At 35.3% G+C, this 67,766-nt stretch overlaps 2 protein-coding genes across 2 annotated transcripts; both read right to left on the bottom strand.

Moving 5' to 3' along the window:
- Positions 1-22,904: 22,904 nt before the first annotated feature.
- Positions 22,905-25,823, bottom strand: LOC139896114 (replication factor C subunit 3). The gene is made up of 11 exons (XM_071878698.1): positions 25,671-25,823; positions 25,465-25,575; positions 25,343-25,375; positions 24,840-25,008; positions 24,470-24,651; positions 24,191-24,327; positions 24,022-24,120; positions 23,844-23,913; positions 23,681-23,755; positions 23,514-23,559; positions 22,905-23,230 (listed from the first exon to the last, which is right to left on the bottom strand). Exons 1-11 carry the CDS (start codon positions 25,752-25,754, stop codon positions 23,172-23,174), a joined length of 1,065 nt encoding a protein of 354 aa, XP_071734799.1. The 5' UTR covers positions 25,755-25,823; the 3' UTR covers positions 22,905-23,171.
- Positions 25,824-27,068: 1,245 nt separating this feature from the next.
- LOC139896113 (probable polyribonucleotide nucleotidyltransferase 1, chloroplastic) lies at positions 27,069-34,388 on the bottom strand. Its single transcript, XM_071878697.1, has 25 exons — positions 34,007-34,388; positions 33,784-33,852; positions 33,584-33,690; positions 33,449-33,491; positions 33,124-33,207; positions 32,633-32,697; positions 32,366-32,522; positions 32,164-32,220; positions 31,891-32,004; positions 31,498-31,761; positions 31,143-31,217; positions 30,816-30,929; positions 30,601-30,693; positions 30,028-30,206; positions 29,683-29,866; positions 29,547-29,594; positions 29,304-29,376; positions 29,088-29,161; positions 28,830-28,937; positions 28,652-28,746; positions 28,492-28,555; positions 28,333-28,386; positions 28,208-28,249; positions 27,622-28,023; positions 27,069-27,482 (listed from the first exon to the last, which is right to left on the bottom strand). The coding sequence occupies exons 1-24, from the start codon at positions 34,280-34,282 to the stop codon at positions 27,712-27,714; spliced, it is 2,751 nt and encodes a 916-aa protein (XP_071734798.1). The 5' UTR covers positions 34,283-34,388; the 3' UTR covers positions 27,069-27,482; positions 27,622-27,711.
- Positions 34,389-67,766: the final 33,378 nt, after the last annotated feature.

Raw genomic sequence — 67,766 nt, 5'->3', positions numbered from 1 at the left:
TCGCTTAACTGCAAACATGTTGAATTCTTCAATGTAAGCCCAGGCTAGAATTCTCCCTTTCGCACTCTTTCTCAGATTAATCATCTTCAAATATTTCGGCTCAAGCTTCGGTTTCTCACAATACTTTCTAATCCTCAAGATATCTCTCCAATCAACTTCCAACTTTTCAGTTCTTTCCTTGTGATATTTGACTAGCAAAAATCCTTCAGGCAGGACTTCAGTTCGTTCTTTCTCTTTACACTTTCTATCCAAAAGTTCATCATTTGTTCTAAACAACTCCTCAAAACCAGGAAGATCCTCATTCTTATCATTTTGATATGTAGGAAAATCTTCATGAGTAACATCCTCAACTAAATCATCTAAATCTCTATCACTAAAATCCTTTGTAATCTCAGGGCCAAAAGAATCATCCTCAGATGGAGAATCGTCGGACTGTGCGTTAGCAGCTTTAGCTTCCTCGTGCTCTAGACGCACCAGTTCGTCCAGCTCTTCTCTAGAGAGGTTGTGAGGGATCTCTGCCTCTTCTAGTTCATCATAAACAACAGAATGCTTGAGCTCATCCTGTTTAGAAAAGAAATCACTAAAACTATAATCAATTTTAAGAGGAATTACTGACAGTGCTGTAGCTTTGGAGGAACCAGGAGCCTCCATCATTCGATTATCAGTCTCATCCTCATGCATCTCAACCAGATCAAACTTCTCTTCCCACGCAGTCATCTTAGCCAGAGCTGATGCAGCCAACTCCTTAGCTTGAGAAGCTTCTCATTTCGCATCAGTTAATAACAACGATTGATCACCAACTTTTCTTTGCAACAGGTCAACTTGCAACTTTAGCCTTGTAACATCTTCAGACTTAACACGATTCTCCTCCTTCAACTGCTCAATTTTCTCATCCATTTCCTTCCTCATTCTCAAATTATCAGCCATAGCTTGAACATACAAATCATTCAAATTGAGAAGAGTCGAGGAACTAACACCTCCTTCAGTTCCAGCATGAATCGGAACTTCCAGAGTAGGAGTAGAAACAGTCTCTTGGGAGACCTGTTGAACCACAGGTGGTGACTGTTGCGTTGACGGACGTTGTTGTTATTGTGAAGTTTGTTGTCCTTGAGTCTGCGGTATCGGTGTCACTGGTTGAGTTCCAGCTAAAGATCCACCAGCATCTTTATAAACCAGCTTGAACCTTCTTTTTAATTTTAGCTTAGTTGAAACCTGAGAACTCTCATCTTCAACCAATCTTCTTTTTGATCCTCTTGAAGCTTCCTCAACACCAACATTTAGATTAACATCACCAATCTCATCAACTAATCCACCAGCAGCTTGAGTATTCACTGGTTGTTCCACTTCTTCATCACTATTTGCTACTTCAAAATCAAGCTCTCGATCAGATAAGCTATTTTCATTTCTCCACTTCTTCCCTGGAGGACACTGATAAGATTCTTTTGCAAGATGACACACAAGCTTTCCATCATTAGCACTCTTCTTTTGATTCAGTCGATTGAAAGTAAGATCTGTCATATGTTTCAAATCAATGACATCTTTCCTCAATCTTGGCAAATCAACAGTTTGCTGGTTGATCATAATTTGTAAGAACCTTGGATAAATCAAATATAACTTGCTCGTCACATTCTTCACCAGTAGATCAAAGATGACCCCGAAGAAATTGAAATCAGCTTTTAAGACTAAAGCAGCAAACATCCCTTGATAAATCTCGCTCAGTTCATCAAAACCTCCTTGTAACGGACTTAAACATCTCAGCACAACAAGAGAAATATCGATATGGTGGAGTGAATCCACTTCTTTTAATTGTTGCTCTTGTGATATCACCAGAATACTTGCATCTTAACACATATCCAGTAATCTTTGTCTTTGACAACTTCTTCGGCATATTCTCATCATCCTCGAACAAGAAAGTGTTTCGAATCGTATCTTCATAAATCTGAATCTCCTGATCACAAATAGTACTTATAATTACCTTCCTGTCATCTACAGTCTCAACTCTTGTACGTTCCCAGAACTCTATCTGATGTGAGTAATATGCCGTACAGGGCATAGAGATAGATGTAAATACTCTTGAACGTTTTAGAAACTCGATTACACCCTTGTACTTACCAGCATTAGGACCTTTCTCATTTAGACATGCAGTGAGATTGGAACCACTATTAGCTTTCAATCCTGGAAGATCAATAGAAAACGGACCCCCCGAAGACTCAGTATCTGATTCATGTGCAATGTTTTCTGGATCAGCTTGAACACCTGACATTATGAAAATAACTGCAAACACAATTCAAATCAGCACAGAGTATCCATGACTTATTTAGTCATCACATGGTTGTCATAACAGAATATATTACATCATTCAGTCTATGATATCAAAGTCACAATACCCTGTTCGAAGTACGATTATTACAGACATAGAATAGTGTATCAATGCTAACAGACTAGCATCATCAAATTACATACTGAGCTGAAAAATAAATAACAAAGACAAACACAGAAACATAAATTCAGAAACACTTATCCCACAATGGGATTCTCTGGTACTAGCTTTTCCTCATATTGAACCACACCAAGTTTCTCAAACACATTATGCAATAAGGCTGCATACGGAAATGGTTCTTCCTGTGATGACCCGGCAATTTCCGACCAAATTTAAACTTCATCTTATTATGATTTCGACACGATAAGCAAAGTCTATAATGTTGAGTCTAAAAATTCTGAACTAATTTCATATATGCAATTACCCTTTGACAAATTTCGACGATTCACGAACCATGATTTGTAAATAGATAAGTATATATAAATAAGTAAGTATAAATAATTACATATATAAAAATATTAATAAATCAATTGTTGTTATAAATAATATGTAATATCAATATCTTAAACTTACTTACAAATAAAAATTTCTATATTATTATCACTTTCATTAAAATAAATATTAATAGTAATATTAGTATTAATAATATAATATATGGATATAAAATTTAAGACATGTAATTTTTATATCTTTACTCTTATTAGATATTGTTATTATCTCCATCATTAAGAATTATTATTTATATTATCATTATCATTATTTTTGTTATTTGAAAATAATACAATCTATTATTTTTATCATTTATAAATTAGTATATTCTATTCTTATTAGTGTTATATATATATATATATATATATATATATATATATATATATATATATATATCTGCATTATTAATATAAATATTACTAACTAATATTAATATTAATACTAATTATTTATTATATAAAAGAATTACCAAATCTGTTAGAGGTAGCTATCATATGGTACAAAAGTCGATTTCTTTTCTTTTATCCTGTACAATTCAAGATTTACCAAATCACAAAACAATCCAAAATCAGTTCAAATCGTACGCAACTTATTATTTTTTTATTTTTCTTCTTCTATTTCTGATATTGAAACCTGTCATCAATTTGGCTATATACTAAAGGAGTTATTCGATGATTTGGATTGAGACATTCGGTTCTTTTATTATCAATATCAAAATAACCACAAATCACCATCATCTCCCTATTTCATGTATATACATACAATACATGATTTGAACATAAAACACAACCATTTATTTTTAAGAGTATTTGAGTCAAGAACAAACCTAGATTACAAGTATCACTCTTTCTCTAGATATTCAAGAGCACATATACATAAACACTCATATTTCTATTCTCTTGATATCGTCTTCTTCGACTCATATCATCTCACAACCTTCACCGCCACCCTTCTAATACTATCACAATCTCCATGACTTCATCACCACCATGAAGACCGGCTACCATAACCGACCCCAAAGACGCCAACATCGACACCTTATGAAAATCCATTTAAGTTTTCATCTTATTTCCTGTCCGAATTCAACCCAAATAAAAAACCACCATAAACTGCTGCAGCTTGCTATATAGTTTCTGTGTCTTCTGTATAGCCGGAAACTCAACTGCACCATATTCCATTATATTTTTATCCAACTGCTACAGCTGCAATTCTCTTTCAGTTTCAAATAAAGACACCATAAACCTACACCATCATTTACACAATAAACCTCCATTCATCTTGAAACCCTTCTTGGTGTACAAAAATAAAGATGATGGTAATGAATGATAGATGTGCATTATCTAAAGGTGGTCAATTGGGTTATATATAATACTACTATATAGCATTTTTAATAATGCTTGTCAATCATGAAAATTGATGGCCTACCAAAATGGAATTAACAAGAGGGACGGTTTGTACCTTCTATACCGAATCCTATGTCCAAGCATTTTTTTTTTTCAAATTACTCACTACCACTTGATTGATTATTTAAACTTAAAAAGGTGTGGTTGCCACTTTCCTTTTCCTTTAGCCAACCTATACATTAAACAAATAACATCACTTGCAAGTTGCAATACTTTAAATCCGTTTCTTTTACTTTATATGGAACCGAATCAATCAACATCCCACTTGATACAATTACGGTTCTAGTATTAAATGAACCCCACTCACCCACTATCAATTTAATAGATATTATTATTGATATTGATATCGGGTTATGTAAATGAAGAACCAAATGTTATAACGTAAACTGCTATTCCTTTTTATCTGTTTCCATTTCAAACTCGATCGAAACCATACTAACTTATTTTTGGGCCTCCTGGTGGACTTATGGAATTTGACAATTCCTTGGGCTTCAAAGTGTAGACGGGCCTTTCCTAAAACATAATCCATCTAGCATCGTGATTCCACTGTTACGGTTCTGTGATTGGTGTACGTGACGAGTTACTGAGATAATCACAATTTAAACGTATAATGATAAAGGTGATTGACGTATAACTAGAGGATGATTAGATTATTAAGATGATGATGATGATTAGAATATGACTATGATTTATAATTATAGTTAAGATTATGATTTATAATTATGATCATAAGTTATGATTATGATTTAGGATTATGATTATGATAAAGGATAATGATTCAGTGAGAATAAAAATGGTGAACCATGAGATGTATGATGATGGTAATATGATAAAGCAGTTATGGATTGGCCTGTTAGATTGTAGAAGAAGAAAACAATTGTATAAGGGTTAAATAGATTTAATTCTGGATTAAAACAGAAAAATCGAAATAGATCAGATGCCTAAGGGTGTTTGGGTGGAACCACAGGTCGCGAGTTCGAACCCGGGCGTCGGCAGTTTTCTTTGAATCTTTTTCTTTGTAAGGTAGTTTCTTATTTTTATTTATTATTATTATTATTAATATCATTATTATTATTTTGGTTATTATTATTATTGATATTGTTAGTGTTATAATTATTATTATTACTAGTATCATACTTATATTTATATTTATAAATATTATAAACATTATGATCATTAGTATTTTTATAAGTATTATTATTATTATTATAAAGTTTATCATTTAAGCATTATTACTATTATGATTATTTTTACTAAAATTAATATTTTGTCTTTAGTAAAACTATCAATATTATCAGTATTATATATATATCACTACGTTTATGAAAATAAAAGTTTAAAGATATTATTAAGGTTATAAGTACGTTTTAATCATATTAACAATTTTTATATAAATATTCATATATATAACAAGTTAAGATTTTTATTAAAGTACTAACTATATATATATTAATATAACTATATTAATATTAAACATTTTTAATATATATATATATATATATATATATATATATATATATACACAAATTAAATATATAATATATAACGTAAGGTGTAATATATAAAATTGTTCAATTACGATTATATGTATTAATATACATATAAATGATATAGGTTTGTGAATCCGAGGCCAGCCCTGCTTTGTTCAATGTTGTCATATGTATTTTTACTACAAAATATATTATGTGAGTTCATTTGATTCCCTTTTACTCTTTATATTTTTGGGACTGAGAATACATGCGCTGTTTTTACAACTGTTTTATTAAATTCTTTTGAAATATATTTTGAACTGCGAATACATGAAATGCATTTATAAATGTTTGACGAGATAGACACAAGCAAAACATTCCTCGAATGAATTATTATGCAGACAGAAGTTCTGCGAATTATTATTGAATTATGTGGACATGATAATTGCCACCATTGAATTATGTGGACATGATAATTGCCACCAATGAATTATGAGAACATGATAATTGTTACCAGTTGATGTGAATGTTATATATCGAGAGAATGATTTTTTATACACAGGTTATGTGTATGTTATTTTTGTGCACAAGATATGTGTACGGTTACTATGATTTATGAAAAATGGATTTCGTACACGAGAAATGTGTACTGTACTTAAAGGATATCGCATGTACATTACAGGTGGGTATAGGATTCGGGCCCATTTGTACCATGCAGCTTTTAAGTCTTGTGGTCTATCAAAATGATGAATTTTATTATTTTATGATAAATTTATGAACTCACCAACCTTTTGGTTGACACTTTAAAGCATGTTTATTCTCAGGTATGAAAGAAATCTTCCGCTGTGCATTTGCTCATTGTAAAGTCATTATTTGGAGTCGATCATCGCAATGGAACCAGATGTTGGTGACTTCGTCCGGACGGATTAGGACGGGGTATGACACTTCCATCTCAAGAACATCTTTCATCACATGAATGAGAAAGTGGCCCATATTCACTTGAATACCCTCTAATAGGAAATACAGAAACAAGGCTTCAGTACCAGATAACTGATTATCTCCTTCTTTTCTAAAGGTCACATTACATTTGATTATTCTCAAGTGTATCTCATGTTGTTGTGACACCTCTTCATCACTAATCTCAACCCTACCGGTATTGACTACTTTCCCTGGCTTGCATAACCTTGCAATTATGTCAGACAATTTGAATCTGTTGGGAATCTTTCGAAGATCTTTGCTAGGATATAGTATTTTAACCCCAGTGTGAGGAACATTCAACAGGTCTGAGAATTCCTCCAAAGTCCACTTATACTGTTGGTTAAATAGGCCTGAGTGCACAAATTTCTTCTTACTATCCTCTAAGGCAACATTGGCATAAAATTCCCACAGTAATTCAGGACAGAAGTAATCCCCGATGTCTAAGAAAGCTTGACACCCAATCTGTTCCCAAGTACTATAGGTCTGTCGAGTCGCAATGACCTTTTGTTCCACTAAGATGAGTCGTCCTCTAGCTAGAATTCTCCTACGGTCACGCGGTAGAAAAATTACGTCAATCGATCGAGATCTGGTATGCCACAAGTGAATATTTGCGACAAGAAATGAATCCTAATTTTCGGATGACCGATCCTTTTAATCCAGTGCATATAATGTTAAACATCCATTGCCCAACAAAGGAACCACCTGACATTCTAATACAAACTACAAGCGCTAACATTAGATAGACATAACAGAAATTACCAGAGACCAAAAAAAATTCATTCAAATATAACATAAAAATCCACCATCGTCTCAATTAAGGGACCACCAGTCGATGGACTGGACCATCGGTCCGATGGTCTAGACCTAAGGCAGTTTGTCTAAAGCACATCTACAAACTGATCAAGATGGGACCTACGACCGAGTGAAGGGTCAACCGGCCGAGTGTGAGACACCATCGGTCGATGGTCAGAGACTATCGGCCGGAGGTAGTTCATCAGATCTGTTTCTGTAAAAAGTTTAAATCGATCAATCTGTTGTTTCTGGTTCGATTTCTGGTCACAATAGCTGCTAAAGGGGCCGATTAACATATATATATCAACAATTTCAACAGATATCGAGCAAAAAACAATCAATTTAAAAATCAAACTACGAATCTACAACCAACGATTTAAAAACGAATGAAAACGAGTTAGATTACCTCGTTAACAGCGCTAGAATCACATTAAAAAGCTGTATCTACGACTTAAAATCAAAAGCTCGTTCCTCAAACTTGATAATCGATGGTAAAATCACACAATTTGCACAAAGTGACTGACCCTTTGGACTCTGGGTCCTTTTATACCCTGTCAGTGACCATCGGCCGATGGTCGAATCCTTCGGCCCGATGGTCTAGACACTCGGTCGAGTGTCTTAGTCCTTCGGCCGAGGGTAATTTCATTCAGTCGGTGGTCTATGCTATGAAAAACTTAAAAACTTAACACTTTTCGCATTCAAACTTTACCTTCTTTTTCACATTCACTCCCCCTGGGACTGATCTCCACAGTATACGTCAACACGGAGAACATAAGATTCCTTTCATAGTAAACCTTTCCGAGAACTGAGTTGTTTGGCTAAATACATAAGCAAAAATGCACATGCAGCTAATCTTATGAATGCAAACAAACTCAGATATGCATGCATATGCAAAAGCACAGACAAATAACTGTACAAGGTCCAGTGTGTCATGATTAGCAATATTATAAAAAACGCATTCCGTACATTTAACCTTTTAGGCCTGCAGAGAATTAACTTCTAACATCAGTTACATTCAATAAGAGCATAAACAGTCACATGATGTTATCAGCATGGGAACAAATAAAACTGCTTATCATGAATCACACTTCAAGAAGTAAGACACATCCTTTTGTGAGTTGACACATTAAATTGATTAAATCTTTTGATTCGGGGATCAGAACTGAACTACATTGACATGTTTTTCACAGTTCATTCATTAACTTATTTGATAAAGCATATACAGAAAAACTTTCAAATATATCAGTAAACATTTATCAACTTTCACCCCAGACTTCGATGATCACGTTATATTAATTACCTTAACACTTTTCAATGTTAGACTTTGATCATGAAGTCAGTCCTCATTTGAGATCGCACGATGTTTCAGGTAGAACAATTGAGCACAACATGTTGACGCTGTCCTCTTATCACATCAATGTACTTTCAATTTGATTGAACAGAACCATCTCACGATGTTTCTAGCAACCCTGTCAGCCATGAGCTTCTACCTTAAACTTACACCTTTCATTTCAGATAACCTTGTGAATCTCAAATTTATTGCATACTTTGTTAAAGACACATACCGGCCGCTATAAACCTCATACTTAAACGGAAATCGTATGATGTATGATGTTTAATGGATGGAAGTGATAAATATATTTGAGTGATGGAACGCTAAGATATCCTCCAGAAGATATTCCCTCATCCAGGTCAATAGGCACAATCCCATACCACAGACAAAAGATGTAAAGATCACCAAATGTGAGTTGAACTGAATGATTTAAGTTCTCTATATCTGAATGATTTAATTTCTCCCCCTCGGATGTAGATAACGAAATCGTTCATTATCCGTTGTCTTAGACTTAGATAACATAGGAATCGCTGAAACTTTGTTCAATTCTTGATCCATGATTCTCTTGCAGTTAGGTGATGCACCATGTTATATACAACACTAAAGAATTTTTTTTTTTTTTTTTTTTTGGATTTTCTGATGTTGCCTTTTCTCCATAAATAAAAAAACACAAAATAAATAAATAACTACAACTATACATGATGATGATGCACCACTATCTTTGACTTTAGTAGAAACTTCACGGAAAGCCAAACTTCTGATGTTGAAACTAAGAACCCGATGACGTTGCAATATACAAATCATTCCGTGTCTGTGATACAAGACTGCACTTCTCAACGCTTTTAGAGAAAACACCTCCCTTTGAGTACCCGATATGTATGTTGTTGAATTTCGGTCCAAGTAATAAAGGTAAATAGAAACAAGTATGCATCCTAGACAAAGTATGCTCACCTTGGGGACTCACAAAATTATCCTTTTGCTACCGAGTATAAATCGTAGTAGGGGAGACCTCAACCGTCTGTTGAGTTTCTGAACAACCATTTCTCAGTACATATTCAGTGATAAGTAGGTGACTACCCTCAACCGCTGTAAACCTTTCCATGATTTCCTTATCATGATATTTACGCTTTGTTAATGTGATCATCTCCATCTAGAATTAGGCCAATAAAGTCCACTAACACATTATCAGTCATTCTGTATTACTTGTTTTCACAACTTACATGTCAGTTCAGTGTTGCAATCACTTCCCACAATAAAGAATACGCAACTCATTTTCAGTTTTTTTTTTAATTTTTATGGTTTTTCCATTTTTCAATTTTTATTTGTTTTTCTGGTTTTTCTTATTTTTATGGCTTTTTTATTTTCTCTGTACAAAAGCATAAAATTATCTAAAAAAAAACATAAGCAAATATGCAGAAAAATCATCAAAAACTAATCTATCATGCAAATAGAAAGTAAAACATGCAAATGATCTACAAACTACCATGCAAAGCTACACATATAATACAGGCAGTTGCAAATCCTTCATAACTCAGTCTCTTGGTTAGATTCATCTATGTCAGGAACCTCAGTTTCAGGAACCACGTCAGTAAGCAATTTAATGCCTATTTTCTTTAACAGAAAATTAAAGCGTGGTTTATCAAAAGCTTTTGTGAAGAGATCAGCCCTTTGGACTGTTGTGTCTATCTGCACTACATCTATCAGCCTTTTCTCATAGCAATCTCTAATGAAATGGTATTTAATCCCTATGTGTTTCGTTTTAGAATGATTTACGGGATTTTTAGTGACAGCTATGGCAGCAGTATTATCAACATAAATAGGAGTGTTAGAAATTTGCAAACCGTAGTCACGTAGTTGCTGTTGAATCCAGATGACCTGAGATGTACAGCTGGCCGCGGCAATGTATTCTGCTTCACACGTGGACTGAGCCACCGCTGTCTGCTTCTTACACTGCCAGGTAACTAGTTTGCTTCCCAGAAACTGACAACCTCCTGATGTTGACTTGAAATCCTTCTTGCATCCGCCATAGTCAGAATCACTGTAAGCTGTGAGATCAAACTCATCCTCACACGAATACCATAACCCTAAACTCGGTGTATCTTTCAAATACCTCAGAATCTTCTTAACCACTAACATATGATGAACATTAGGATTTGCCTGATAACGAGCACACAGACAAACCGCAAACATGATATCTGGTCGAGAAGCTGTAAGATACATTAGAGAACCTATGATTGCCCTGTATAACGTTTGGTCCACGGAAGCACCCTTACAATCAGGTGATATCCCATGGTTTACAGACAACGGAGTCTTAGCGGGTCTTTCTGCTTCCATTTGAAACCTCTTCAGAATATCAGCAACATACTTGGTTTGATGCAAAAAGATACCTTTATCCATCTGAGCTACTTGTAGACATAGGAAAAACTTTATCGTTCCCATCGAACTCATCTTAAACTTCTGCTGCATGACTTTCTCAAAGTCATCAACCATTCCCTGATCTGTTGACCCGAATATAATATCATCAACATAAACCTGCACTAACATAAGATGTTGTCTCTTCTTTTTGATGAAAAGTGTCTGATCAATAACACCTCTTCGAAAACCGTTTTCAATCATGTAATTGGACAACGTTGCATACCATGCTCTAGGAGCTTGGTGAAGACCATAAAGTGCCTTTTCAAGTCGATAAACCTTTTCTGGGAAATGCGGGTCTTCGAAACCAGGTGGTTGTTCAACAAACACTCTTTCATTGATCTCGCCGTACAAAAATGCGCTTTTGACATCCATCTGAAAAACTTTAAAACCCATGAAGGATGCAAAGGCCAAGAAAATCCTAATTGCTTCCAGTCGAGCAACCGGAGCAAAAACCTTATCATAGTCAATTTCAGGGATCTGTTGATATCCCTTTACCACCAGTCTAGCTTTGTTTCTGATAACAATACCCTGTTCATCCTTCTTATTTTTCAAAACCCATCGAAGACCATAGGGTACACAACCATGCGATGGATTGACTAGCTTTCAACCCTTTAAATGTTTGAATTGTAACAGCTCCTCTTGCATTGCACTAACCCACTCGTCAAACTTCAATGCCTCATAAGCATCTTTAGGTTCAATTTGACACACATAACATTAGTGAGCATGCACAAATATTCTTCCTGTCTTATTCAACGTTGAATAAAAAGCTGTTACCACATTCGCACTCTCTGTCTGAACATCTTCCGCTACTGTTGAACTTACACTAGTCACGGGAACCTCTGATGTAGTCGGAACTTCAGATGTAGAGGCTTCATTAGACTTCCCCAGAGGAATACTAATGTGAGGAATGCCTCTTGAATCCACATAATAATCATCAAGTCGTTTAGGTGGCAGAATCACACGATTGGATCTACGTACACCTCCTGCTTCAGTTGGCGGTTCAGTCACTGTTACAGTTGGTGGTTGATTATATAGAGGATTAAGATGTTCCTCAGTCAGTTGCATTCGACTAACTTCCTCGTCATCTTCAAGCTCACGATCTTCATCTGTATATACTACCCCATCCTCATTTGAATCAAAATCACCTCTAACACTCTGCGGACTTGGTTGCAAGCTAGAAACCGGATTCTGAACCTGCACTAGAGTAGTGATAACATTTTTAGAAGTGTTTTGAGAATCAAACAATATCTGAGTCAGAACTTCTTCATCTGTAGCATCTGGCGGAAGATTGAAGGAATCAAATAACTTATCATATTCAAACTGCCATGCGAATCCTTTACTGACACGAGGTGGAGCATTGCGTTGAATATCAACCTCATAACATTCTTCCACACACTTGGACTCAGTATTATACACCCGTTTGTTCGGATTCTCATATCCCAAGAAGATACCAGAGATCACCTTTGAATTAAATTTTCCTCCAGCGTCTCGTACCAGAATAGTACAAGGTGCACCAAAGGGTTCAAAATGTTTAATGTTTGGCTTTCTCTTGTGTAACAGTTCATAACATGTTTTACCATATCTCTTCACCACTAGAACTCTATTCATTACGTAGCATCAGTACTCACAACTTCACCCCAGAAAACAATTGGAAGACATGAATCTGCTAGCATTGTTCTTGCGGTTTCAATTAGAGTCATGTTCTTTCTTTCAGCAACACCGTTTGATTGAGGTGTATAAGCAGGACTGAACTGTTGTTGTATCCCCTTCTCATTACAGAACAGCAGCATCTGATTGTTCTTAAATTCCGTACCATTATTAGTACGAATCTTTCTAACCTTCAACTTATACAAACTTTCGAGCTTCAACATCAAAACTTTAATATGATCAAAAGTATCTGACTTATGTTTCAACATCACAACCCACGAGAAACGAGAATATTCATCTGTAACCACCAAGCAGTAAGACTCTTCGGTGAGAGTTTTACAGTTAACTGGACCAAAAAGGTCCATGTGTAACAGCTCCAATGGAATATTAACAGAATGATGCTTTTTGGTAGAATGACACTTCTTAGTCTGTTTCCCTTGCTTACACGGAAGATAACCTTCAGGAATATGAAAACTCTTAACACTCACACCTTCAACCAATTTATTGTGGACTAGATTATTCATCTTCCTTAGACTCAGATGACCCATACGCTTATGCCAGATAATCGACTCCTGTTCAGTAGCCTTAGAAATAAATGCCTGATGGCCTGTAGCTGCTTTAACATGAGCCTTACGCATATCAAGGATATAGAGATCCTTGCACCTTGGAGCCGTCATCAGAATCATGTCTTCCGGAATTACAAACTCTTTTCTCAAAATATAACAAAACTTATCATCAAAAGCAATGAAATACTTTTTGTCAGCAACTTGTGAAACTGAAAGCAGATTGTTCGACATCTGCTCTACATAATTAACTTTATCAAAGCTGACATTCTCATTAGTAATAACACCCTGAGCAGTAATAAATCCTCCTTCACTACCTGTAAAAGAAACTGGTCCTCCATTCACTGTTTTCACATTAGACAGCAAAGACAAGTTCCCTGTCATGTGCCTGGACGCCCCACTATCAACAATCCAAGTACTGCAGCGTGGATTGTAGGCGACCTGCACATTAAAGTAAGAGGATTAGTTAGAAAGGGCCACCCATGCCCTAATGGCAGTGGGTTTCCCATCAACACCAACAACTGGCAACTCCACCCATTGTCCTTTAGATCCAGAAGGACCTTCAGGATTTTGAACACTCTTAACTTCTGATTTAGGTTTCCAAACTGTGTTATTCGGTAATGGTTTTCTATAATAATCATTAGTTTGAAAAACCTTTTTATCATTTGTTTGCACAGAAAAAGAATTAAACACTGGTGAAGGTGATCTCCTATTAAAGGAACGATTTGGACTAAGATCAACCTTCCTTCTTAGTGTCTGTCGAATGGGTCTACAATTCATAGCCCTGTGTCCCAACCTCCCACAATTGAAGCAGTTAACATTATCAAAATCATGAGAATTAAACAATTTGCGTCTAATTGGTGAAAACTGTCTCCTAGGTGGTTCAGTATGTTGTCTAGTCGTAGGGGATGATGAGACTTGTTGCTTAACAGTCTGTCGACGACCAGGCGGAACATACTTGGACACACTACCAGATTTGGAACTTGCACCTGTTGGTGATTATTCTACCTTAGGACCTGATTCATCTATCCTTCCCTTACTGACAAACTTAGGTGACACTCCCTGAGTGTTCTTCTTCTTATTCTGTTTGGGAGTCACAGTTTTCTTAGACTGAGCCTTTTGACTCTCAGTCATCTTACCAGCATTAGCAGGATTTTTCAGAATGGTAACTGGTTTAGTGACAAGCTCAAAAGGTTTGCTGTCTTTCTCAGTGTCAATATCAATATCTGACTCTGTTTCATAGACAACATCTAAAGGCTTCTTCGACTCAACTATCTTAATAGAACTCTCAACAGGTGTTTCTTTAGGCTTACCATATTCTAGTTCTACAACTGGACCCTTACTTTTCTCAACTGGTTTGTTAATATACTCACCTAGAAGTAGCGGGGCAACCTGGTTGTAACCTAAACCCTGCTGTTTAGGAGGATTCAAAGTCTGTTTTACATAAGACATCCTCTGCCAATTGTCGATCCTAGCTTTTTCAGACTCGTATTTCAACTTAAATGAATCCCTTTCTGCCTTAAGAGTCTCTATCTGTCCCAAATACATAGTAATCACTTTTCCATCATCTATAACCGTTGATTTTAAGTGACCCACCTGATTTTCTAAAGACTTAATCACATCAACATAGTCTTTCTGTTTATTAAGGTAGAAAAGCGCATCATCATAGTTCTTTTTATTAGTCTGATTCTCCAAACTTAAATTCTTAAAGTCAATTCTAAGCTTAGGACAAGTCTCACATGTATCAGACATCTCATTAAGCTTTGTGATAACAAATTCAAGCCTCTGAATTTCCTGTTCATAACCAATGCATTTAGAACAATTAGAATCTGAGTCAATACATACCTTATCATTTTCGGGCGTGTTGGCCATGAATGCATAGTCATTTCTTCCAACCTGAGAATCTGCATCTGATTCTGACTCTGACTCTGAGCTCGTACTATTCGAGTAATCAGCCTCATAACCTCCTTTACTCTCACCTTGATCTCCACAAACTGGACTCTGGACAGTAACAATCTTCTCATCACCACTCTTAAGATCACAGTTGAGCAAATGTTCCAGCTCCTTTCTGAACCAAGTACCAACATGACAACTCATCCCTTCTTCTTCATCAGACGAGTCAGTAGTAAACTCAAGATCTGATAAGTCCTAAGCTTTGCGAAACTTATCATACAACCTATCCTTAATCCTCTTCCTGAAGCAAAATTTCATCAGCTCTTCTGCTCTCTTCAACCTAGCATCACATTTGCACACATAGCATGTGCAATTCGGATTATCCTTACCCGTACAACCTGCATTTTTCTGAACAATTCTTTCCTCTTCAATTTCTGCTTCGCTTTTACCTACAAACACAACATTAGCCTTTTGCGTATCTACCGAGATGGACCAGTCACATACTTCATCCGCATACGTTGTAGTTAAAGCCTTGGATTGAACAGAACCCGAAGATTCTTTCTCTACAATTACATGTTGTGGTGTAATTGAGATGGTTGTCTGGTGAAAAGGATCATGAAAACCAGGCTTGGGTGGTCTCATGCAAGTCTTCTTAAAATGACCATATTCATCACAATTGTAGCACCTAACCTTTGACATATCAAAACCAAATTTCGAATCTCGATTCAAACTCAACGATCTTTGTCCTGTTCTCTTCAAGTACTTTCTAGCACATCTCACAATGCTACCCATACAGTAGAGTATATCCATTCTCTCAAGCTCGTCCTCATCAATCTGATCATAGTCTTCATTTTCAAGATGACTATTCAGCACTTGTCCACCAATCATATCGTTGTATGAGTTAACAACAATAGCTGCCAATGCCATATCTTCCTGAATAGATTCGCGAGATCTCTTTTTGATATTCTCAGTTTGAAACACAGGAGTTTGAGTCTGAGTCTGAGTCTGTTGAATCGGAGAATCCTCAATCATCTTAATTGTAGAATTTTGAGCTTGTAATTTAGCATTAAAGTAGCCAGACTGAGACGATGGTGCAGACATTTGTGAAGCATTGGCTGATATGTATGCTGTCTGTAGTGGAGCATGAGTACCAGAAGATGAAGCTAAAGATGATGCAGCAGCTGCTACAGAACCAAGTCTCTTTCTCTTTGCTTCATCTTGAATGTCCTTCTCCATCAACTTCGACGTAAAAGCTGTTAGTGTCAACGAATGACCTGATGAGCTGTACCTGTTCTGAATCTTTTCAATCTCATGATCCCACTTTTCTGGAAGACCATCTTTCAACACCTTTACTGCCTTTTCATCAGGCACCTCAATCCCATAATCTGCCATCTCTGCAACCAATAATTGATATCTTTCCAAAGTCTGTCCTAGAGATTCTGATGGAAGAGTTGCAAACACCCTCCATTCATCCTTCAAAACCTTACCCTTAGTCGCACGATAAGTAGCCGTACCCTCTGTTGCTGATTGAAGAGCCAACCAGATAGTATGCGATGTTTTGTTTCGGTTCTTAAATTGCTAAAAAATCTCCTTAGACAACGCTTGGGTTAGCTGAGCATAACATCTACACTCAAGATTGTACTCTTCACGCTCTGTGGGACTAAACTGTGAAGTTTCTTTGGGTTCACCATCTGCTCCGCATGACCATACATACGGATTCTCAATACATTCCCAAAGTCTAGAGTCTACACCGTTTAAGTAAATAACAAACCTAACTTTCCAGTCCAAGAAATTCTTAGGTTGTCAAGTCTAGGTACTTTATTCGCTGATCCAGATTCACTTTCATTAAGTAACAGTTTTTGTAGTCCAGGTGCAATTACTAACGCGCTGTATTCATTTGTCATTTGTTCATTAGAATCATATATTTTGACTGATTAAGATTGATTAAGATTACTTAAGTGCAATTAAAAGATTCTGTCTCCAAAGAGGATCGGCCGATGGACAAGACAATCGGGCGGAAGTCTGTGACGATCGGTCGGAGGTGTGTGACGATCGGTCGGAGGTGTAGACTTTGAAACAGAATCTTTAAATTTAGTCCTTCGGTCGATGGAAGAGACGATCGGCCGATGGTAGAAGACGATCGGTCGAAGGTCAAGAGACGAACGTCCGATGATTAAGACAAACGGTTCTAAGTTATGAAAGACTGTCCTCCGGTTCACTGCTAGACGATCGGTCGATTGTGTATGACGTACGGTCGAGGGTCGGGACGAACGGTCGATGGTCTAAGACAATCGGCCGAGGGTTGTTCTTACGAATTCTGGGCAGAAAAAGCTAGGGTTTTCGACAAAAACTTCAATTTTGATCGATTTTGACGTTCTAGACTTAAACTAAACCGATAGAAACTTCAGAAAAACACCCTTGAACAATAATAGACCCAAAAACACGAGATTTAAATGTAAAAAACTCAACTTTCGATTAAAAACCCATTTAGACCAAAAACCCTAAAATAAAAACAATGAATTCGATTCAAAAACGTTTGGATCAGCAACGTAAAGCTCTAATACCACTTTGTAAGTGCTAATTGAATCTTAGATCAAACGTAGAACCTAGATTAAAGGCGTAAAACAATAACTAGGGTGAATCGAATACGAGTTACACTTTCGGGATCGATCTAACCAACAATATGTTGATACAAACGACGCCTAGATGATTGTATTCGGTTGGGATTTGGTCTGGAACAAGGATCACAGCAATAAACAACGGCTAGAGGGTGTGGGGTGTGTAACCTAATAATGAAACCCAAAACCCGTATTTATATATAATCACAGTGACCATCGGCCGGTGGTCTGGGACCTTCGGCCGATGGTGATAGTCCCTCGACCGATGGTCTCTACCATCGGTCGATGGTCTGAGCAGCCAACCAAACTGCTCGAACCATTTCACGTCATCATATTAAACAATCCAAGCACATTGTATTAATGACGTAATCCTCACATGACTGAAATAGACAATACAATACGAATAGAACTCATTACAAAATAGAACTTGGGATTATGCACCAACAAGGTGATTGTTGTCTCCAAGCCGTTTCTCATGGATTCTAGATTGTTAGCTGTTATATACGATGAGGAAGCTGGTGCCATATATGTGGAAAGCAAAGGCGAAATCATTCAGAAGATTGCAGACTTCTGTGAGCAACGTGCGAACATCCAGAATGCTTATGCCGGTAACGAATTCCTCGTCCAACATGAGTTGAATAATTACAATTCCAAATTTCGCCAAGAAAATAAGCACGATGCTCTTGATCTTGTTATTGTAAGCCTCTTTTTTCTTTTTTTTTCAATTCGTGCCTGTTAGAAATTTCATTTGAAATTGAAAGAAAAAGGTTGTTCCAAATTTGTAGTCTTCTTATTTTTTTTTTTTAATGGATAATTAATAGCAAATATGACGTTACTTGACGCCAAGCTGTTTTATTTTTATGTTGTATTCTTGTTTATGTTTATTTATCATTTGCTTCATAATTTTTATGTTTTCAATTTCAGGCTGCTGTCTTTTTGGCGATAAAAAGCCTCATGGACTTGATGATGGAAGATGCAAAAAGTATAATCATCAAAATGAAACATGCTGAGGTTGACAAGCTCTTTCCTACCAATATGAAAGGGGATTGTGAATTTACATTTTTTCATATGACTCAAGAGACAGAGTCTGGCGGGTGGGCTTTTGAAAAACCGGATATGTTGATGATTGAAGATGATTGTGCGATACTAGAAAAGGCACATTTCTTTCTTGTTCTTATTCCTATTCATATTCCGTTTCCTATTCCCTTTTTCTATTTCTATTAATAACAACTTCATTAATTGATTGTAGCCAAAGAAAACACTCATTAGAATCCTGAGTTATTAAAAGTGCCATATTGTAACTTTCATTCCCTGCTCCCTGAACAATAGTGAGTTTACAACACTCGTTTGCTACTCTTTTTTTTATTTATTTTTATTTTATTATTATTGTTATTTTTTTTATGGTTACTATGTTTTAATTAATTACATCAAATAAATATTACATATAAACCCCCGCCTCCCTAATTGTGTTTTTCTTTTGAATTTATATCTTGTAGACGACTATGGCTAACAGTACATTTCCTTATAAGAAGACCACCTGTGTGTATTCTTCAGTGGCGACTATAGGTATACCCGTGGGGTCACGGGACACCACTAGTTTAAAATTTTTTAGTAGAAAATACACTTTAAATTGTATAGGACACCACTAAATTTAACAGCAGGACCCCATATATTTTTCAAATTTATAGTTTTTCTTTTAAATTGTTCAGGACACCACTAAATTTAAGTACTCGGACACCATATATATTTTGAATTTGTAGTTTTTTTTTAAAGTAAACTACCACTAAAATATTACTCAAATATAATTAGTAGTGGAAAAAAATTTCGGGACCCCATTGCATTTTAATCCTGGAATTGCCACTGGTATTCTTTCTTTCTTTTTGTTTTTTCTATTATGTTTCCAATTTTTATCTAATTCTACTTTTTCTTTTACATCCATGATGATCACTTACTTTTTTTGTTTATCTACGATTTCATTGTAGGAAGTTGTGGTGTAATAGATGACGATGAATAATATGTGCTTGACTTGGCGTTCACGGAATGTATGTTACTTGGACCGCAACAAGTAAACTAGTTGCTTGCGTCACTTATGGTATTTTGTTTTACTTATCATCATGATCATCATGATGATTAACCAAGTGTGCCATGGATGTGTTTACTTTTTTTTTTTTTCCTTTATTTTTTTTTTACTCACCTTATATTGTGGTCTGGTGTTTAATGAATGCTTTAATAAATTGTTTTTTTTTTTTTTTTCATGAATGTTTAAAATAAAAAATAGTTTGGTGGTGTCTCATATTTTTACACGCTTTGCCTCCTCTGCGTCAGTAAGCTTTTTTTTCTATCTATTTCTTGTAAAAATTACATCTCTACATTCCAGTCATAAAGTCCTCACATTACTTTTATACTTCTATATTTTTACTCGTTGGAAATAGTCTCTGTTGTAACATCCCCCCCTTACTATTACTTTTATACTGATATCATGACAAGGTTTTTGGTTGTTGAAAGAGCGAATTTTTTTAGTACTTGGATTATAGCTTTATTGTACTGTGTAGGAACTTTTTAGTTTATGCTATTTAGTCTCTTGAGAAGGCTTGTTTATGAGTTTATCTATCATGTTGTAGTGGAATTGTCAAGCTCTCATCTGAACCTAATTCTAAGCCAAACGACAACAATCTTTGCATTATAAAATTGCTCTGCTGCCAGCGGCCACCCTAACAGTGGCGGCACTCCATGGTAGAGCGATTCCAACACCGAGTCCCAATCTGAGTTGCCTACTTTTTTACATGAAGTCATCGACTCTGTTTTAATCTTATAGACACACAAGTGTCTACAAGTTTGACAGATGTCAAACATATCAATCATCAATCATCATCAATCATTAATTAATATGTTTAAAAGGTAACAAAAACTAAATGAAAGAGTTTAGCACTTTATCAAAGACCTATTTACACTTAACAACAAATGATGTAAAAATAAAATATGCTTGACTTTCTATTGAACTATTTATTATGTTTGTGAGTTATTACATAAGATTAAAAAGCGGTCTTACCACTGGGTGTGGTGACGCGTCAGTTCAGTGTTAGTTCAGTGTCTTGCTGATGACTGGACGCTGACTGGACTAACATTGGTGAAAAAACAGGGGAATTGGGAAGAATGTCAGTTCAGTGTCTTGGAGAGAAGATATTTTATGTTTTATTATTTAATTCTTTTTTTTAAGTTAATTAATTTATTTTATAAAACATGTAAAAATACAAAAAAAATTCATATCGTAAAATAGAAACGAAAAATATAAATGTTGACAAATCTCACATGTAAAAAACAAAACTAAATATTCAATTATATAATGTCTTATAACTACGTAAAATGCATCTTTTATGTTTTTTGATTTTTTGTTTTTAATATTTAACAAAGATTTTAAATGTTAAATTCTCCTTTTTAATTTGTAGAATGTATATTCATAAGTTAAGAGGTTAATATGAAATGTATGATATTGTTCAGGGGTCTAAATTGAAAAATTACAAAACCCATCCTCTCTTTATCGCCACACCTGCAAATCAACTCCATTTTTACTCTAGATCTAAAATACAGTCTTCAAGTAAATTAAACCAAAAATTGAACGGAGATCAAACCCAAAAATGAATATATGAAAAAAGATATAAACTCCAACGACTACAAATTTGAATTTGGGACCCACAAATCTCATCACTTCCACCGTCGTGCAGAAGACTTCGGCACCTCCGACGCCGGACCGACGCCGAAAGGGTGTGGGCCGACTGTCGCTTCGTGTGAAATCGGGATCCGACGGTGGGGTGCCATCCACCATGATCATATACATAGTATTGTATATGTATATTTTATTTGCCAAGAGCTAAAGGCAAAATTACGCGAATTATAATCCAAAGTTATGCAATATACGCTGAAAATAAGCACAGCAGTTATGTTTTCGCATTAACAAAAGACTGCGGGTCATTCCGCTAAGTTTCCGCGGATAGTCAAACAGTCCGCCGACTGCGGATATTTCGAATACTATAAATAGGGAGTTTGGCCTCTCATTTATAGGTTGTTGATTCTCTGCCATTTGCCGGAGCCTTTGTGATTTCCACTTGTGATCTTGCCCAAGGGATTTTTGCATCGCGCTAAGGTGAATCATGCTAATTGACAATCAAGACCGGGTCGGGGTGGTTGATCACTTGATTGCTAAAGTGAAAGACGATCATCGGGGTCCAAAATAATCATCAAACATCCCATCCTCCATCTTATTATTACACTCGATCCTTAATTAAATAACTCATTAATTATGGATCGATCAATTGGCGCCATCCGTGGGACACGCTTTACAAATTAAACTCGAAATTTTTTATTTTGTGCTATCAAACAATTAATTTGTCGGTTTAATTTCAATCGTGTTTAATCACCTGATGCTCTAAAATGATTTTGCTTTACAAATTTGCAATACCATCACTTAGGTATAAGCTTTAATTAATGAAAATAATTGAATATAAAACTAATAAACTTTTATAAATTTCTTCTAGTTCACTTTTGTTAGTACTTTTTTGGAGAATGAAATGATTAGTACCATGTTTTCAATTTCATTCAAAGAAAGAAATTCAAAGAAAGAACGTAAAAAGCATCAAGATAAATTGTGGTATCAAAGATCTATGCTCTCTAGGATGGTTGGAGGACGCGAAAGATATTGTTATGATGATGATCACGACGTTTGCTCTAGTTGGGAGTCGGATTCATAGGGTCTTGTGATCTTAGATGGTGTTGCTCTGAAGGAAGTTGGTTAGGATCGTTAAATTCGGATGATGGTTTCGATTTTTGTTCGTAAGATAATTGGTGCAAGGATTTCGGTTTTTTTAGATTGTATTAATCATGTCAATTTTTTGACAAATGATGCATATGGTTTGTTACTTTGTTAGTCATTGCAATAAACAACACAAGGAAGGATCCTCATATGAAGAATGGTGTAAATATTGAACTTACTAATCTCCAACTCAGAAAACAGCAAAAAGGGGAAATTTTAAAACATAAAAGTTGCAAATACTAGGATTAGACGGACATAGCAGAACTCTTACAATGAGTCCTCAATTTTAAAGTCTCCTCAAGCCCAAACTTCAAAGATGGTTTTATGTAAGAAAACAGTACATTCGGAAAATGAAGAACAGAGGAGGGGATATAGTTGCGGTGCAAAAGGCAACTAAAGTTCATACACGGAAGCCTCGAACATTGATTAAGCTGGTTGATGCCTTCAACCAAAGGTCGCGATTAGAAAGCCTTTGTAAATGCTCATGAACTTGGCTACAAATGCTGCAAATGAAAAATCAAAAAAAAAATTAAAACAAGGGAAAACTTGGCTACAAGACAAATCAAATGACAAAATCAGCTTTGCTTCAGTGACTAATACTACACACTAGTATAATCATACGAGAAGGCAAGGCCTTAATTTCAAGATGAAAATTGCAACATTTACATTTTGGGGAAGTCGATATTGAGAAAAGATAAAAGATAGACAATTGATACACAATTCCATTCATGTTAGTGTCAATTGCTATATTAGAAAATTCTACAGATTAAGATAACACAAAAGTACCTTCAATGTGAAAAATGGCTTTCTGTCCAAGACGCATCCTATGTTCCTGAGAAAAAAAATGATAATAAAATCAATCAACACTAAAGAAACTATTATTTACTTCATTTGTCACACTACAACTAAAACCGATAAAATGATTGAAGGAGTATAAATTAGAATGAACTTACATAATATGCGGCCCAATGACAGACCTCAAGCTTCAATTCAGCGTCTAATTTCTTCAACAATTCAAGCAGCAGCCTCTGAATCAAATAAACCTTCACCGTCAGTTACAACTTCTATAAAAATATTAAAAAAAGAAAATGTAATCTTGTAAGAGACTATTATAACCTTCAATATAACTTCAGGAGGGATACAATTGACAAGTAAATCATACAACTTTCCTCGAACCTGGAACAACCTATATCAACAAATAAATATTCATTGAACAAAAAGTAAAAAATTTTAGGAGGCATATGATGACATCATCATATACAAGTCATAATCATGAAGTTATAATATAATGAACCTTTTAGGGCTCTGCTCTTTCATGATGTCAGACGCTATCTCACGTACATATTCTTCCCAGTCCATTGGGGGAATCACTTGATTACTCGTAAATGGATAGCTATCACAAAAATCTCATGTTAATACACTTCCAAAAACAATAATAAAACAAGATCATCATTGATCTTAACTGTTGAACACGACAAGTCTCCAATGACAAAATTGCCCTCCTTAAACTTCGACCTGATTTTTCAGCTATTCGAGCAGCAAAACCAGGCGGAAGTAGTAACCCTTCCTTCTTTCCAATAAATTCCAAAACCTTAACAATCTAAAAAAACAAGTTCAAGCAAGTTAGGCAAAAGTCAACTGCAATTCATGTATTACATAATGCAACATATTGTTACAGAAAATAAACATTATACATATGCAGAGTATTGAAAATGAGAGAATATATCTTATTATACACTGACCTGGTCTTCTTTTGGTGCATTTATCCTCACATTAAGGCAACGAGATCGCACTGCTTCAGTGACTTTTGATGAGCTGTCACAACATAATATCAAGCGACACGAGGCACTGTATTTCTCCATGGTTCTTCGTAAAGAATGTTGTGCTTCTCTTGATAATTTATCAACCTCATTGAGCACCAATACTAACACAATAGTATCTTGTTAGCATGTTTGAACAGTTGACTTCGAAAAAGCCACCAAATATTGTAATTAACCGGTATTTGTATAATAATAACATAGTTCAACAGGTGAAAATTGAATTTTCTTTTGTTTTGGCAGTTGGCCATAAAATGATTGAAGGAGTATAAATTAGAGATTTCAGTAAGCAAACCTTTGAAACCCTTTTTTCCTTTGGTGTCAATTGGTCTGTTCTTAGCCATCTCTTTTATGATTTCTTGAACGATGTACCGATCTTGAAAACCAGCATCGCTAGGGTTCAGTTCCACATGGTGGGTACTCGATAAAGTTGTTAGTTCCAGTTCGATAGTCCTACTTCCAGCCTGCAAAAATAACATGTATTACCAATTATAAGCCACAACACACAAACACACAAATTTGCTACAAATAGTACTTTAATCTTAAAGAGATTACATTAATACACCTAAAGTCCAAGCTAGTACCTCAAATTACACAGAACTGCATTAAAATTTTGTCAATAAAGAACATTTCTTATGTATGCGTATGTGACTATCAGCAGTTTATGATAACATCTTAAAGCGTTGTAAAACAAATATGAAGCCGAAAATCAGTCAAATGAGCTACCAATTCAGATTAAGTATACATATCAATCAACACACAATGATACTTTCATAGAAAAAATTGAGATATACTTACATCTACTTTCCAGTTTTTGTTCTCCACTCTCACCTGTTAAATAATCAAATTAAGATTAAAGATTACAGATTTACTAATATATCCCACAAATTAAGAACTGAAAAAGTAAAAAATAAAAGCACCTTTTCAGCACTAGCTCCAAACATCTGTCTAAGAAGTGCCATGATTAGGGTTTTCTTGCCGGAACCAGGTGGCCCGTAGAATAGTAAATGAGGGCAATCTTGCTCAGTAACCTAATAACATACATGATTAGAATCAAAAGATTGTAGACTAAACCCTAATTTTTGGGGGTAAAGTCAAAATATGAGAAAATTAGTAGAGGCGGTACCAATTTCTTGAGATTTTGAGCAACATCCTCGTGCACGATAACCTTGTCTAGGGTTTTTGGTCTGTATTTGTCCACCCAAAGCATCTTTCAATATCGGGGGGAAAGGAGTTATTTTGGTGTGTGTGTGTGTGTGTGAATTGTGTGTGAAGAACTGGCGGGAAAGGATCGGAACTAGTGAACACATAACCCGTTCTTGGAGCCATTTTATCGAGCCTACAAGATGGGCCCAGTTTTATTAATTTAGGGAAATTGGTCCCCATTTTTAGAACTGTTTAATAATAGTTTTTTTTTTTAAATCGTAATTATATAAATGTTCTCTCGAACCCATCATCACGCGCATCACGCGCCACACATGATGTTGTATCTTAGTGTGTGATGTGTGTTACCGAGATATTTAGCGAGACAATTATTTTTCCTCACGAACACACACTACGCACCAAGCACGATACGTGGTGTTTGGTGCGCGGTACTTGTTGTGCAAGAAATTTGAATGACTGTATCTTTTGGCTTGTAGCTCCGATTTAGTTACCGTGTTTTTGAAATATTGTATTTTCTAAAGATTTATATGTTGGAAAGTTTCTAAAGTGACAAAAATAATTTTGAAATCCCTGATAGTTGCGATTTACGAATCAACCTAGAAAAGGTCTGATTTGTGAAAAATGACGTTTATTCAAATTGATTGAGGGCTTTCGTGTATTGAAAACGCCAAAATTGAAGGATGCTAACTAATTTTATCGAACTTCATCAAAACTCTAACTCTATAGTTTTATTTACTCATATATATGTATTTATAGAAAGAATGTGGAACCAACTCAAGAAGTTGACTAGTAGAGACAGTTATAGTCGGATTTTATTTTTATAAAAATAATCCCTCATGTAGGGCTTGTTTACTTGCTACTTAATGGTATGGTATTGTACAACTCTTAATCCGGTAAGTAAAATTGTTGTTTCTTTGTCACTTAATCTGCTACTTAATATAAAAATTAGTCTGTTTTCATTTCAGACACCCCTCCAGAATAAGAGGCAAATGGAAACAGAGACAAATTTAGGGAGAAAAAAAAATAATAAACAGCCCCTTAAGTCTCCAAATATCTACATGATTATTAAAAATTACTCAGTAAAAGTTTATCTCAAATTCTAAACGAATGGCCAAATTCTCATGAATTTTCAGCTTCGCCAACATCTCATTATAAATTAACTTTGCGATATCCTAAATAGTTGACACCTTGAGGGAGTTACAACCTGGATATCGACATTGAAATGTGACCGGAAGCTTTTGGAGAGTCACAGCGGTGCTGGCACAATGACATGCATGACAGTAAATAAGACGACAACGATTAAAAGGGCGAGCATATCCATGGGAGTATTGACAAAATAAAAGAAATAACAACAATGCTGTAACACTCACGTAGCAATTTAATTATATATAAAAAAAATACAGCAGCACACCCTAAAGTTGCTAGAGAAGAGAATAAAAACACAAATTATGTGATACAGCCAAGCCATATAAACATACTCATGCAACACTTGTAACGTGACAAGACCAAAATTATGTTAGGGTTTATTGAAAACTGTGACCATTGACAAAATTCAACCTCATTTGGAGGACTAGCAATGCAGCATCAGCGTCTGAATGACCTCTCATGTTCCCCAGAGGAATTAAACGAATTACTTAATGGAATAGGAAAAATGAAACATTTGTTTTACCACGCGGGTTCATGAACATTAGAAAGATACTTCAAGTTAGTATTTGCAGTCCCATCATTTGCGATTGTTGCTTCCAAGTGCCGATGAGATAATTAGTTGCAACTCCTGCAAACAAAAAATAATCAACAAATCAGTTAATGAAACACTAAAATTGGCGATACTGTGAATCCACATTCTCTGAATTGATTAATAAAATTATTTGAAGTTTAATATTAATCTTGTAGGCGGTACTGGTGTTTCATACCTCTATTCTTCTAGAGCAGGTTATCATCCACAGCAGCTTTCATATCAAAACATATCTGATACTTACTTTTTTACCCCTATGTTACTTTTGTCAAACTTGAGATTCTCCATTAACACGTGCACCTCCATTGTCCCCGGATGCAACCGTATCAGGTGGGCTGCTGCTCGTTTTCGGATCGTTTTTGCGGGACCCAACATATCTCTTCGTAAATGTAGCTTCGGAGCTTTTATCGGCATCAACCTTTGGCGTACTTGAACTTCTTCTAGGTTTACTTTTGTCTGTATATTTTTGTGAGGTTAAACCCTCTGTTCCCTGACTTTCGTTTGATTTATTATCAGTACCCTGATCTGGAACTGGAAGCAGTGCTTTTCGACTTAGACGAAGTTGTCCTTTTTCATTAATCTGTAGATAGATTGTAAACGAGAAATCTCTGAATAATGTTCCAAAAAAACAGACAATCTAAGAATGCTGGGTAACAAACTAATAATTAAAGATAAGACTTTCGCGTTTTATTGCTTTCTTTCATGTTTACCAGAAAAACATAGGCTAACCTACTTGAAACACGTATAAACAAAGAAATTCAAACCTCGATAAGCTTGACATCAACTACATCTCCAACCTTGAAAGCCTGAGGAAACATATTGAAGATATTTATCGTACGAATGTTTAATGCATTGATTATATAAGAATATGAGGTGAGATAACACTTACATCGTCTGGTTTTGACAGCCAATCTGGACTCAACTCACTAATGTGACAAAGTCCCTGAAATGATGTTAAATACGGAGTATTGTTTAAAAAAACAAAACATGACATGCAAAAATGGAGATAAACATAAGTCGTGATCGATAGTTGGGCTAGAAGTAATACCTCTCGGCCTGGAACTATCTCAACGAAAGCTCCATAAGGTACAATAGATGTGATTTTACAGTTCCTGACAACCATTCACGATTAAGAAACATTATTATGAGTGGTTAAAACTATTTGTGTTGATAGGAAAAATAGCTGTAACGTTGAATAAAAAGGATACCTATATACATCACCAACAACTGGAACCATTGTCAAATTACTAATAATAGCTTTAGCCTTTTCTAAACTTGCCCAATCTTTTGCAGTTATTTTGACCTGTAACAGTCAACAAGAAATGTGAGACTGCAAAGAGCAACAGCAAAAGGATGAAGCAGAAAAACAGGGCACAATTATCTTACTATTCCGGTGTCTTGTGTGTCAATAGAGTCCACACCAGTCTCTTCAATTATACTCTTGACCTTCTTACCCCCAGAACCAATAATCAGGTTGACTTTCTCAGATTTAACCTGGACAGTTAAAAACATTGAGCTGGCAAAATGAAAGATTGGACACGTTATTTTCCAATTGCTTATCACTATTATCCTATTTTTGGAGCATCATTTATAATTGAATATTAGATTATATCAATAACAAAGGGATGGAAAATGAAAACTAACCTTCATAACAAGAATAAGTGGAGCATGCCTGGAAAGTTTCTTTGACGGGGGAGGTGAGCATTTCAACATTTCAGCTGAAAACATAAATACTTGGTTCATGTAAACTAACACAAAATAAAAAATATATATATGTATAGACCATGGTCTGCTTCAACTCTAAAGCCTGAAAACAATATAAATATTTTGAATAATTAATAAACTGTGTTTGAAATTTACCAAGAATACGCTTTCGGCCTTCCTTTGCTTGCATTAAAGCGTGCTTCATTGTTGACAAAGTAATTCCAGTTACCTATTATGTAACAGGGCATGTTGTTCAGATATGAATCAACCAATTTGTGTTACCTAATTATAAATGGAAAGTATGGAACAAATCTCTAAAACAATGATACAAATACACATAAGCATGTCTTTAACCAGTTTGAAGTGGACAACTAAGAAAACAGATATAGCAAATGTAACCTTTATATCCATTTGGAACGCAGTTACTCCATCATCATTCCCAGCAACCTACATCGTTAAAGCCAGTAGTTTCATGTATACACGTATAATATCATTTGTCAATAAAGATCTATAATAATCCAACAAACTACAAAACCTTAAAATCCATATCACCAGAAGCATCCTCAGAGCCAGTAATGTCAGATAAAATAAGTGGTGTTCCATCTCCACCAAATTCCTTTGTGTCCACAACCAACCCCATTGCAATACCCGCAATATAACTCTTCAATGGTACTCCAGCATCTTGTAACGCAAGGCATCCTCCACAAACAGACGCCATGCTATCAAATCATCATTTAAACAAAACAAAAATGATAAATATCAAAAGTTATTTTCTTCAAGCATAAAACACAACAAAAAATGACCAATTTAGTAGTATATGGATCGGTATTGACAGCTGTAATTTCTTATAAAACACCAAATTATTAAATATATGGTGCACCTTGATGATCCATTACTTTCTGTTATGGTACTCTCAACACGTATAGTATATGGAAAATCTTCTTCAGAAGGTAATACAGGTTCAAGGGCTCGTTCAGCAAGTGTGCCATGGCCAATTTCTCTTCTACTTGGTGCTCCCATTCGTCCAGCTTCTCCAACACAAGATGGTGGAAATGAATACTGTATACTCAACAAGAATTTGCCAGGTAAATAAAGTACAACAAAAGCATCAACATTTTTTATTAGCAAAGTGATAAAACAAATCATAAAAGTATCTTAAACAGGACATAAACTCGTGCACGAATCAACAATTGGTCACTCCCCAATGGTCAAATTTCCTTTTTTCAACTCTTAACATTGTCAAAGTGTTCTCTTTTGTGTAGACTATTCCAAAACAATTTTTCTGTAGGCACTAATGACTAAACTCAACTATGATGTATGTTGTCCATCAACTTGTTCAAATTTTCCATATAGACATTTATTGAGGTTTCTTAGGTAGGAAATGGTAAAGCACTAGTAGCAACACTAGACTACTATAGAAGTTGCATAATAAGGTTCAGAAAAACAGTCACACCTGAAGATAGAACCTTTTCACATCTTCCACACCAGCAAGGATGTCTATTCTTTGTGCCATCTGTTTATCCCCAAGAGTAACCACTGCCAACGCCTGTAACACGTGAGAAACATAAGTAACTTAGAAAGAACAACAAAAAAACATTAAAACAACTATCTGTTTTCACTATTTTGGATGTTATTTTAAAGGCAGTAATGTTTTAAAAGTATACAAACCTGTGTTTCCCCACGTGTGAAAAGAGCACTACCATGTGCTCTAGGAAGTAATCCACATTCCGAGTCAATCGGGCGTATCTCCTCTGGAGTTCTGCCGTCACTTCTTTTTCCTCCCTTAACACAAAACATAGGAATATATCACAATGTGCTAAATCATTAAGAATACAATTCGCTTTATCATCAAATCCTACAAATGGAATATGCATTTACCAAAAGCATGAAATACATACAAAAATAAAATTTCCCATCAAGATGGTAATAAGATCAACAAAATAATGTCCATCAATCCATCCTATCTATTAACCATTCTATTCTTAATATGCATACCTCAACTATTCGTTGTCGCAGGTATTTAGATGAAACGGTTTTGAAAACCAATTTCACATCCACCTCAGAGTAAAACTACACGGGAAAGAGAAACAATCATTAACAGGATTTCCAAGTCAATTGTACTTAATAAAATTCAATAACTCATGACATCAAGAAAAAAGAATGGGTACAGTCTCGAATCAAGCCAAATTGAAATAAATAAGAAAAGTACACATAATAAATAAAAAAAATTGGCCTTCTAGTAGTGTATCACATGGAAACAGTTAACAAATTGAATGTTTATATATCCTTCCATGTATCTTTTTTCTTTAGCTGTATGAAATTTACATAATTAAGGAAGAGGGAATGTTACCATAGGAACCGGTTTTTTGTAAACTGGTTTTATGTGAACATCGCCTTCATCATATTCACCATCAACAACAAATTCCTCCTCTTCATCTTCATCCTCCAACATGTCTGGAGTTATTTCGACGCCAACGGGAGTTTCACTTTTGCTGACATAACCCTCCTCAGTAAGTATACTCAGAACTTTATCCTCTAACAACGAGAGGGCTTTTCTTCTTGGTACTTTGCTTTTGAGCTGTAGTACCTTGACTAACTCCTCACCAGCAATTTCCTGCATTGTATATATGTATAATAAGCAGAAGATAACAAGATGCATAATACTAATACTGAGTTTTATATGATGACATATCAGAATGTAGAAGGACTTAAAGGTATTACACATATGAAAAAGGACACGTACTTCGACATGCTTATACAGCTCAGGTGGAGGTAACTTGATAGAATCAAGCATTTTGGGTTTCCCACATATCTTTACCAAGTTGTCCACTTCTTTGCATATGGCTCGTACAGCATCCTGAAACATTAATAAAAAAAAGTGTAAAACGGGTTAACGGGTCTATCTTGAAATAGTTCATTAAACCAAAAGGTGGTATTCACGAATATGGATTCATGTTAAAGACTGTTCCCACATTGTTGTCAAAATGTGTCATGTGCAGTAAGAATATATAACAACCTGTCCAATTTCTATCGCTTGGAGCAATTTCTCTTCAGGAAGAAAGTCACAATAACCCTGTAAGAAATATATCCAGAAATACACACGCACAAAAAAAAAATAGTATCAATTTGAGTGACAACCAGTGTGACCATGTGAAATTTAGCATGTTAAATGAACACCAGGTATATGATAATAATGTATAAGAAGAGCAGATTCAAACCTCTATCATCAATATTCCACTTTCTGAGCCCGCCATTAATAAATCGAGTTTTGATTCTTCCATTTCGATGGTTGTTGGATTTACAACAAACTTATCACCAATTAAACCAATTCGAACTCCTGCTATAGTGTTCGTACTCGGCACTTCTGACAGAGCTCTGTTCATCCAAAATGTAGCATTAACTATATTTAGCTAGCTGAAATAAGTATCAGGTATAACTGATGATATTATAAGAGTAATAATGCTTGATTTGCTAATGAATCTTACACTGCAATTCCAGCTGCAGTTACAGCCAAAGAATCTGGTGGGTGCAAACCATCATAGCTCAAAACCTGCAAGCCATGGCTTTCAAGTTCATACTTATAACACTCGGAAATTGAAGTGAAGAATGAGAAAATATTTCCAGTTTTCCAAATATGTTTGTTCCATTTTTCTTAATTTTGATTTTTGCAGATTAAACTGATTATCAAGTTATCCACTCTTTTAAAAGAGAAGGCAAGGAATTAAGGATTAATTACATAAAACTAGAAAACTGAACCAAACAATTTGACACAAGGCTTGAATAAGCTTGTTCAGAGTTAATAAATATATACTGAAAATCTATTATTTTCATGTATCAGCTAAAAACCTAGGAAACGGTATAAGGTACCTCAACATCATAGAATTACAAATTACAATTACAAATATAAATGAAAGGAAAATGATGAATCGAGAGAAATATCTGAATAATTGACATTTAATATTCAGAAATCACATACCCAAGATAGTATTTGAGTTTCATGGTAGAAGCCCTTAAGCATTGTTGGCCTCAATGGCCTATCAATTAGTCTACAGATAAGTACCTGCATTACAGTAATAAGATCAAATAGTCAATACAATAGACACGCCCTTTTGTAGACAATGAAAACATCAAATCAGTTTTACAATTTTTAGTTGTCTAAGTAAACTTTGTTAAACAATTTCGTTTTCCAATCTACACTTTCTTCAAAGTGAAACTCAAAAATAAAATCAAATATTGCCAAATGGTGGATTAAGAAAAAAGCATAGCACATGTTAATAAAAGATTTAAACCAAAAGTAATACCTCATGGTCTTTTGTTCTTCCCTCCCTCTTAAAAAACCCTCCACTGCACGAGAGAATTAAATATCAGAACATTTTTACAAATTGTTCATAAATTTCCTCATGTAAAACGAAAAACAAAAAATACGTGATGCTTGCCTAGTTCGACCAGCTGCTGAAAAACGCTCTTGATAATTTACAGACATAGGGAAAAAATCAGAAGGCTCACTTGGAACATCAGACATACAAACAGTTGTATATATAATCTGTATATACACAACAAATTGATATCCATTCTTCAAAAATTATATTGTAACAATTCGAATAATATAAACAAATCATTATAAACAGATACTTACAGTTTCTCCATCTCTTACAACTACAGCACCACTAGCTTGTCGTCCTATTTGACCAGTCTCAACTGTTATCTGCAAAACCATAACATTATCAATTTTATGTTTAACTTCAAATTTATATATCATACTGTACTAAAATTTCGATTAATTTAGAGATATAACTTGATTTTCGCGGGAATTCAAAACCCTAGGCATTTTAAAATTATAATATAAACAGTTTGCTTACGTGTCTATCACCGACGGGAATTTTAACCGTATGCCGGTTAGGGAAAAACGGAGCTGATGAAGTGACGTCAGCATCTGAGTCACGAATTAGGGCTCGTATTTTGAACCGATTTGAGGTAACTCTTCTGGATAGAATGAAAGGACAGATAGAAGGCTTCGTAAGAGGAGAGTGAGAGGTACAGGGTTTACTGTAAGTAATGTTATTATTATTATTGATTGTTATTGAATGAGTGAAATGAGAACAAGGTCTGCCATGGACGCTACTGCTTGCGAGCATTTTGACAGCAGCAAATCAGTGTGTGTGAACGTTGATGTTGATGGAAGAAGAGACTCTTATCCGTTTGTTGCTGGTGCGCGGCATTTGCAGAGTGAACCGGCCCGGTTCGGCCCTGGTATAACAGTACTGTTATTGACCTTTTTTGTTTAGCCGGGCTGCATCATGGTTTTTGTATTGGGCTTTAAATGGAATGAAAAATTGGTCAAAATATACTATTGGTCTTGATTTAATAATAGAAAGTTTCTAGAGAACTGATGAATACAATTCTTTTTGTTAATTAAGTTTGTTTAACAGTTTAGGTATATAATTAACAAACAAATAAATCAGAGTCATAAATAATTTTCAACGTTATTCTTTTATTAAAATAATTTCAAAGAATCACGGTTATCTTTAGACGGAATAGATAACCGGTGGATACAGATTACACCTAGATAACTTTTGAACGAATGAAGCTTATACAAGGTTTGAACTCTATCGATTTAATACCCACACTACTAAATAATACAAGAGTGGAATTCAACTATATATAGAGATCCTAATAACCGTGTAATATTTGTCTTTTGAAAAAAAAAAAAAAAGATCTATTGTCCGTTGGTACAAAAGAATGTTGGGACACCTCAATTGGAGGAACACCTCTTCGTTATCTATTTGCAGGAACATATCAATTGGACATCCATTTTGAATAAATAAATGGAATGTTGGGTTCCCTAGGCGTTGACAAAGTATTAACCATGAACTGTGCATGGGTTAATCTTCTGCATTCCTTAGTTGTCTTGTAAGGTCACTTGTCAGCCGCGAAACATGTCTTTTTCTATTCAACTTCGTCTTCGATGTCAGTTAAATAGTACCCTTTGATGTAGACAACACATACATCGATTATGCTTGTAATGGAGCATAATTTGTCTAAGTGTTGTGTGTTGTGTGTTGCTCTAGTCTCTACTGGTTCTTCTGGTGTTGGTTCTTCATTTGATCTTCATGCTGGTTCAGCATACATCCTATGTTGGTTGTGAAGAACCCTCGAATCTTCAACTATCTTGTGTTAGTAGTTGAAGCAGCATACTAACTACTTAGACATAGCATGCATTGTTGTTCCTAGACTTAGAAATATTTTAGTAAACCTATATTGGTCTGCACATAACAAGTAGTGTTTATAATCATGTTTTGTTATAATTAAATTCTTAATTATGTAGGAGACTCAACAATCTCCCTCTATTTGATGATGACAAAACATGTTAAAGTAAAAGAAAAATACTAAGGCCTAGCTCTAAATGACTCAAAAATTTAAGCAGTAAATTGTCCCTTAAATTTACTTTTTTGTGATCTTTTGATGAGTTATCTATATTTTATAATCTGATATACTTTTAAAGATAACTCATTGTAATATCCATTATTGTCATTCAGATTTTTCTACAAAAATTGAAGAAAATTACAAAGATTACAAGAACAAAGTTACAAATAGTCAGGGTAACCAAATTATATTCTTCATCGACTGGTTCGTCTTTCACCTTCATATTTGCAAAATCTACTTTTGGGAAGAGTTCAGGAAGATCTTCTAATTTGAGTTGAGGTACGAATGGTGGTAGAATGATAAATTTATGTCTGGATAGGCCAACACCAGCTTTCTTCTTCTTTGTGAGTTCAACATCAATGTTAAATGCTGGTGCATTGGCATAAAAATTGGCTTTTCTGAAAAGTTATTTAATTCTTTAATTAAATTATCTTTCAAATCACTCTTCTTCTTATTGCCTCTGAAATAGTTTAGTATATCCATTCATTCAGAATGACCATATCATCTAAGGTCAACCAGTTCAACCTTCAACCTGCTCAATTACATTGTTATCTCTGATGATGTTGAAGACCTTCTTTTTGCATTTTTGACACTTGATGATATTCGCCAGATTTTGTCTTCGAGTCATCACATCTGAATATCTATGCCTCATTAACTTTTCCCAAGTTGCTTGAGACATGGCACTGAGAGGACGTTGTGTTATTTGTGCTGTTTTTTCAGCTGCCTCCTCAGCATCAATCTTGGTGTCATGAGCAGCAGCGGGTGCTTTGACTGCCTTAAGAGATTATTCTTCTTCTCCTTTTCTTCTTTGTTGAGGAGCCAGTTTTTTTTTTGTTGTTGCAGACTTATTCGTTCACTCGGCTCAGCATTAGACTCCATCGGTTGTTTCAGTTGAACAGTATTCTTCAAGTGATGTTCAAGTCTTTCGCTGCAACTGCTGTAAATATTCCTTCCCCTGTACTTACCGGAATTAAGTACTCTTAAAACCCATTTTGAGCTTCTGAGGCTCAGCAAACATCTCCTTCTCTTTCTCAGTACTTAGCCTCCCCATTGATTCTAAAGTATTCCTCAATAGGCATTTTGAGCTTGGCAGCAAAGATGTAATGCTCTTGATCTACGAGATGATGCATTAGCGTGATTCTTCTTTCATTATCATCTCTAATAAGTGCTCTTCTTAGCCATTCTTCAACCGAGATATTCAACTTATGAGCTTCTTATTCTTCAAATGAGAGCTTTGGAGGAGAAGGAGGCTTTGTTGGTTCAGAATCATCTTCCCAAACTGGTTGTTTATCATTAGGCTTGGGAGAAGATGGAGGAAAAACAGTTGGAACCTTTGTTGTGCCTGAAGGACCTGCTGGTTCATCTTGTTTCACTTGTTCCATTATTCTTTCGAGTGCAGCCAGAGCTTCGGGTGTTAAAGAACTAGATGATCCAGCTGGTTGATCCATGGTTGGTCCTTCACCAGCAGTAGTGACTTCATGAGTACCCAGCTCTACCACCCATGTTAGGTCTTCAACACTTCGATTACCCAGCAGCACACTTCGTGTTGGGTCTTCTTTCTCAACTACACCTGTTGAGCCTTTTCTCCTACCGAAAATATTTTCTCCGAATCCTTCAGTGAAACAGATTGTAATGGATACTTGTTGGAAGGTATGATTTCTTCATCAGATTCAGCCTGGAGTTCAACATCTTCATCTTCTTCACCACTTGAGGAAAATAAGGGCTTAGATCTAATTGGTTGATGATCTTTAAAATGACTTTTGACCCTTTGCTTATTAATAACAGGTTTAGGTGGTGATGCTTATTCTTGCATTATTGGGGGAGTTGATTGAAGTTGCTCCCCCTCAGTAGCAGACTGTTGTTGCTGTTGTTGTTGTTGTTGTTGTTGTTGTTGTTGATCATCACCAACAGAGATCTGACCAGCCTCTAATGGTTGCCTCTAATGGTTGTTGATGTTGTTGATCATCACCAGCATAGGTCTGTCCAGCATCTACTGGTTGTTGATGATGTTGTTGTTTAGTTGATTCTATTTGTTGTTGTGACTGTTGTTGAGCTGGTTTTGTTGGCATGCCAGAAAATAACCATTGCTTAAAGACGACACTCTTTTACTTAAGGTAGATTAGAGTGAAGATAGGCTTGTACTTGTCCAGTAGTTAGTCCTTTGATTCATTCTCATCTCTTAGCATAGAGCTTTGCCTTTTTCTTCTCAAACCTGATTTGAAAATTAGCTTCCATCTTCTTTTTTTTGTTGTTTCAAGTTCAGCTATTTGGTTTTTAAGAAAGATTGATTTCTCATGGGTGGACTGATGGCAGTGTCTACTTTGTTGATATTCCGATGCATATAGTTGAATATCCAGGTTTATGTTGTTCTACTTTAATTTGGTTTATTCATTCTTTTTAATTCTTATACCTTCTTGTTTTTTATGGCTTATTATTAGTACTTACTCTATTTTTATTATGGGATTGGTTTGTTTCCTTGACTTTTAATTTTGTTTCTTTGGTTTCCACCAATGGAATCATACCAGTTGAACAACAACAACAACAACAACAACAAGTACACCAAGAAGTTCAACAACAATAGTTATTGATTCTTTTAAATTTGTTAACCTTATTATTTTATGGCTTATTAGTAGTTACTTTATTTTTATTATGGATTGGTTTGTTCCCTTGACTTTTAATTTTATTTGTTTGTCCTCCACGGATGGATCTTAAAGAGGGATAATTATGTGGAGATCTTAGAAATGCTTCCCGTTAAAACTGTGATTAGATGGACAAAAGTTTCAAAGAGTGTAAATGGCATCATCAAAAGCTCGGATTTCATCTGCAATTACAAAAAGCAGGAACATATGGTGTTTAGGTATGAAATAGACGATGTAACATCCCGCCTTTTTCCATTTACTTTTCCGTTATACTAATTTAAACTCCGTTATATGTTTATAACATCTCCCGTTAATACGCGTTTTAAATTATCTCGTTTAGGTAATTCACGCACCCGAACGAAAGTTGAGGGACTAAACTTGACAAGGGATCAAACCCTTGACTAGGTCAAAGGGTCAAACCCCTTTCACCCATTCATTCTCATCCTCATCTTTTACTACTTCCAAATCCTCTCAACATTCAATCCTTAATTCATCATCTAAATCCGATTTTGGAGGCTAACATCAAAACAAATTACATATTTGGAATCCTCTCTTCATTCTCTACGTTTTGATACTAATTTTATCTCGATTGGGTAACTTTCTAAACACTCTAAATTTCATAATCTTAGTGTTCTTGACTTAAAAGTGTGTTAATTAGTGTCTATGGCTCATTGTGATGTCGTATATGTAATTTGTATGCTCGATCTTGTGATTTGACATAACTAGCATGAACTTGAAAAAGTGTTTGTTAAATCTTTGATTTTGAATGATGAAATGTGTTTAGATGTTAATGGTTGTGTGTTCAAAGTGTTAGTTACTTCATTAGCTTCGTTTTGGTGTGTTGATTGACATGAAAACCTTACATTAACATGATTATTGGTTTTGAGATTTTGGTTAGGGTTTGATAAGCTTCATATGAACTTTTGATGTATCAAATGCTATGAAATATTGTTGATAAGTGTTTTGTTGCAACGTGTGTTGGATTACCTTCGAAACGGCATATCATACATGTAAATTGGTTACCCGAATCATGAAATGCGTTTTTAGAACTTGAACCTTTGATTATGAACGTTTAATTCGGTTTTGGGTTGTTGTAGGTGTTGAATTACTTGTTGAAATGTGTCTAGTCGTTTTCTTCGTCAAAATACCTTTCCAACGGGGTATGATACATGTTTTGGTTGTTTGCGGATCATAAAATGTGTTAGTTTGGTTTTTGGTTCGTGCACTTAGGAGTTTCTGCATCAGACTTGAATACCAATCTGGATGCCGTCTAGACCTTTGGACGCCGTCCCAGATTTCAAGGCTGGACGCCGTCCAGATACTTGGACTCCGTCCCAGTTGTGACGACCCGGAAATTTCCGACCAAATTTAAACTTAACCTTTATATGTTTCCGACACGATAAGCAGAATTTGTAATGTTGAATCTTAAAAAGTTTGGAACTACATTCATGTAATCAATTACCCTTTGACCGTGTTCGACGATTCACGAATAATTATGTGTATATAGATATGTATATATAATATATAATATTAACTGAAAACATTAACAAAGTATTAGATATATGATACTTTACATGAACATATTTGTTTCGATATATTTATCGACAGAATTAAGAGATAATATCAAATGATTGAATTATCAGATACATTATGATATGATTACGGGCCTATGTTATGAGGTCCACTGTGATTTAAGAAATCTATTATTTTTGACAACTCATTACTTAACCAGTATGATAAAGATAACGATATTTTATTTTATTTTATTAAATATATATAACGATTTAAATTAATATTATATATTTTTATACGCGTATTATACGTACATAGTTTTATACTTTTACTATACTTTAACTTTACGTTTACTTTACTTTTACTTTACTTTAACTTTAATAATTCATACTTTAATAATTCACTTTAATAATTCATACTTTAATAATTCACTTTAATAATTCATACTTTAATAATTCACTTTAATAATTCATACTTTAATAATTCACTTTAATAATTCAAAAATCTATTATAAATAGAATTCAATAGGTTTCATTATTTCATAGAAACTTGAAAATATATTTCTCTAAACTCTCTCAATCGAATTACATATATATATATATATATATATATATATATATATATATATATATATATATATATATATATATATTTACTTAGTACTATTTCAAGATATTATTAGTATACATAAAATACTACGACGGAGTTATATTCAGACGATTTCAAAATAAGTTTTCAAATGGGATATAGCTAAGGAAATTATGGGTTATAGCTATGAAGGTTATGGGTATTGATCGAGGGTATTGCTCGTGAGGTCAACCTAACGTTTATCATTTTCGTTGCGTCTACGTACTTTTCTGCAATATTGAATCACAATATTGATACGTGAGCATTCATATCTTATCTTTTATATATTAATAGTGTATCCCTGACTAGTGCTCGAGTATATATGATTATGCATGTTTGTATGCTTAGTTTCGTCGTTAAATAGTTTATGATAAATCACGAATTTGATACATATGCTACTGAGATAAGTTATATGATATGCATGTCGTTGAAAAGCTGAAGAAAAAAATTAATAACTTTTCATTTAGAAATCGTGTGGTTTCGATGAACGAATTAAAAGATATGGTCAACTGAATTATCATTAATTTTAATATTATTATTAAAACGATTATTATACCTGTTATCAGTTGATGTTATTACTAAAATTATCTTTATTACTAAAAATTAATATTTTTATTGAAACTATCATTTTATTATTTTTATCATTATTATTATTATCAATATTATTTTATCAAATAAATATGTGTACAAAGATATTCTTACCACACGTAATGTAATTACATTAATAATACATACCACTATATTTTTATGATATTAAGTGAATTTTATAAATTTTATTACTTGAGATATATAAAAGTATATTTTTATCATATATGAATTTTAATATAAATTTTTATTTATTAATAAATGACTTGTATTATTTAGTATAATAAGATCTGATAAATATATTTAAATATATAAAACTACTATATATAATTGCTACAAAATACAGTATTGTGAGTTTCATTTGCTCCCTTTTTATATATATTTTTGGGCTGAGAATACATGCGCTGATTTATAAATGTTTTTCAAAATAGGCACAAGTACTAAAACTAATTCTATGTGGGTTTAAACCAGAAATATACCCTTAGCTTGGTAACATTAAACTACTTGTCTATGTATGGTAGGCGCGAATCCTAAAGATAGATCTATTGGGTCTGACAAACCCCATCCTGACTATGGGATGCTTTAGTACTTCGAGGTTATTTTAAATACACATGATCTGGTGTACTTCAGAGGGTAAAACATGAACGTTAAGGCTTGTTACCGGGTGCCTACAACTTATAGAATACTTTTATACACTTGCGAGTGTACGGATATTTATAGAAACTAAAATCTTGTGGTCTATTACTATTACGGAAATGATGGATTATGATAAACTAATGAACTCACCAACCTTTTGGTTGACACTTTAAAGCATGTTTATTCTCAGGTATTAAAGAAATCTTCCGCTGTGCATTAGCTCATTTTAAGGATATTACTTGGAGTCATTCAAGACATACTTTGAAAGACGTTGCATTCGAGTCGTTGAGTTCATCAAGATTAATATTAAGTCAATTATAGTTGGATGTAATATGAAATGGTATGCATGCCCTCAATTTTTGATGTAAAGAAAGTTTGTCTTTTAAAAACGAATGCAATGTTTGTAAAACGTATCATATAGAGGTCAAATACCTCGCGATGTAATCAACTATTGTGAATCATTTATAATGTATATGAACGGGTCCTTTCAGTTGGTATCAGAGCGGTGGTCTTAGCGAACCAGGTCTTGCATTAGTGTGTCTAACTGATAGTTGTTAAGATGCATTAGTGAGTCTGGACTTCGACCGTGTCTGCATGTCAAAATTTTTGCTTATCATTTTTAGTCGGAAATCATCTACTTACCATCCTTAGGAAATTACCTGCTTATCATTCTTAAGTCTAGACGCGTTTTCCTACATTTATTGCATAATAGTGTATAGACGAATTCTTATCTTAGCATATCTGTTACTGTGAACTTTGACTGACATCTTTCAAAGATTCCTCCGTAATTTATGGGATTTTGGTATTATATATACATATGTAAATTATGTATTGAAGAATACCAAATCTAAATTCTACAATCTATTTCATACCAAAAAATTCTTTCCCTGATCATACAAGATGGATCCCTCAACCAGTTCGAGTTCCTCGGATTCCGACAGCTATGCCGATATGGATTTCCACATGAGCTCCGAAAGCAGCGTGACCGGAATGAATCAACCAATTAGCCATCATCTATTCTGGATGAATTGGGGATGGGTTCGTAATCTACTTAACCATTGGAGACAAGAAGAAGGCGATCCCTTTCATCTACCACATTGCCCTCTTGGCAATGAACCTGAAGCACTTACCGGCGAACCTGTCCGAAACACCATTTTCTCTCTCATTTCCAGAGTATCTCATCATGATTGTATACTACACCAAATTCTATGTAGCGACCCCGACAAATCGTCAAGTGACGGCGTCGACTACGTAGGTCCCATTACCTGGTCATAAGTCTTTGAAACAGACGTTTGACCCAAAATATGTCGCATCCATTCAAGTGTAAAGATTGTTTCAAAGTTTACAAAGATAATTGACCACAAGTTAAGTTACAACGTTATAAGTACAAATGAAAACTATGCGACACAGTTTAAATAAGTTCAAAAGATGCTCCAAAGTCATGTATACTCGACATCCAAGCAAGTATCAAAAGAGTGCGGAAGCATGTATCACTAAGCATTCATAACCTGAGAAAACATAGAAGAATCTGTCAACGAAAACGTTGGTGAAATCATAGGTTTAGTAAGTATTAAACGTTGTTTTTGAACCACAAGATTTTGTATTTCCATAACGTAGATTATCCAAATCATTTGCATTCCAAAAGTGTTGTTATACGCGAGCACTCAATTATCAAAACTTAACCAACGTTACCCCATCACACAGTGCTAGAACCCACACTAAAACACAAAAATATATTTCATCCGCATAACGGTAGCGAACCGTCCGAATGAGGGTTTGTTAAACCCGTATGGCCACACAATATAAGTTCTCGCTTACACCCTGCAAGTGTAACTAATGATAATCGAATTGAGGCATTTTTGTTCTAACTCGCACGTGGAATGTTTGTTTTCACACTTGTGTTCAAAACATAAAAGTAAGTAGTACAAGATGTAACAAAGTATATGTTTTCTCAGCCCACGATTTAAAAGTATAAAAGTTGTTGAAAAGGTGGGACTATGATCTCACCTTGAGCGCAAGAGTTAATAAAGTACTTCAACGAGTAAACGCGTGCAAAGACAAAGCTAATCTCGACCTAAACAAGTAGGTTGTATCAATAACGATAGTCACGAAGGGTCAAAGTTGTTCAATTAGTCCTATGGCTCGACACGACTCGATTATGTAGCATGTGAAGAAAATTGTCAAGTTTCATGCAAGATACAAGTATAGAATCATGTTAGAAAGATTGCATAATTAATTGGTTAAGTTTGACAAAAAGTCAAACTTGGTCGGGTCAAAGTCAACGAAAAAGTCAACATGTTCGGGTCGGGTCCCGGACTATTTTTCTATGCTAATTATTCATATACAAGTATATTAGAACAAGTTTCATGTGAATCGGAGGTCGGTAGCTAGTCAAACATTTCACGTGAAATGGGACGAGGAGATCAGAATCTGACCAGGTACATCTGCGCGCCGCGCGGGGATGGGGCGCGCCGCGCCACCATCTGTGCAGGTCTGTTTCTATTTTTCCACAAGTATGCACGAGCCAAAATCAATTCTAACACAACAATTGACCCGCAAACACTTATAATGCCTATCATATATCGTTGGAAAGGTATTTTGACGAGGAATACAACTAAGCACTTATGGTCCAACAATAACATCATTTACAATAGCCGAAAACTCATCAAGCGAACAATAAAAGTCCATTTTCAAAGTTTCAAGTTCATCAATTGCATTTTGAGTTTCGGGAAACCAATTCACACATATGATATGCCGTTTTGAAGGTAATCAAGCATACAATCCAACTAAACACTTACCAATAACATTAACAAGCATTCAACGCATCAAAAGTTCGTTTTAAGAGTTGTCAAACCCTAACCAAAACCTCAAAATCACTAATCATGTTAATGTAAGGTTTTCATGTCAATCAACACACCAAAACGAAGCTATTGAAGTAACTAACACTTTGAACACACAAACATTAACATCTAAACACATTTCATCATCCAAAATCAAAGATTAAGCATACACTTTTCATTTTCAAGCTAGTTACACCAAAACATCAAGATCGAGCATACAAATCATATATTCATGTTATACACGAGCCATAGACACTAACTAACAACATATCAAGTCAAAAACATGAATTTGAGAAATCTAGAGTTTTAGAGATGTTACCCAAAATCGGTGTAGTTAGTATCAAATCGTAGAGGATGACGAGAGGATTAAGAATATGTAGTCGGATTTGTTGTGAGCTTCCAAGATCAAAATTAGATGATGAATTTTGTGTTTGTGTTCTTGAGAGAAAAGGAAGAAAGAAAAAGAGGAAGAAGATGGTGAAATGAAGTGTGTGGTGGTGAGGAGTCACTAGTTAGCCAAGTTTACCCGAGTGGCGAGATTAGTCCCTCAAGTTTGTTGTCGGGTGCGGGAAATAACCAAACGAATATTTTTAAAACGCAAGTTAACGAGAGATGTTATAATCGAGTAACGGGATTATCATGAACACTAGTTAACGAAGTGCACGAGTATAGGTGACGAGGGATGTTATTTTTTTTTTTCAAAAAAAAAAAGACGGTGTTAAAATAATTTAACGGAAAAACGCGGGATGTTACATTATCCACACCTTAAAAGAAATTTCGTCCCGAAATTTAGTTGGAAGTAATAGTCGATGTATCTTACTCGAGACCTAGTGTAGTAACTCTACGAATGATTGAAGGTACTTTCTTGGACATTCCACGAATCCGGATAGTCGGGGTGTTACGTTGTATTAGGGCTTGGTTTTTACGATCCCCGGTTTCAACTGGTTTTCCTATGAAGAGTAGTTTGTCATCGATAGTTGATGTACCTAGCAGGATTGCACGTTCCTGTTCCACAGGACACGTTTCTAAGTTTGTTACACGAAATGTAGGGTAAACGGAAACTTAATTGAGTCGGAAGTTCTAAACGATAGGAAGCGGTTCCAATACGCCCCAAGGTTTCAAAAGGTTCGATATTGCGGATATAGCCTTTCTCGATTTCCCAAAATGGATTACACCTTTCCAAGGTGCGGTTTCTCAATATTACGCGGTTACACACTGGGATTTGTGAGGTTTTCATCTAAGTTTGGTATGACTCTTTTGGGCGACTACGGGTCGTCTCGAGCCCTTCTCGGACTTGGATTATCTCAATTGTTGTTTCTTGGATTAGTTAAGATTCGGTGTTTTGTTTGCCACATGCTTTGGTCCAACGAATAGGGGTATGACATTAGCGGTCATATAGGGTTTCGGAAAGTGCGTGTGAACACACGAGTGGTAACTACTGTTGTAAGAGGGATCTACTAAAAGCGACCATGCAAGTTTGAAACATGTCTTTTGAAGACGTAAATCGTTCGTTTGTTCGGTTCGTCTGTTTGTGGGTGGTACGCGGTACTCATGTCTAAGCGGGTCTCCAAGGTTTCTTGTAAAACTAGAGGCGAAACGAGTATTTCGATACGGGATAATTGACAAAGATACTCCGTGTTGGAATAGAATCTCTTAAGATATGTTTGAACAAGTCAGTTAGGGTTCGAAAAATGTTCGTTAGGACTATTCACCCTCGTGGCGAATACTAATATAATATGAGGAATTTCTCTATCCATGGAGAAATGTTACAAGGAGTTTCTTTAAACGGAAATGCGAGCGATAAAGATAGGAGTGAAATGAGGACTTAGAATAGGATGAGCTTGCATCTCGAGGTTGCCATAACGTGCCTCTAGTTGTCAAAAGTTGAAGTCTGAAAGAGAAACGAGATAGTACACGTAGTTGTATAGTTCGGGGTTGAATAATAGTTGGCCGATTATCAGAAACACAAGGACGTTAAGTCAAAGAAGAGTGAAGTATCGTTGGATTGTGTGTTATCTTAAATCCCAGTAATATCAGACAGTAACGGTGAAATAACAGAGGTATGTGTGTGGTACGTGATGACGAGAAAGTTGATCGGATCTACAGTTTAATATTCGAATTCTTCGTGCAAAATAACGAATTTTAGTTACGTTAATTTTGAGTCGAGAGAGTATGCCTTTCGGCGTTCATGTAGAAATATTTCCATGTTTGAGTTCCATCTGTTGCTATACGATTTTAACTAGAAATGTTGGTGTGAAGAATCACGCTCAAGGTTCGAACACGGAGAGGTTTAAAGTTTTCCCTTAGTGAGTTAACGAGTTTAAAAGTCGGGTAACACGAGAAAAGTCAGAAATGAATCTTCGGTGATAACAGGCGAGATCTAAGATTTTACGAATACAAGTCTGAGTTGAGAGAGTTTCATGATTACGTGTGGCTTGATTTCGAGATTGATTGTAATGCCTTGACCATTAACATCATGGTCTAGAAAATTTGACTTCGTTTAACAGAAATTCTCACTCGAAGAATTTGGTATAGAGTTGCTCTTTTCTCAAAGTTCGAGCGTAAGATGATGATGTTGTTCGTTTGCCTTCTTTACTTGAATAAGTTAAGATGTCATCTATAAATATGATAACAGATTTGTCTAGATAAGTTGCATACGTGGTTTAGGAGGTTCATGAATACGGACGGAGTCCTAAATAAATCAAACGGTACTAAGAGGGATTTACAACTAACGTTGCGAGCTCGGAAAATGGCTTAGGAGACATCGTCTCCCTTAACCCCCAATTGATGATAACCAGAACGGAGGTCGATTTGGAATACACGGGATCCACGCAAATAATCATGAGGTAATGGATACGAGGAAGAGAGTATTGGTTTCCAACCGAAAGTTACTTAGTTCACAATAATCTATACATAATGTAGGGCAACAATTTCTCCTTAATGAATAAGTTTTGAGTTCCTTAGTTCTATTGGTGTCGAGTTCAATTTCTTAACGTATATCCTCCGATAATATTTATAGGCACACAATATTTTTCCGTTGGTCGCTTAAATCGCCTAAATAGTATCTAGGGGAAAAGATGGGGTGCAAAGAGCACGAGTCAAAGACTCGGTTATAGAACGTCTAGCGGTAACCGAATCGAATAAGTATGAAATATACGGTTTGTTGTGAAGAAACGTACCCGTGACTAGTCAATCGTCGTCTCGGGCATCCTAGGTGTCGATGTTGTAAGTTCAACGGCGTGCGTTGGGGTTGATTTTCTTATTTGGGCATTCATTCCTAAAATGACCCGTTTGGCCACATACGTAGCAAGTGACCGACTTTTGTGTGTTGGGTCCCTTTCGAGGGACAGGGGTGGTACTTCCACAATGTTTGGCGATGTGACCACTTCCTTGGCGCCGGTGGCGAAACCTGCCACATCCTTTAAAGTGATGCTTGTGGCATTCGTTACAAAAAGGTAGTTTTCCGGCATAGCCTTTCTTGTCGCTGGAGGTGAAAGGCTTCTTGGCGGGGTTGTTGTGGTTGTGGTTGCTTGATTGAGAGGCTCTCCATGTTCTTTTATTACCGCTCGATTGGTTCTCGATCATTGGTGTCGGCGCTTCTATTTCATTCACCGTTTCTAAAGTTTGGCGGGCCATTGTTAAAGCCCCTTGTAGGTTAATGGGTTGGGATGTCATTACCCCGTGTTGAATGCTCTTAGGGAGGCCATCCATGTAAAGTTCGACTCTTAGGGATTCGGGAGTCATGAGATTTGGACACATTGAGACTAGTTCGGTAAACCGTTGATTATAAGCTTCGAGGTCATTCTCGACCGTTTTTAAATTCCTTAGACCCTGTTCGAGCCTTCGAGTCTCGTCGCGCAGAAAATATTCGGTGATCATTCTTTCTCTTAATTCGGTCCAAGAGAGTGTGTGGGCTTCATCGATACCCACTGATTGTACATACGTGTTCCACCATGAGAGAGCAACACCGGTGAAAGTGAGAGTGGAAAACTTGACCTTTTCTTGGTTTCGACAACCGCTCGTATCAAAAACGGTCTCCATTTGTTCAAACCATCGGGTGAGAATAATCGGTCCTCCGGTTCCATTGAAAGTGGGAGGGTTGTACTTCATGAAGTTCTTGTAGGAGCAACCTTCGCTTGGATTACCGGCTCCATGATTGGTGTTGTTGGAAAAGTGATCGGCCACGGCCGTACCCACGGCGGTGGTTATCATTCGTTGAAGAGCTTGTCCTAGAGTTTCGAGAGGGGTATTGTGTTGACCTTGGTGAGCCATTGTTCCTTTATGAGACAAGAATATCGTTGGTTAGTATTTTCAACAATACTAACCGTGGCATGGAATAAGGATAGAGAGAAAATTTTCCTTGACTCGCCTTAAATTCTCTATGTCATAATGTCGGAACGTCCATGTGAATCACCGTAATATAATCCCGGAAATTATATTACCCTGATTCTCATGTGCATTTAACATTACATTCATAAGTCAAGGTGGCGCATCAACAAAATTTATCAACGTAAGATCAAGATCGAATACGAGTTAGATATGATAGAAGAGTTCGAGTATAAATGCACAATTAGTCATATAATTCCTACTTCAGTCTATATGCCGGTTGTAGTCTAGATTCACCTATGTACCCTATGACTCGGGGTGGACACAAATGAACTCTAAATCCCTACAACCAAGGCTCTGATACCACTTGTAGCGACCCCGACAAATCGTCAAGTGACGGCGTCGACTACGTAGGTCCCATTACCTGGTCATAAGTCTTTGAAACAGACGTTTGACCCAAAATATGTCGCATCCATTCAAGTGTAAAGATTGTTTCAAAGTTTACAAAGATAATTGACCACAAGTTAAGTTACAACGTTATAAGTACAAATGAAAACTATGCGACACAGTTTAAATAAGTTCAAAAGATGCTCCAAAGTGCATGTATACTCGACATCCAAGCAAGTATCAAAAGAGTGCGGAAGCATGTATCACTAAGCATTCATAACCTGAGAAAACATAGAAGAATCTGTCAATGAAAACGTTGGTGAAATCATAGGTTTAGTAAGTATTAAATGTTGTTTTTGAACCACAAGATTTTGTATTTCCATAACGTAGATTATCCAAATCATTTGCATTCCAAAAGTGTTGTTATACGCGAGCACTCAATTATCAAAACTTAACCAACGTTACCCCATCACACAGTGCTAGAACCCACACTAAAACACAAAAATATATTTCATCCGCATAACGGTAGCGAACCGTCCGAATGAGGGTTTGTTAAACCCGTATGGCCACACAATATAAGTTCTCGCTTACACCCTGCAAGTGTAACTAATGATAATCGAATTGAGGCATTTTTGTTCTAACTCGCACGTGGAATGTTTGTTTTCACACTTGTGTTCAAAACATAAAAGTAAGTAGTACAAGATGTAACAAAGTATATGTTTTCTCAGCCCACGATTTAAAAGTATAAAAGTTGTTGAAAAGGTGGGACTATGATCTCACCTTGAGCGCAAGAGTTAATAAAGTACTTCAACGAGTAAACGCTTGCAAAGACAAAGCTAATCTCGACCTAAACAAGTAGGTTGTATCAATAACGATAGTCACGAAGGGTCAAAGTTGTTCAATTAGTCCTATGGCTCGACACGACTCGATTATGTAGCATGTGAAGAAAATTGTCAAGTTTCATGCAAGATACAAGTATAGAATCATGTTAGAAAGATTGCATAATTAATTGGTTAAGTTTGACAAAAAGTCAAACTTGGTCGGGTCAAAGTCAACGAAAAAGTCAACATGTTCGGGTCGGGTCCCGGACTATTTTTCTATGCTAATTATTCATATACAAGTATATTAGAACAAGTTTCATGTGAATCGGAGGTCGGTAGCTAGTCAAACATTTCACGTGAAATGGGACGAGGAGGTCAGAATCTGACCAGGTACATCTGCGCGCCGCGCGGGGATGGGGCGCGCCGCGCCACCATCTGTGCAGGTCTGTTTCTGTTTTTCCACAAGTATGCACGAGCCAAAATCAATTCTAACACAACAATTGACCCGCAAACACTTATAATGCCTATCATATATCGTTGGAAAGGTATTTTGACGAGGAATACAACTAAGCACTTATGGTCCAACAATAACATCATTTACAATAGCCGAAAACTCATCAAGCGAACAATAAAAGTCCATTTTCAAAGTTTCAAGTTCATCAATTGCATTTTGAGTTTCGGGAAACCAATTCACACATATGATATGCCGTTTTGAAGGTAATCAAGCATACAATCCAACTAAACACTTACCAATAACATTAACAAGCATTCAACGCATCAAAAGTTCGTTTTAAGAGTTGTCAAACCCTAACCAAAACCTCAAAATCACTAATCATGTTAATGTAAGGTTTTCATGTCAATCAACACACCAAAACGAAGCTATTGAAGTAACTAACACTTTGAACACACAAACATTAACATCTAAACACATTTCATCATCCAAAATCAAAGATTAAGCATACACTTTTCATTTTCAAGCTAGTTACACCAAAACATCAAGATCGAGCATACAAATCATATATTCATGTTATACACGAGCCATAGACACTAACTAACAACATATCAAGTCAAAAACATGAATTTGAGAAATCTAGAGTTTTAGAGATGTTACCCAAAATCGGTGTAGTTAGTATCAAATCGTAGAGGATGACGAGAGGATTAAGAATATGTAGTCGGATTTGTTGTGAGCTTCCAAGATCAAAATTAGATGATGAATTTTGTGTTTGTGTTCTTGAGAGAAAAGGAAGAAAGAAAAAGAGGAAGAAGATGGTGAAATGAAGTGTGTGGTGGTGAGGAGTCACTAGTTAGCCAAGTTTACCCGAGTGGCGAGATTAGTCCCTCAAGTTTGTTGTCGGGTGCGGGAAATAACCAAACGAATATTTTTAAAACGCAAGTTAACGAGAGATGTTATAATCGAGTAACGGGATTATCATGAACACTAGTTAACGAAGTGCACGAGTATAGGTGACGAGGGATGTTATTTTTTTTTTCAAAAAAAAAAAAGACGGTGTTAAAATAATTTAACGGAAAAACGCGGGATGTTACATTATAGATTTCTTTAACGGGTAGGTACTGTGACGACCCGGAAATTTCCGACCAAATTTAAACTTAACCTTTATATGTTTCCGACACGATAAGCAGAATTTGTAATGTTGAATCTTAAAAAGTTTGGAACTACATTCATGTAATCAATTACCCTTTGACCGTGTTCGACGATTCACGAACAATTATGTGTATATAGATATGTATATATAATATATAATATTAACTGAAAACATTAACAAAGTATTAGATATATGATACTTTACATGAACATATTTGTTTCGATATATTAATCGACAGAATTAAGAGATAATATCAAATGATTGAATTATCAGATACATTATGATATGATTACGGGCCTATGTTATGAGGTCCACTGTGATTTAAGAAATCTATTCTTTTTGACAACTCATTACTTAACCAGTATGATAAAGATAACGATATTTATATTTTATTTTATTAAATATATATAACGATTTAAATTAATATTATATATTTTTATACGCGTATTATACGTACATAGTTTTATACTTTTACTATACTTTAACTTTACCTTTACTTTACTTTAACTTTAATAATTCACTTTAATAATTCATACTTTAATAATTCATACTTTAATAATTCATACTTTAATAATTCACTTTAATAATTCAAAAATCTATTATAAATAGAATTCAATAGGTTTCATTATTTCATAGAAACTTGAAAATATATTTCTCTAAACTCTCTCAATCGAATTACATATATATATATATATATATTTACTTAGTACTATTTCAAGATATTATTAGTATACATAAAATACTACGACGGAGTTATATTCAGACGATTTCAAAATAAGTTTTCAAATGGGATATAGCTAAGGAAATTATGGGTTATAGCTATGAAGGTTATGGGTATTGATCGAGGGTATTGCTCATGAGGTCAACCTAACGTTTATCATTTTCGTTGCGTCTACGTACTTTCCTGCAATATTGAATCACAATATTGATACGTGAGCATTCATATCTTATCTTTTATATATTAATAGTGTATCCCTGACTAGTGCTCGAGTATATATGATTATGCATGTTTGTATGCTTAGTTTCATCGTTAAATAGTTTATGATAAATTACGAATTTGATACATATGCTACTGAGATAAGTTATATGATATGCATGTCGTTGAAAAGCTGAAGAAAAAAATTAATAACTTTTCATTTAGAAATCGTGTGGTTTCGATGAACGGATTAAAAGATACGGTCAACTGAATTATCATTAATTTTAATATTATTATTAAAACGATTATTATAACTGTTATCAGTTGATGTTATTACTAAAATTATCTTTATTACTAAAAATTAATATTTTTATTGAAACTATCATTTTATTATTTTTATCATTATTATTATTATCAATATTATTTTATCAAATAAATATGTGTACAAAGATATTCTTACCACACGTAATGTAATTACATTAATAATACATACCACTATATTTTTATGATATTAAGTGAATTTTATAAATTTTATTACTTGAGATATATAAAAGTATATTTTTATCATATATGAATTTTAATATAAATTTTTATTTATTAATAAATGACTTGTATTATTTAGTATAATAAGATCTGATAAATATATTTAAATATATAAAACTACTATATATAAGTTATATAATAAACATGTATAGATTTTGAAAGTCATTTTGGGTCAAGTTGACTTTTGTTGACTTTTGCATGTCGGTCTCGAGCATTAGGATTGTGATACACTACGACTTGACCTAAATTGTTAGACAGATATTGACCAACATATAAATATATATATTTAATATAGGTTCGTGAATCCGAGACAAACCCTGCACTTGTTCAGTGCCGTCATATACATAATTGCTACAAAATACAGTATTGTGAGTTTCATTTGCTCCCTTTTTATATATATTTTTGGGCTGAGAATACATGCGCTGATTTATAAATGTTTTTCAAAATAGGCACAAGTACTAAAACTAATTCTATGTGGGTTTAAACCAGAAATATACCCTTAGCTTGGTAACATTAAACTACTTGTCTATGTATGGTAGGCGCGAATCCTAAAGATAGATCTATTGGGTCTGACAAACCCCATCCTGACTATGGGATGCTTTAGTACTTCGAGGTTATTTTAAATACACATGATCTGGTGTACTTCAGAGGGTAAAACATGAACGTTAAGGCTTGTTACCGGGTGCCTACAACTTATAGAATACTTTTATACACTTGCGAGTGTACGGATATTTATAGAAACTAAAATCTTGTGGTCTATTACTATTACGGAAATGATGGATTATGATAAACTAATGAACTCACCAACCTTTTGGTTGACACTTTAAAGCATGTTTATTCTCAGGTATTAAAGAAATCTTCCGCTGTGCATTAGCTCATTTTAAGGATATTACTTGGAGTCATTCAAGACATACTTTGAAAGACGTTGCATTCGAGTCGTTGAGTTCATCAAGATTAATATTAAGTCAATTATAGTTGGATGTAATATGAAATGGTATGCATGCCGTCAATTTTTGATGTAAAGAAAGTTTGTCTTTTAAAAACGAATGCAATGTTTGTAAAACGTATCATATAGAGGTCAAATACCTCGCGATGTAATCAACTATTGTGAATCGTTTATAATGTATATGAACGGGTCCTTTCAGTTGGTATCAGAGCGGTGGTCTTAGCGAACCAGGTCTTGCATTAGTGTGTCTAACTGATAGTTGTTAAGATGCATTAGTGAGTCTGGACTTCGACCGTGTCTGCATGTCAAAATTTTTGCTTATCATTTTTAGTTGAAAATCATCTACTTACCATCCTTAGGAAATTACCTGCTTATCATTCTTAAGTCTAGACGCGTTTTCCAACATTTATTGCATAATAGTGTATAGACGAATTCTTATCTTAGCATATCTGTTACTGTGAACTTTGACTGACATCTTTCAAAGATTCCTCCGTAATTTATGGGATTTTGGTATTATATATACATATGTAAATTATGTATTGAAGAATACCAAATCTAAATTCTACAATCTATTTCATACCAAAAAATTCTTTCCCTGATCATACAAGATGGATCCCTCAACCAGTTCGAGTTCCTCGGATTCCGACAGCTATGCCGATATGGATTTCCACATGAGCTCCGAAAGCAGTGTGACCGGAATGAATCAACCAATTAGCCATCATCTATTCTGGATGAATTGGGGATGGGTTCGTAATCTACTTAACCATTGGAGACAAGAAGAAGGCGATCCCTTTCATCCACCACATTGCCCTCTTGGCAATGAACCTGAAGCACTTACCGGCGAACCTGTCCGAAACACCATTTTCTCTCTCATTTCCAGAGTATCTCATCATGATTGTATACTACACCAAATTCTAGATCTTATTTATCCGCTCGTCTGAACCGACAATTACCCCGGTGTAATAGAAGAAGTCAACGAGCTTCGCGTTCGGGTATATATGCATACATGGAGCGTCTTTTGGCTACTTTTAAATTGTGTCGCATAATTTCATTTGTACTTATAACTTTGTAACGTAACTTGTGGTGGAACTATTCTTGTAAACTTTGAACAATCTTTACATTTGAAATGAATGCGACATATCTTTTGGTCAAACGTTGTTTTAAAGACTTATGACCACGTAACGGGACCTAAGTAGACGGCACCGTCAATGACGATTTGGTCGGGTCGCTACAGATGGTATCAGAGCATTGGTTGTAGGGATTTAGAGTTCATTGGTGTCAACCTCGAGTCATAGGGTACATTGATGAGTCTAGACTACAACCGGCATATAGACTTGAAGTAGGAATTACTTGACTACTTGTGCATTTATACTCGAACACTTCTACTCATATCTACTCTTAGTTCATCTTAATCTCACGTTGTTTAATTTGATTGACACGCCACCTTGACCATATGAAATGATGTCGAATGCACATATGAATCAGGGTAATATAATTTCCGGGATTATATTACGCTGACTCATATGAACGTTCCGACATTGTGGCATAAAGAATTTAAGGCGAGTCAAGGAAAATTTTCTCTCTATCTTTATTCCATATCACGGTTAGTATTATTTAGAATACTAACCAACGGTATTCTTGTGTCTTGAAGGAACAATGGCTCGTTGACGCGCTCCTCCCGAAACTCCCGAACAAGCTCTACAACGAATGATAGCCACCGCCGTGGATGCGGCCATGGCCGGTCACTCTTCCAACAACAATAACAATAACAACAATCACAACAACAACAACAATGGAGCCGGTAACTCAAACGAAGGGTGCTCCTACAAATCCTTCATGGGGTGCAAACCTCACACTTTTGATGGAACCGGGGGACCGGTCGTGCTCACCCGATGGTTTGAGCAAACGGAAGCCGTCTTTAGCATAAGCGGTTGTCGGGACCAAGACAAGGTCAAATACTCCACCCACACCTTCGCCGGTGTCGCTCTTACATGGTGGAATACTTATGTACAATCGGTGGGTACCGATGAAGCTCACGCCCTCTCTTGGGCTGACTTGAGGGAAAAGATGATTGTCGAATATTTCCCTCGTGAAGAAACCCGAAGGCTCGAACAAGAGCTAAGAACTTTAAAGGCGATCGGAAATGATCTCAAGGCTTATAATCAACGATTTTCTGAACTAGCCTTGATGTGCCCAAATCTTGTGAACCCCGAAGCTTTAAGGGTTGAACTTTACATGGATGGTCTTCCAAAGAGTATCAAACACGGAGTAATGTCATCCAAACCCACTAATCATCAAGAAGCTTTGAACATGGCCCGCAAATTGATAGAAACGGTTGACGAAATCGTAGTTCCGGCACCTAAGGCCGAGGATAAATCGGGCGGCAACAAAAGAAAGTGGGAACCCTCCCAATCAAGCAACAACAACTTTGCTAAGAAGCCTTACACCTCCGACGACAAGAAGGGTTATGCCGGGAACCTACCTCTTTGCAACAAATGCAACAAACATCACTTTGGTGAATGTGGCAAGTTAATTTGCCACCGGTGCCAAGGAGTTGGTCATAAGGCCAATGAGTGTAAAAGTGTTGCCCCCATCGCTCGAAAGTGGCCCAATGCACCAAAGACGGGCACTTGTTACGAATGTGGCCAAACGGGTCATTATAGAAATGCATGCCCAAAGAAGAAAGATAACCCCAACACGCGCGGCCGATCTTTCAACATCAACACCGAGGAAGCCCGGGATGACACTGAACTAGTCACGGGTACGTTTCTTCTCAACAATTCTTATGTCTCTTGCTTATTCGATTCGGGTACCGATAAATGCTTTGTATCCAAGACTTTGACTCATTCTTTTAGCACTCCACCTCTTCCATTAGATACCACTTATACCATTGAAGTGGCTAACAGGAAACTATTAAGTGCTGACACATATTACCGGGGGTGTACGTTAAACATTTTGGGTAAGGAATTTGAAATTGACTTGATACCCATGGAACTAGGAAGCTTTGATGTAATAATCGGTATGAATTGGTTAGTCAAAATGAAATCTCACATCCTTTGTGATCTTAACGCAATCCAAATTCCTATCGAGAATGGTGAACCTTTGATTGTTTATGGCGATAAGAGTTGCACCAGACTCAACCTCGTTTCGTGCCTTAAAGTTAGAAAACTACTCCGTAAGGGTTGTTTTACGATCCTTGCCCACGTTAAGAAAGTCGAGTCCGATGAGAAGCATATCAATGATGTGCCAATTGTTAGTGACTTTTCCGATGTATTTCCCGACGAATTGCCGGGTCTTCCACCTCATCAACCGGTAGAATTCCAAATCGATCTTATTCCGGGAGCCGCACCCGTAGTACGTGCACCGTATAGACTTGCTCCATCCGAAATGCAAGAATTACAAAGTCAAATCCAAGAACTACTTGATCGTGGTTTTATCCAACCTAGCCATTGAAATGTCCCGTTCTTATTGATTAAAAACGTTCCATATTAATTGATTTCGTTGCGAGGTTTTGACCTCTATATGAGACGTTTTTCAAAGACTGCATTCATTTTTAAAACAAACCATAACCTTTATTTCATAGATAAAGGTTTTAAAAAGCTTTACATAGATTATCAAATAATGATAATCTAAAATATCCTGTTTACACACGACCATTACATAATGGTTTACAATACAAATATGTTACAACAAAATAAGTTTCTTAAATGCAGTTTTTACACAATATCATACAAGCATGGACTCCAAATCTCGTCCTTATTTAAGTATGCTACAGCGGAATCTCTTAATAATCACCTGAGAATAAACATGCTTAAAACGTCAACAAAAATGTTGGTGAGTTATAGGTTTAACCTATATATATCAAATCATAATAATAGACCACAAGATTTCATATTTCAATACACATCCCATACATAGAGATAAAAATCATTCATATGGTGAACACCTGGTAACCGACATTAACAAGATGCATATATAAGAATATCCCCATCATTCCGGGACACCCTTCGGATATGATATAAATTTCGAAGTACTAAAGCATCCGGTACTTTGGATGGGGCTTGTTGGGCCCGATAGATCTATCTTTAGGATTCGCGTCAATTAGGGTGTCTGTTCCCTAATTCTTAGATTACCAGACTTAATAAAAAGGGGCATATTCGATTTCGATAATTCAACCATAGAATGTAGTTTCACGTACTTGTGTCTATTTTGTAAATCATTTATAAAACCTGCATGTATTCTCATCCCAAAAATATTAGATTTTAAAAGTGGGACTATAACTCACTTTCACAGATTTTTACTTCGTCGGGAAGTAAGACTTGGCCACTGGTTGATTCACGAACCTATAACAATATATACATATATATCAAAGTATGTTCAAAATATATTTACAACACTTTTAATATATTTTGATGTTTTAAGTTTATTAAGTCAGCTGTCCTCGTTAGTAACCTACAACTAGTTGTCCACAGTTAGATGTACAGAAATAAATCGATAAATATTATCTTGAATCAATCCACGACCCAGTGTATACGTATCTCAGTATTGATCACAACTCAAACTATATATATTTTGGAATCAACCTCAACCCTGTATAGCTAACTCCAACATTCACATATAGAGTGTCTATGGTTGTTCCGAAATATATATAGATGTGTCGACATGATAGGTCGAAACATTGTATACGTGTCTATGGTATCTCAAGATTACATAATATACAATACAAGTTGATTAAGTTATGGTTGGAATAGATTTGTTACCAATTTTCACGTAGCTAAAATGAGAAAAATTATCCAATCTTGTTTTACCCATAACTTCTTCATTTTAAATCCGTTTTGAGTGAATCAAATTGCTATGGTTTCATATTGAACTCTATTTTATGAATCTAAACAGAAAAAGTATAGGTTTATAGTCGGAAAAATAAGTTACAAGTCATTTTTGTAAAGGTAGTCATTTCAGTCGAAAGAACGACGTCTAGATGACCATTTAAGAAAACATACTTCCACTTTGAGTTTAACCATAATTTTTGGATATAGTTTCATGTTCATAATAAAAATCATTTTCTCAGAATAACAACTTTTAAATCAAAGTTTATCATAGTTTTTAATTAACTAACCCAAAACAGCCCGCGGTGTTACTACGACGGCGTAAATCCGGTTTTACGGTGTTTTTCGTGTTTCCAGGTTTTAAATCATTAAGTTAGCATATCATATAGATATAGAACATGTGTTTAGTTGATTTTAAAAGTCAAGTTAGAAGGATTAACTTTTGTTTGCGAACAAGTTTAGAATTAACTAAACTATGTTCTAGTGATTACAAGTTTAAACCTTCGAATAAGATAGCTTTATATGTATGAATCGAATGATGTTATGAACATCATTACTACCTTAAGTTCCTTGGATAAACCTACTGGAAAAGTGAAAAAATGGATCTAGCTTCAACGGATCCTTGGATGGCTCGAAGTTCTTGAAGCAGAATCATGACACGAAAACAAGTTCAAGTAAGATCATCACTTGAAATAAGATTGTTATAGTTATAGAAATTGAACCAAAGTTTGAATATGATTATTACCTTGTATTAGAATGATAACCTACTGTAAGAAACAAATATTTCTTGAGGTTGGATGATCACCTTACAAGATTGGAAGTGAGCTAGCAAACTTGAAAGTATTCTTGATTTTATGAAACTAGAACTTTTGGAATTTATGAAGAACACTTAGAACTTGAAGATAGAACTTGAGAGAGATCAATTAGATGAAGAAAATTGAAGAATGAAAGTGTTTGTAGGTGTTTTTGGTCGTTGGTGTATGGATTAGATATAAAGGATATGTAATTTTGTTTTCATGTAAATAAGTCATGAATGATTACTCATATTTTTGTAATTTTATGAGATATTTCATGCTAGTTGCCAAATGATGGTTCCCACATGTGTTAGGTGACTCACATGGGCTGCTAAGAGCTGATCATTGGAGTGTATATACCAATAGTACATACATCTAAAAGCTGTGTATTGTACGAGTACGAATACGGGTGCATACGAGTAGAATTGTTGATGAAACTGAACGAGGATGTAATTGTAAGCATTTTTGTTAAGTAGAAGTATTTTGATAAGTGTATTGAAGTCTTTCAAAAGTGTATAAATACATATTAAAACACTACATGTATATACATTTTAACTGAGTCGTTAAGTCATCGTTAGTCGTTACATGTAAGTGTTGTTTTGAAACCTTTAGGTTAACGATCTTGTTAAATGTTGTTAACCCAATGTTTATAATATCAAATGAGATTTTAAATTATTATATTATCATGATATTATCATGTATGAATATCTCTTAATATGATATATATACATTAAATGTCTTTACAACGATAATCGTTACATATATGTCTCGTTTAAAAATCATTAAGTTAGTAGTCTTGTTTTTACATATGTAGTTCATTGTTAATATACTTAATGATATGTTTACTTATCATAGTATCATGTTAACTATATATATATATATCCATATATATGTCATCATATAATTTTTACAAGTTTTAACGTTCGTGAATCACCGGTCAACTTGGGTGGTCAATTGTCTATATGAAACATATTTCAATTAATCAAGTCTTAACAAGTTTGATTGCTTAACATGTTGGAAACATTTAATCATGTAAATATCAATCTCAATTAATATATATAAACATGGAAAAGTTCGGGTCACTACAGTACCTACCCGTTAAATAAATTTCGTCCCGAAATTTTAAGCTGTTGAAGGTATTGACGAATCTTCTGGAAATAGATGCGGGTATTTCTTCTTCATCTGATCTTCACGCTCCCAGGTGAACTCGGGTCCTCTACGAGCATTCCATCGAACCTTAACAATTGGTATCTTGTTTTGCTTAAGTCTTTTAACCTCACGATCCTTTATTTCGACGGGTTCTTTGTTCACTATGTGACCGAGGAATTGAACTTCTTCCAACCAAAATGCACACTTTGAAAACTTAGCGTACAATTCTTCCTTCCTCAATACTTCTAACACCTTTCTCAAATGTTCACCGTGTTCTTGGTCATTCTTTGAGTAAATAAGTATGTCATCAATGAAAACAATGACAAACTTGTCAAGGTATGGTCCACACACTCGGTTCATAAGGTCCATGAACACAGCTGGTGCATTAGTTAAACCAAACGGCATGACCATAAACTCGTAATGACCGTAACGTGTTCTAAAAGCAGTCTTTGGAATATCATCTTCTTTCACCCGCATTTGATGATACCCGGAACGTAAGTCAATCTTTGAATAAACAGACGAGCCTTGTAGTTGATCAAATAAGTCATCGATTCTCGGTAGTGGGTAGCAGTTCTTGATGGTAAGTTTGTTCAACTCTCGGTAGTCGATACACAACCTGAATGTACCATCTTTCTTCTTGACAAACAAAACAGGAGCTCCCCACGGTGATGTGCTTGGTCGAATGAAACCACGCTCTAAAAGTTCTTGTAATTGGCTTTGTAGTTCTTTCATCTCGCTGGGTGCGAGTCTGTAAGGAGCACGAGCTATTGGTGCAGCTCCTGGTACAAGATCTATTTGAAATTCAACGGATCGATGTGGGGGTAATCCCGGTAATTCTTTCGGAAATACATCAGGAAATTCTTTTGCGACGGGAACATCATTGATGCTCTTTTCTTCAGTTTGTACTTTCTCGACGTGTGCTAGAACAGCATAGCAACCTTTTCTTATTAGTTTTTGTGCCTTCAAATTACTAATAAGATGTAGCTTCGTGTTGCCCTTTTCTCCGTACACCATTAAGGGTTTTCCTTTTTCTCGTATAATGCGAATTGCATTTTTGTAACAAACGATCTCCGCTTTCACTTCTTTCAACCAGTCCATACCGATTATCACATCAAAACTCCCTAACTCTACTGGTATCAAATCAATCTTAAATGTTTCGCTAACCAGTTTAATTTCTCGATTCCGACATATATTATCTGCTGAAATTAATTTACCATTTGCTAATTCGAGTAAAAATTTACTATCCAAAGGCGTCAATGGACAACTTAATTTAGCACAAAAATCTCTACTCATATAGCTTCTATCCGCACCCGAATCAAATAAAACGTAAGCAGATTTATTGTCAATAAGAAACGTACCCGTAACAAGCTCCGGGTCTTCCTGTGCCTCTGCCGCATTAATATTGAAAACTCTTCCACGGCCTTGTCCATTCGTGTTCTCCTGGTTCGGGCAATTTCTAATAATGTGGCCCGGTTTTCCACATTTATAACAAACTACATTGGCATAACTTGCTCCGACACTACTTGCTCCGCCATTACTCGTTCCGACACCATTTGTTCCTTTCGTTCTATTAACCCCTGGTCCGTAGACCTCACACTTCGCCGCGCTATGACCATTTCTTTTACACTTGTTGCAAAATTTGGTGCAGAACCCCGAGTGATTCTTTTCACACCTTTGGCATAGCTGCTTCTGATTGTTGTTGTTGTTGTTGTTGCGGTTATTATTGTTGTTGGGATGATTGTTGTAGTTGCTGTTGTTGTTGTTGTTGTATTGGTGATTCTTATCACCGTTTTCCTCCCACTTTCTTTTGACTTGCTTCACATTGGCCTCTTCAGCAGTCTGTTCTTTAATTCTTTCTTCAATTTGGTTCACGAGTTTGTGAGCCATTCTACATGCCTGTTGTATGGAGGCGGGCTCGTGTGAACTTATATCTTCTTGGATTCTTTCCGGTAATCCTTTCACAAACGCGTCGATCTTCTCTTCCTCATCTTCGAATGCTCCCGGACACAATAGGCACAATTCTGTGAATCGTCTTTCGTACGTGGTAATATCAAATCCTTGGGTTCGTAACCCTCTAAGTTCTGTCTTGAGCTTATTGACCTCGGTTCTGGGACGGTACTTCTCGTTCATCAAGTGCTTGAATGCTGACCACGGTAGTGCGTACGCATCGTCTTGTCCCACTTGCTCTAGATAGGTATTCCACCATGTTAACGCAGAACCTGTGAAGGTATGCGTAGCGTACTTTACTTTGTCCTCTTCAGTACACTTACTTATGGCAAACACCGATTCGACCTTCTCGGTCCACCGTTTCAATCCGATCGGTCCTTCGGTTCCATCAAATTCCAAAGGTTTGCAGGCAGTGAATTCTTTGTAGGTGCATCCTACACGATTTCCTGTACTGCTAGATCCAAGGTTATTGTTGGTATGTAGCGCAGCCTGTACTGCGGCTATGTTTGAAGCTAGAAAAGTACGGAATTCCTCTTCATTCATATTCACGGTGTGTCGAGTAGTCGGTGCCATTTCCTTCAAAATAGTTAAATGGAACAAGTTAATCATACAGAATATTAAGAGTAGTTAATAGTATTTCGTAGCATAATATGAACTCATTTATAAAAGCTTTTTCTTCATATTAGCGTTTTATAAGTTTAAATTCGGGTAGTACCTACCCGTTAAGTTCATACTTAGTAGCTAATATACAATTCAACTACTACAATTCTATATGAAAAACTGATTATAATAATATTTCGCGTTCAAACTTTTATACAATATTTTACAAACTTACAATACCGCTTATTTTACATAAAGCATGAAATATAGCACACAATAACTTTGATACAAGATAGTTGTGAAGATAATTCTAGCTAGTACACAAGTCGTTCAGCAAAGGCAATAAAGACACGTAATTCATACGTCCAGAAACAAGTCATGCATTCTGGTTTTACTAGGACTACTTCCCATCCTTGGTCTTGTGCAACATAACCGTTATGGCCGTTGATAAGACAGCGTGTTGTAACGTCGTCAAAGGGACGAGGGTTACGTAATGTCCAACAGTCCCGTAATAATCTAAAAACCTCATTTCTTACCCCAATTACCGACTCCGTCACTTGTGGAAACGTTTTGTTTAATAGTTGTAGCCCGATGTTCTTGTTCTCACTTTGGTGAGAAGCGAACATTACTAATCCGTAAGCATAACATGCTTCTTTATGTTGCATGTTAGCCGCTTTTTCTAAATCACGAAGTCCAATATTCGAATATATTGAGTCAAAATAATTTCTTAACCCGTTGCGTAAAATAGCATTTGGATTCCCCGCAATATATGCGTCAAAGTAAACACATCGTAACTTATGGGTTTCCCAATGTGATATCCCCCATCTTTCAAACGAAAGTCTCTTATAAACCAAGACATTCTTGGAACGTTCTTTGAATGTCTTACAAACTGATCTCGCATTAAATAGTTGTGCCGAGGAATTCTGGCCGACTCTAGACAAGATTTCATCAATCATGTCTCCGGGTAGGTCTCTTAAAATATTGGGTTGTCTATCCATTTTGTGTTTTTAAACTGTAAAATAGACAAGAGTTAGATTCATAAAAAAATACTTATTAATACAAGCAATTTTTACATATATCATAAAGCATAAGAACACTATATTACATATATTACACCACACGAATACAACTATCTTATTCCGACTCGCTCGTTTCTTCTTCTTCGGTTTTGGTTCGTTTTGCCAAGTTTCTAGGGATATATGATGTTCCCCTAATACGAGCCGTCGTTGTCCACATTGGTTTAGAAAAACCTGGTGGTTTAGAGGTTCCCGGGTCATTGTTACAACTTAAGGACTTCGGGCGTTGACGATACATATAAAGTTCATCGGGGTTGGAATTAGATTTCTCTATTTTTATGCCCTTTCCCTTATTATTTTCTTTTGCCTTTTTAAATTCAGTTGGGGTAATTTCTATAACATCATCAGAATTCTCGTCGGAATCCGATTCATCGGATAATTGGTAATCCTCCCAATATTTTGCTTCCTTGGCGGAAACACCATTGACCATAATTAACCTTGGTCGGTTGGTTGAGGATTTTTTTTTTTACTTAACCGTTTTATTATTTCCCCCACCGGTTCTATTTCTTCATCCGGTTCCGATTCTTCTTCCGGTTCCGATTCTTCTTCCGGTTCCGACTCTTCTTCCGGTTCCTCTTCGAGAACTTGTGAATCAGTCCACGAATCATTCCAATTTACATTTGACTCTTCATTATTATTAGGTGAGTCAATGGGACGTGTTCTAGAGGTAGACATCTATCACATAATATCAAACGCGTTAAGAGATTAATATATCACATAATATTCACATGTTAAAAATATATAGTTTCCAACAAAATTTGTTAAGCAATCATTTTTCAAGTAAACACGGTCGAAGTCCAGACTCACTAATGCATCCTAACAAACTCGATAAGACACACTAATGAAAAATTCTAGTTCTCTAAGACCAACGCTCGGATACCAACTGAAATGTCCCGTTCTTATTGATTAAAAACGTTCCATATTAATTGATTTCGTTGCGAGGTTTTGACCTCTATATGAGACGTTTTTCAAAGACTGCATTCATTTTTAAAACAAACCATAACCTTTATTTCATAGATAAAGGTTTTAAAAAGCTTTACATAGATTATCAAATAATGATAATCTAAAATATCCTGTTTACACACGACCATTACATAATGGTTTACAATACAAATATGTTACAACAAAATAAGTTTCTTAAATGCAGTTTTTACACAATATCATACAAGCATGGACTCTAAATCTCGTCCTTATTTAAGTATGCTACAGCGGAATCTCTTAATAATCACCTGAGAATAAACATGCTTAAAACGTCAACAAAAATGTTGGTGAGTTATAGGTTTAACCTATATATATCAAATCATAATAATAGACCACAAGATTTCATATTTCAATACACATCCCATACATAGAGATAAAAATCATTCATATGGTGAACACCTGGTAACCGACATTAACAAGATGCATATATAAGAATATCCCCATCATTCCGGGACACCCTTCGGATATGATATAAATTTCGAAGTACTAAAGCATCCGGTACTTTGGATGGGGCTTGTTGGGCCCGATAGATCTATCTTTAGGATTCGCGTCAATTAGGGTGTCTGTTCCCTAATTCTTAGATTACCAGACTTAATAAAAAGGGGCATATTCGATTTCGATAATTCAACCATAGAATGTAGTTTCACGTACTTGTGTCTATTTTGTAAATCATTTATAAAACCTGCATGTATTCTCATCCCAAAAATATTAGATTTTAAAAGTGGGACTATAACTCACTTTCACAGATTTTTACTTCGTCGGGAAGTAAGACTTGGCCACTGGTTGATTCACGAACCTATAACAATATATACATATATATCAAAGTATGTTCAAAATATATTTACAACACTTTTAATATATTTTGATGTTTTAAGTTTATTAAGTCAGCTGTCCTCGTTAGTAACCTACAACTAGTTGTCCACAGTTAGATGTACAGAAATAAATCGATAAATATTATCTTGAATCAATCCACGACCCAGTGTATACGTATCTCAGTATTGATCACAACTCAAACTATATATATTTTGGAATCAACCTCAACCCTGTATAGCTAACTCCAACATTCACATATAGAGTGTCTATGGTTGTTCCGAAATATATATAGATGTGTCGACATGATAGGTCGAAACATTGTATACGTGTCTATGGTATCTCAAGATTACATAATATACAATACAAGTTGATTAAGTTATGGTTGGAATAGATTTGTTACCAATTTTCACGTAGCTAAAATGAGAAAAATTATCCAATCTTGTTTTACCCATAACTTCTTCATTTTAAATCCGTTTTGAGTGAATCAAATTGCTATGGTTTCATATTGAACTCTATTTTATGAATCTAAACAGAAAAAGTATAGGTTTATAGTCGGAAAAATAAGTTACAAGTCATTTTTGTAAAGGTAGTCATTTCAGTCGAAAGAACGACGTCTAGATGACCATTTAAGAAAACATACTTCCACTTTGAGTTTAACCATAATTTTTGGATATAGTTTCATGTTCATAATAAAAATCATTTTCTCAGAATAACAACTTTTAAATCAAAGTTTATCATAGTTTTTAATTAACTAACCCAAAACAGCCCGCGGTGTTACTACGACGGCGTAAATCCGGTTTTACGGTGTTTTTCGTGTTTCCAGGTTTTAAATCATTAAGTTAGCATATCATATAGATATAGAACATGTGTTTAGTTGATTTTAAAAGTCAAGTTAGAAGGATTAACTTTTGTTTGCGAACAAGTTTAGAATTAACTAAACTATGTTCTAGTGATTACAAGTTTAAACCTTCGAATAAGATAGCTTTATATGTATGAATCGAATGATGTTATGAACATCATTACTACCTTAAGTTCCTTGGATAAACCTACTGTAAAAGTGAAAAAATGGATCTAGCTTCAACGGATCCTTGGATGGCTCGAAGTTCTTGAAGCAGAATCATGACACGAAAACAAGTTCAAGTAAGATCATCACTTGAAATAAGATTGTTATAGTTATAGAAATTGAACCAAAGTTTGAATATGATTATTACCTTGTATTAGAATGATAACCTACTGTAAGAAACAAATATTTCTTGAGGTTGGATGATCACCTTACAAGATTGGAAGTGAGCTAGCAAACTTGAAAGTATTCTTGATTTTATGAAACTAGAACTTTTGGAATTTATGAAGAACACTTAGAACTTGAAGATAGAACTTGAGAGAGATCAATTAGATGAAGAAAATTGAAGAATGAAAGTGTTTGTAGGTGTTTTTGGTCGTTGGTGTATGGATTAGATATAAAGGATATGTAATTTTGTTTTCATGTAAATAAGTCATGAATGATTACTCATATTTTTGTAATTTTATGAGATATTTCATGCTAGTTGCCAAATGATGGTTCCCACATGTGTTAGGTGACTCACATGGGCTGCTAAGAGCTGATCATTGGAGTGTATATACCAATAGTA

This window comes from Rutidosis leptorrhynchoides, chromosome 3 (assembly GCF_046630445.1).
Source record: "Rutidosis leptorrhynchoides isolate AG116_Rl617_1_P2 chromosome 3, CSIRO_AGI_Rlap_v1, whole genome shotgun sequence".
Classification (NCBI taxonomy): domain Eukaryota; kingdom Viridiplantae; phylum Streptophyta; class Magnoliopsida; order Asterales; family Asteraceae; genus Rutidosis; species Rutidosis leptorrhynchoides.
Note: the sequence above shows the minus strand (reverse complement) of the source record. Positions and strands in the feature narration are given on the sequence as shown.

Excerpts from the sequence above, each read along its gene's own strand:
- LOC139896114 (XM_071878698.1), bottom strand. The coding sequence starts at position 25,754 with ATGCTTTGGGTGGACAAATACAGACCAAAAACCCTAGACAAGGTTATC. Across the intron at positions 24,121-24,190 it reads GAGACTTGTCGTGTTCAACA|CTATCCATTTACGAGTAATC; the intron begins GTTAAGATCAAT and ends TTTTTGTGATAG. Across the intron at positions 23,560-23,680 it reads GTCATTGGGCCGCATATTAT|GAACATAGGATGCGTCTTGG; the intron begins GTAAGTTCATTC and ends TTTTTTTCTCAG.
- LOC139896113 (XM_071878697.1), bottom strand. The coding sequence starts at position 34,282 with ATGCTCGCAAGCAGTAGCGTCCATGGCAGACCTTGTTCTCATTTCACT. Across the intron at positions 31,218-31,497 it reads ACAAAAAACCGGTTCCTATG|TTTTACTCTGAGGTGGATGT; the intron begins GTAACATTCCCT and ends TTTCCCGTGTAG. Across the intron at positions 28,250-28,332 it reads GGCTGTCAAAACCAGACGAT|GCTTTCAAGGTTGGAGATGT; the intron begins GTAAGTGTTATC and ends ATGTTTCCTCAG.